We start from the raw sequence: 72,089 nt of genomic DNA, 5'->3' as shown, positions 1-72,089 counted from the left end.
ATCGCAATCGCTACGCACCTCAAACTCCCACCCGCCTCTCGTTTTTCCCTCTATTTTTGCAATGCTTCTCCTTCCACGAGGCCTGCATTTGCACATACCGGCGCACAGACGTTTCCGAGAGAGGAAGAAAATAGGAGGCTCAAACAGCGTTGCCGTATTGGATAGAATTCGTTCATGCATTCGACATGAACGGAAACCATTTCCGCAGCCGCTAGCTGCGAGCGAAAAGAGTACAACCGGCTGTATATTTTTGAAATTGATGTGAAATGTTTTTCTTGTTCGCTCATTGCCTCTAGCTATTAATGAAGCGTTTCAGTGTTCTGTAGTCATTTATGGGTGGCGATATTTGCGGTCAGTTTTTCTGACGATCTGAAAGAAGAAACACGTTTTTGTCGGTGGGAGAAATAATACAAAAATAAATAGCAATCGTTCACAAGAACAGCCGACTGGCTGGAAAACAAGAAGCACTAGGAAGGAGTGGAACTTCGCGAGTTACGTACACAGACAGGACTGTAACAGTGCAGCCTTGTTCGCTTGGGGGACCGGGTAGTGACCTGTGCACTTACACTACCTGTTAGCAACTCAGTTACGAAGCTACATGTGTTGATACTTCTCGGAATTGCTAAGCGACACGTAGTTAATGATTAGCTGACTAATCAGCTGTAATTCTTTTGGACACCAGGTCAACATCATCTGTGTCCATTTCGTCTTACTACACATATGAAATATTTTGAAATGTGGAAGCAAGTGTGCGTCTTGAGCGATGTGATGTGAAATTAAGGTATGAATAAATCATAATTATCTGGCAACAGGCTGTAAAAATATCCTTCCTGGTGAAACTTCCTCGGAGATTAAACCTATCTGCCGGACTGAGACTCGAATGTGGACCTTTGCCTTTTGCGGGCAAGTACTCTACTGACTGAGCTACCCAAGCATGACTCACGACCTGTCCTCACAGCTTTACTCCCGACAGTACCTCATCTCCTACCTTTCAAGCTTCACAGAGGTTCTCCTGCGGCACCAGCACTACTGGGAAAAAGAATATCGTGGAGACGTGAACTAGCCACAGGCCGATGGGTGTTTCTAGAATGAATTTTTCACTCTGCAGCGAAATGTGAACTGATATGAAAGCACTTAGCAGATGACAATGTGTGCCAGACCGAGGCTTGAACTCGGTACCTTACTGAAAACATCCTCAGACAGGGAATAAGCCACATCTGCACACTATCCTTTCTGCCCGGACTGTCAGCCCCACAAGTTAAGCAGTAGAACGTCTGTCAAGTTTGGAAGGCAGGGGATGAGGTACTGGCGATAGTAAAGCTGTGAGGTCACCTCATGAGTCGGACTTGGATAACTCAGTCGATGAGCACTTGTTACACGACTGTTTTTCCCAAAATTGTGATGTAACTAATGCAAATCCAGAGTTACAGATATCCATTAAACAGGAGTAGTTTATCCTCACAATTGTATGAGGTGTGTATCAATCACTACCAGTGATCGCCAGTACTCAATTGACATAGGTCAGATTTTCATAGCGAATTGAATAGTTTACCCAAATAAGAGGCCAAGACGTGCAGCAGGTAATATTAGCCAGGCAGGGGAGGGAGACCCTACAAGAATTCCAGGAAGGGCTACCTGGCGGTTGCAAAGGTTAGAGACACTTGCTCAGGCTGGCCTTTGCTATGACTGGGCAATGCTCTTCTGAAGTCACGATGAAGATATGATCTCCCAAAGAGTGTTACCACACCGGCAACGTCTGTTTTTGTGACCTGAATGTGGATGGAACAGCTGAAGCATTTTTGATGATCGGAGCTTCTTTGAAACACACCGATCACACTATCGAATCGGGAAGTGACCACGCCACCTTTAAGAGAGCGGTATGCTGCCAAGCTCAGACACTGAGAAACACAAAAGCTTAACAGAATGTAAGAACAGCCAGGATTTGATAATATAAATAATTTAGACCAGGCGTGACCTAGAATTCGGCCTGCGGGCCATGCCCTTGCGCGAGTGCCATAGAGATCAACGTGGCTGGCATATTTGCCCACCGCCACCTCACGTGTCTGAGCGTGAGAATTGGGGAAACTGTGACCGCGACACATTTAAATGGCCATGCAGTCATAGCGCGTGAGACTTGGTTTCGCCTTTCACATTTCTCAGCGACAAAGACAAAAGAAAAACAAATTTTCGAATTATGTAATTACTTTTGGCGCGCTGAAGCCACAGTTTTTTTAAAAAATGTCTTTCAAACACATATGTTTATCAAATTTTTGTAACAATCTCAATATGGAACAGTGAAAACTCTACCTGAGGAAACCAATGTATATGACCTGAACAGTGCTTACGTTAAAGCGATTTGTCTTTTGAACTGGAATTACCTTTCAGATCAGTGAGTTATATTTGCACATGGACACAGGAGTTATAAACTGAAACGGTAAATGGTCTCGAAAGCAGTTCGAGAATAAATGTAAGACTGGCAGTGTTCTCAAAACGTGTATGAAACTACACTTGTAATTCTTTCAAAGCCACAATTAATTCTTCAATACTTCTCTTTTCTTTAACGCCAGTGAGCTTAGAGAACTGGATTCTGTTTGTCGGAATATGTCCCTTTTACAACGCGATTTTCTCTTTAAATGCATCCCTAGCAAATCAGGAGCAAGTTGTTTATCTCCATATAGTGCTCTAGAGTGGACAGTGTGCATTCAAGTCCACCTAAGATACAAGGTCAATCTATTCAAAATGTTCTAATTTTTATTCCTGCGTTTATTTTTGCTTCATAAATTCAACAATAATGAGTCTGCAGTCTAAAAATCGTTCCAAGCATGTCCCTTAACTTGACCAACGTAATTTGCAGTAATATACACTCCTGGAAATTGAAATAAGAACACCGTGAATTCATTGTCCCCGGAAGGGGAAACTTTATTGACACATTCCTGGGGTCAGATACATCACATGATCACACTGACAGAACCACAGGCACATAGACACAGGCAACAGAGCATGCACAATGTCGGCACTAGTACAGTGTATATCCACCTTTCGCAGCAATGCAGGCTGCTATTCTCCCATGGAGACGATCGTAGAGATGCTGGATGTAGTCCTGTGGAACGGCTTGCCATGCCATTTCCACCTGGCGCCTCAGTTGGACCAGCGTTCGTGCTGGACGTGCAGACCGCGTGAGACGAAGCTTCATCCAGTCCCAAATATGTTCAATGGGGGACAGATCCGGAGATCTTGCTGGCCAGGGTAGTTGACTTACACCTTCTAGAGCACGTTGGGTGGCACGGGATACATGCGGACGTGCATTGTCCTGTTGGAACAGCAAGTTCCCTTGCCGGTCTAGGAATGGTAGAACGATGGGTTCGATGACGGTTTGGATGTACCGTGCACTATTCAGCGTCCCCTCGACGATCACCAGTGGTGTACGGCCAGTGTAGGAGATCGCTCCCCACACCATGATGCCGGGTGTTGGCCCTGTGTGCCTCGGTCGTATCCAGTCCTGATTGTGGCGCTCACCTGCACGGCGCCAAACACGCATACGACCATCATTGGCACCAAGGCAGAAGCGACTCTCATCGCTGAAGACGACACGTCTCCATTCGTCCCTCCATTCACGCCTGTCGCGACACCACTGGAGGCGGGCTGCACGATGTTGGGGCGTGAGCGGAAGACGGCCTAACGGTGTGCGGGACCGTAGCCCAACTTCATGGAGACGGTTGCGAATGGTCCTCGCCGATACCCCAGGAGCAACAGTGTCCCTAATTTGCTGGGAAGTGGCGGTGCGGTCCCCTACGGCACTGCGTAGGATCCTACGGTCTTGGCGTGCATCCGTGCGTCGCTGCGGTCCGGTCCCAGGTCGACGGGCACGTGCACCTTCCGCCGACCACTGGCGACAACATCGATGTACTGTGGAGACCTCATGCCCCACGTGTTGAGCAATTCGGCGGTACGTCCACCCGGCCTCCCGCATGCCCACTATACGCCCTCGCTCAAAGTCCGTCAACTGCACATACGGTTCACGTCCACGCTGTCGCGGCATGCTACCAGTGTTAAAGACTGCGATGGAGCTCCGTATGCCACTGCAAACTGGCTGACACTGACGGCGGCGGTGCACAAATGCTGCGCAGCTAGCGCCAATCGACGGCCAACACCGCGGTTCCTGGTGTGTCCGCTGTGCCGTGCGTGTGATCATTGCTTGTACAGCCCTCTCGCAGTGTCCGGAGCAAGTATGGTGGGTCTGACACACCGGTGTCAATGTGTTCTTTTTTCCATTTCCAGGAGTGTATAAAGTGTACTCGCTCTTCGTTTAGTTTAATTCAAAATCTCAGCAAATGCCAGAGGAATAACCCGTGTGACTTCAGAAATATAACTGTTTCTTTATGGGCTGCACGCCTGCAAATTTAGCGCAAACAAGTAGAGAACAATGAATCCCATCTGTCGATCTCTGTAATTTTTTGGTCTTCCATTGCCAACTAAATATTTAAATTTTTTTCTGTGCTGTAGTGTAATGTCATTTCATAGCAAATCTGCATTAAAGAAATGCTATATAACTTGAAGTGCTGCCAAGTCCTCGAAGCAGACCACAACTCGGACCTTGCCTATGACAGAGTCGTTCCGAGTCAAAGGTCTCCGGCGTCAAGATCTTTCTAGAACATTCGAGAAGGAATCTGTTGGCACAAGCATTGGATATTCTACCCATTTCTGGCCACGTAGGTTCGCAATAGCGTCGTCACCCTGCATAATGGGGAAGTGTGAATCTTTTGCTTTATATTTAGATCAAGTTTTAGGTATCGACATGATTAACAACAACTGAGTCAAATTAACATTATTAAATATATTTCTGAAAGAGAATACATTTCTATAATACTGCACATAGCTACCACAGAACAACCTAATTGTGAACTGCAGAGTAATATTGTAGATGCAGTTGTAGAAGGGCCGGCCGGTGTGGCCGTGCGGTTCTAAGCGCGTCAGTTTGGAACCGCGTGACCGTTACGGTCGCAGGTTCGAATCCTGCCTCGGGCATGGATGTGTGTGATGTCCTTAGGTTAGTTAGGTTTAAGTAGTTCTAAGTTCTAGGGGACTGATGACCTCAGTAGTTAAGTCCCATAGTGCTCAGAGCCATTTGAACCATTTGAAGCAGTTGTAGAAGCGTAACGCAGTGGGATATCTGTATCTAATGACCTTTTGTCTTACGCAGCTGTCGATGGCGTCTCTGCCACAGTGCCATAACACAAAGACTCGTAGACTTCCCAGTAGTTCTTGAATACCATGAGACGTCAGTAGCACGCGGCTGTGCAGCACACTTGGGTAACATAAAGACGTCTGCAGATTGCAGGCAGCACTTCTTCAGACATCAGCAGTGCAGCAGAAAGACTGCAGGTACTGTGTTCGTAGGAAGAAAGCTGCTCTGCGGAGACTGTCATCATCTGGCTCTGCCCCTCGTCCATTTTCTCTGTGCAGACGCAATTGGTGTACCGTGATTGGATAAAATTGTATGGTTTTTCTACATACACACGAGGGTAAACAGCCGTTCTGGGCTGCTAGCTGATTTACCGCTACCTTAGTTTATTTCAGGTTTCTTAGATCATTTGGAAGATTCTTTTATTAAAATGGTGTTGAACGAGTCAATTTACATGATGTGCGTTCATGATTAGTGTTAACGTTAATCAATACATAAACATATTATTTCTACCGATGCATGCAACAACACCCTTTTTTCCGTCAGTGGAATAGAAGGAACTGTGAAGGAGAACTGATTTTAAATCACATTTAGGACTTGCTTCAGTGTCTGTCAGACTTTTGTATTGTTGGACATATGATCGAAAATTTTTGTGCTGTATAATCAACTTTCCTCTCACCCACTGACAGCCTTAACAATGAGTAATAAAGACCATTTTTCCTTCTAGTGTTGTAGCTATGTACATCAATGTTCTTCTCAAATTGTAGAGTATTATCTATGAGGAATTTCACTAGCGAAAATACAGTATGTACTGTTATTGCACAGTTAAAATGTCTAGCTCCTTGAAGAGGAAATTACATGACGACTGTGGGTTAACACCACATACTGGTCTCACTGCTTGCTCTTGAGCAATTAATACTTTCTTTCGAAGCGATAAGTTACTCCAAAAATTATTTCGTACGATTTTGTTGAGTGGAAACATGCAAAATATGCCAGGAGACTGATACATCTATTTCCAAGGGTAGCAATTACACTAAGATCAAAATTAGATGAAATTAATTACTTGAGAAGCTTAATAACGTGCTTTTTCCAGTTTTATTTTTCACCAGAAACTCGTCATTATGATGGTGTGTGCCCTGTGATCGTCTAACCACCGAGGTACCAGTTACGGGACACCAGCTGTTCGTTCGGCGTAGCTTGCTCTACGATAACTGGTGAGAAGCGAGTTTCTAGTCTTGTTAGTCATCGGGTGTCACACGTATGGGGAAGAAACTGACGCGGTGATCAAATGCTATGCCTTCACCTTGAGCTGCTGTTGCAGCTGTGATCGTAAGAGTGTCAGTGACGCCATTTCAAATGACCTATACGCACAATCCTACACGAGGCTCTCTTCTACACTGCTGGAATTTTTCATTACAGCAAAACGTATTTCTAGAAACCATGTACTGTAATTTCATTAAACAGCAGATATAAAATTGTCGATTGTAGCGTAAAGTGTTTCCAGAAACACTTCATAACTCGGGCTGGTTTGTTGTCGGTCTGTTCACGGTTAATTATACCGTTTACTTAACGCAGTGGCAAATTAGGCTCTGTGTTGCATTCGTGGCGACAGAAAATTGCCGAAATTTAGTTCCAAATCATTTCTCTGTCGGTTACTCATACACCACGTTCCGAGGTGCAAAAAGCGGAAGTTATCACACCCTGAAACGAGAATTTCAGCGACAATGTCCAGAATAAAGTGAACATAGTTGCAATATGCTTGCTAGACATCCGTTCCCAATCCCCACACGGATACCCAGTTTGTTCTGATGCATATCGTTATACCCTTTATATATGTGTTGTCCATCTTGCCCAGTGATATAAATCGATGCCCACTGGCAGCTGATGACTTTAATCCCTTTGTGTCTCGTTTCACCATTTGCCTGTAAGCAAAGAAGACACATCAGTGCTTGCTGAGAGTATATTAAATTTTATATGCCGGAATGATTCTAACAGACTACAGAACAAGTCCGCACTACACTGTGTGTATCTCTGAACTTCGCCCCCGGGTTTAAATGCCTGCCGCACACAGAAGGCATTCCGTTTTCTACACAAAAACATAGTAAAGAAAATGTGAAATTTCAAGATCGGGAACATTGATTCACCAATAGTCAGGACTATTTTAGACCCTAGAGGCGCAAAACACTCTACAACGTGGGACATGCAGTCCCGTTGGCACAATTGTATGATAACGTGTCAAACAGTGGAGACAGATGAGTATATACCGTAGTTTCAGTACTAGACTTCTAAGAATCGACTGCACCAACCACTGAGGGCTTACTTTGGAAGGTTTCTCACATCCATCTAGTCACACGCTGCTCCTGGGCTACACATCCCTAAAACAGGGAGCTTTCGCCGTGTATGCAGAGCAGTCCTCTGCATATTTCGACCATCAAAGTCACGTGTATGTTTCGTGCACCAGTTACATCCCCTGCTCACAGAGGAGGTTGCTTGTAAAATAGAAGAGGCAAAGTGCTTTGTTCAGTAAAGCCGCAAGCAGCGGCCACAGATTCGCCATTACGTCGTGTACAAGTCGCAGCACAGAGCGCTGCAGTCACGGGCCGTAACTTACGTGTACGCGGTCACGTGCTCACTTGATGCTGCACTCGTGTACTTAGGTCGGTGCACCACCCAGGATAGCCAGTTACGTCCCGAGCTCCGAGCAACCGACGGCCTCCTCGAGTCTCAGCTGCGGAGCCGGAATGCCGCTGCCACTCCCGCTGCCCACCAAAGCGCAGCCCTCGTGCTGGCCACGTACGACGCCAGCCGCTACAAGGGCACCGCTGCACAGTATCCCTTGCGACTGCCCATGAGCCCATCGCCTGCTGGTTTTGTATCCATAAGGCACTTTTCTGGTCTCTAACTGACTGCCTACGAGGCTCCATCATTCAAATGGTTCAAATGACTCTGAGCACTATGGGACTTAACGTCTGAGGTCATTAGTCCCGTAGAACTTAGAACTACTTAAACCTAAGTAACCTAAGGACATCACACACATCCATGTCCGAGGCAGGATTCGAACCTGCGACCGTAGCGGTCGCCCGGCTCCAGAATGTAGTGCCTAGAACCGCTCGGCCACTCCGGCCGGCTATATAGTTTGGTTCTTGTAATAAGCAGTTGTCATTTCAAAGAGTGAATTTAACTACGTCTAGCCACACCACTCAGCAAGATGATGCTTCAACTTTCAAAGTACAATTTCTTCAACTACGTTTTGATCAGCAGCATTAAAAATACAGTACACGAAAAAGTAAGGTATTCATTAAAATAATCATATGCGAAGTTCTGTAAAACTTGTTAATGGAATAAGAGGATTTTAAAATCTATTGTGTAACCCCCCAATTTGAGTACTGATCAGTGTCATGTTTGGCTGCTTATTTTTCTTGATAACCTACAGGATTACCTCAGTAGGCGTAATATATTATTCTGTGTCAGACTTTTCGTTTTTAGTGTCAACCTAACATTATAGCCACGTGAATAAAAAGTCATTTGCGAACGTTTTCTAATGTGCCGTGAATTTAAAATTCGCGACACATCGCATTACCTGCCTATCCAGCTGACCGTGATGTCGATGCTCTGATGCATGTCTTTGACCAGACAGCGCGTTCGGCGGCTTCTCGTGTTGGGACCAGCTCCGCGAAGTGAGCTCGCGCCGTGGGGGACATTCCAGAGAGTCACCAGCTCCACTTCCGCAAGACAGCGCAGCGACTGCAGGGAATGCTTGGGAAGCCTGTTGTGACCCGACAGCTGTCATTACAAGGCGTGACCAAATGGATCAAATGGCTCTGAGCACTGTGGGACTTAACATCCGAGGTCATCAGTCCCCTTGAACTTAGAACTACTTAAACCAAACTAACCTAAGGACGTCACACACATCCATGCCCGAGGGAGGGTTTCAACCTGCAACCGTAGCGGTCGCGCGGTTCCAGACTGACGCGCCTAGAACCGCTAGGTCACAACGGCCGGCAGGAGTGGCCAATCTGGGTGGCAGTGGACTAGGTTGATGGAAGCGGGCTTCGCTTGGAAAAGTGTATGTGTGTGTGTGTGTGTGTGTGCAGTGGAGCAGCAGGTGGTGATGTCAAGGAAAGCTCCCGCTGATAGCAGTGGAGCAAGCAGCTAACTAGTCCAGGGGTATTATCGGACCTGAACTGGGGGAAGGGCCCCACTTGTCTGCGTAGCCCGCCACAGGTGTCACAATGGCCGCAGCTGGGGCTCCAGGGACGTAACGAGCAATCAACGGTGTTTAGTCGGTGGACAGCTAATGAGTACGCAGCTCATGGCACAGTTGGTGTGCCTAGGAGCCACGACTGCGGCCCCATTAACGATCGACGCCAGTGTCGACGCAGCAAAGGAGGATGGTTGGTGTCCTTCCCGGGACAGAGGGGGGCTAATCCAGAAGATACGCACACAAGGGATTCCGTATTACAAGAGGAGCACCAGAAGTGGCCTTAGTTACCTACTGTGGAATATTCGCCTGATGAGTTGATTCAAGTTGTATTTATTTAATCTACAGTAAAGGTCGCAAACAATATGCTCTGAGTGTAACGATTTGTCAGTCATAATTCACACACAAGCGACGTGAGTACAGCAAGGTGTGATGAGTTTACTGTGTTTGCTTGCTGGGCGTACGTTTCTTTACTCGACACGAGAGCTATGTTAATCTCGTCTGTTATTATTACACTGTCAGCGTAACTATAGTTGTCTACGTTATTTTACAGAGAACTGTAATTGCTAATTGTGCGTAGGTAGTAATTTACTTGCTAGCAGTGTTGCTATTAGTGACCAGTTAGTGAAGAGAGATGTTAGTATATCTATATGTGGTTTAAGTGTTAATGTATAAAACATAATTAAATCTGAGGACTGTCTTTTCAGTGCTTTAAAGCTACGTTCATTTTGCGATATTCTATATTTTAACAAGAGGACGAATATAGTGAACAGTATGTGCACCTGTTGTTGTATCTTATTTTACTGTTACTGGGCTGGTGTTAATTTGAAATGATTTTATCACTGTACCGAAGAAATTTTAACTGTCGGCCGGTGTGGCCGAGCGGTTCCAGGCGCTTAATTCTGGAACCGCGCGGACGCTACGGTCGCAGGTTCGAATCCTGCCTCGGGCATGGATGTGTGTGATGTCCTTAGGTCAGTTAGGTTTAAGTAGATATAAGTTCTAAGGGACTGATGACCTCAGATGTTAAGTCCCATAATGCTCAGAGCCATTTGAACCATTTTCTATGAAATTTTAAATTATTATTTGTGTTTCATAATACCCATGCTCTACGAACTATAAATGGGGCACATCATGAAATTCCGTTTCTCCTACTGCTATTTTGTTAATTGTAGGGTAAAATACTTTTGGTTTAAGAAAAAGCGTTGGTCTTGGTCAAGGTTGGCCCACACCTGCAGAACCCCCAGCCAAAACTCTACTCCTATGCCACCGTACCTTTATTTCTTAAGTCGTTGAAAACGCTGAATTTAATAATACGAGTATGTAATTTCAACGAATTATGCCTGCCTTGTGGTTTCACAGTAACCTTTCTTCACTCAAAAATTTGACTGTAAGAGGTCCATGACTAAGGAAATTATCGCTAGCGCACTCGAACAGCAGTAATTTCGATGGATTGCTCACGCACTGCCTGCGATATGTAAGCTACAATAGAATCACAGACCATAGAGCAGTGTCGGCAGCAGTGGTTGTACTAGCTCGCTGTCGGGTGGTTGGACCGGTCGTGGAGAGCGATGGCGGTGCCTGAGCGATGTAGTATAAGGTAAAACCAAAAATTACTATTCATAGCCGCTCGCTTATGTAATGTGCACAACTGATTTTGTACTGTTGTTATATCAAGTCCCATGTAAATGTTTTTAAAAAAAATCTTTTATTAGTAATCATTATTATAAAATTAACTTTTGACAATCATTCATCTGAATTTAAAGATTCTACGAATTTCTCCTATCCATGGTCATCCAGATTATCGTAAAGAAAGATCAGTTGTTTGTTTTTATACACGACAAACCTAGCGGCCAGCATTGCACTGGGCTGTGCCAGAAAAATTTCTTATAGGAGCAGATATATACGCGTTATCCGGCAACATAATTGAGGTAAGAATTTACAGTTTATTCAGAATGACTTTTCAGCTCCATGACGCAGTATTGCTGACTTCCAAATTTACCACTTTAGATTCACAGTCAGTTAATTATTGAAAGGTTATATATGAGTCACAGTTTTATTGAGAGGTTAGTCACATTTTTATTGGGAGGTTACGGAAATAAACTGTTAGGAGGTTACAACACATTTCAAATAAAATACTTCTCACGTAGTGAATGTCGAATGAAGTTCATCAGTCACGACATATTCTCCGACTCACTAAATCAGTCAACCAAACAATTATAAAATTTAGAATCTTGCCCCCTCACAGAAAATTTGTGGTGACGCTCAAATCTTCAAACGTAACTACAGAGGTAAACATTCTATTGCAGTCTGTGGTGAACATGGATTATGGCAGTGTGTGAAGGCCATTGCACGTTATGCGCTGTGGCCGCTGGCCTTCCAGCTAAAGCAGGAGGCGCCGTTGAAGCTAACCGAGTTCTTCTTTATTAATGATGCCTTTAGCATCAATACACAGCACTCTTGATATGTAACCGGGCCATAACGCCATTTCTCTGAATTTATGTGCAAGTATACGGCTGGGGAAACTGAATAACCTTTAACAAAATAACAGATGAAGACAATAACAGGCAAGGCAGAAGGATCACTGCATCATTTTTAAGTTTTTATTTTGAAGTGTAGCAATAAACTACAAGGCAATGGCCCAATCCGACATGTCAATACATGCCCTGAAATTTTTTGTAAAGGAACAATAAACCGAAAAACAGATCTTATCAGATTTCAGCTGGTAAGGTGCACTGCAAGAATTTTTTTTTTTTAATGCAGAAAATTACTAGATTCGTATCTCACCAGGTGGCTGAAGAAATGTACACCGCCATTGGAATTGTGGCGGACTGCTTGTGCGGAATATCGCAGGCTCATACTCATGGTGACGGCACGTCGGTAAACAGTCGGGCGCGATCGTAATTTTTAAAGCGAATATTAGTTTTCAATGATAATTTCTCTGAAGCAATTGTCCACAGCTACTGTTCACTCGAATTTGCAGCTCATTAAATATCCATAATAATTATCGGCGGTTTTAGCGGTATCGCAAATGTTAACAATGAAGATAAAACTGAAATGATATTTATTGTGTTTAATAGTTAATGTTAATCAGTGTGCAAAAAGGCTTTTATTTCCTAAAATCTGACCTGAAACTGTGTGACTGAAAGAAAGACTTACATGTTACATAAAGTAATAAATATACACCAAAAAGAAACTCCCAAAACTTAAAAAAAAAGACTAAGCCAAAGATTTACCGTTCGGGGCTGCCATAAAGTCCCATTAGCCTCCATTAAAAACAAACATAAACGCCTAAACTGAAATAAATAATAGTTAATAAGAGGAGGTTTTTTGAGATATGGCCCTTGTAGAGCTACTACCGATGAAGTTCTATGATACTGGGCCTTCCAAACTGCAACTGAGATGAATTTAGCTAATTTCGAGTCTTTTTCGACCTATTAAATCATACAGTCGCAAAACAACAAAGTTTACTTTAAATATAAGTGTAGATGAGATGCCATTAATTCGAAACTGACATGAGTATGAATGTTGCTGTTATCCCCACATCTGCTGTTTCTAACGCTGATCAGTCAGATTTCGAGGAAGAGCTGCGAGTAACCACACTGAAAAGAGACAGAGTCTGTTGTGCAATCGAGTAATGCTATGAGACATTCATATACGACAATGAAAATGGTACGTGTGAATGAATTACTATTTCTACATCTACATCTACATCTACATTTATACTCCGCAAGCCACCCAACGGTGTGTGGCGGAGGGCACTTTTCGTGCCATTGTCAATACCTCCCTTTTCTGTTCCAGTCGCGTATGGTTCGCGGGAAGAACGACTGTCCGAAAGCCTCCGTGCGCGCTCGAATCTCTCCAATTTTACATTCGTGATCTCCTCTGGAGGTATAAGTAGGGGGAAGCAATATATTCGATACCTCATCCAGAAACGCACCCTCTCGAAACCTGGCGAGCAAGCTACACCGCGATGCAGAGCGCCTGTCTTGCAGAGTCTGCCACTTGAGTTTGCTAAACATCTCCGTAACGCTATCACGGTTACCAAATAACCCTTTGACGAAACGCGCCGCTCTTCTTTGGATCTTCTCTATCTCTTCCGTCAACCCCATCTGGTACGGATCCCACACTGATGAGCAATACTCAAGTATAGGTCGAACGAGTGTTTTGTAAGCCACCTCCTTTGTTGATGGACTACATTTTCTAAGGACTCTCCCAATGAATCTCAACCTGGTACCCGCCTTACCAACAATTGATTTTATACGATCATTCCACTTCAAATCGTTCCGCACGCATACTCCCAGATATTTTACAGAAGTAACTGCTACCAGTGTTTGTTCCGCTATCATGTAATCATACAATAAAGGATCCTTCTTTCTATGTATTCGCAATACGTAACATTTGTCTATGTTAAGGGTCAGTTGCCACTCCCTGCACCAAGTGCCTATCCGCTGCACATCTTCCTGCATTTCGCTACAATTTTCTAATGCTGCAACTTCTCTGTATACTACAGCATCATCCGCGAAAAGCCGCATGGGACTTCCGACACTATCTACTAGGTCATTTATATATATTGTGAAATGCAATGGTCCCATAACAATCCCCTGTGGCACGCCAGAGGTTACTTTAACGTCTGTAGACGTCTCTCCATTGATAACAACATGCTGCGTTCTGTTTGCTAAAAATTCTTCAATCCAGCCACACAGCTGGTCTGATATTCCGTAGGCTCTTACTTTGTTTATCAGGCGACAGTGCGGAACTTTATCGAACGCCTTCCGGAAGTCAAGGAAAATAGCATCTACCTGGGAGCCTGTATCTAATATCTTCTGGGTCTCATCAACAAATAAAGCGAGTTGGGTCTCACACGATCGCTGTTTCCGGAATCCATGTTGATTCCTACAGAGTAGATTCTGGGTTTCCAAAAACGACTTGATACTGTAGCAGCTTTGTTTCTGCTTACAAGGACGTCAAGACATATTAGGACCAAAAAGTAGAAAAATAACTGTTTAGTGACAAAAATCTTATAACTACCTCTCAAAATTTGAAAATAATGGAAAGATTTATTTTTAATATTTCATCAGAAGCGGTTTGTAACCAGTTGGAGACATTAATTCATTGCCTCCGCTCTTCACCTGTACATCAAAATACCTCTTCCTTTTAGGAGGATGATGAAAAGAATGTTGATGTTATTCAGATTTCATCCATACAACAAATGTGTCTAATGATAAAGCATTTCTTCGTCTGTGAAAAACATTTTTAAGGAAATTGGACAGTATACTTTCTGACAGCTCCAAAATGGTTCAAATGGCTCTAAGCACTATGGAAGTCATTATTCCCCTAGACTTAGAACTACTCAAACCTAACGAACCTAAGTACATCACACACATCCACGTTCTCTTCCCAAGGCCGATCGACATCTTGACAGGAAGAGATGTTCAGGCCACTGTCATACGCAGTTCTTTTTTTTCTTTCTAAGTCATCAATCTTCTGACTAGTTTGATGTGGGATACAGCTCCGTCTAGTACCATATAAGCTAATCCCAGATGTCTTAATAGGTGTCCTATCATTCTGTCCCTTCTACTTGTTAATGTTCTCCACATATTCCTTCCCTCGCCGATTCTACAGAGAACCTCCTCTTGCCGATTCTACAGAGAACCTCCTTTTTCCGTATCTTTTCAGTCCACCTAATTTTCAACATTCTTCTGTAGCACCACATCTCATATCCTTTGATTCTCTTCTTTTCCGGTGTTCTCACGGTCTTCGCTTCACAACTATACAATGTCGTGCCTGCCCCAGACGTACGTTTTCAGATATTTCTTCCTCACGTTAAGGGCTATGTCTGATACTAGCAGACCTCTCTAGGCCAGGAATGCCTTTTTGGCAGTGTTAGTCTGCTTGTTATGTCCACCTTGCTTCGTCCATCATGGGTTACTTTGCTGCCAAAGTAGCAGCTTTCTTACTTTCGTGTATTTCGTAATCCGATTATGATGTTGAATTCGTCGCTGTTCTCATTTCTGTTACTTCTTATGTTTTTCGTCTCTCTTCAATTTACTCTCATTTATATTCTGTACTTATAAGACTGCTCATTACATATCCTGCAAGTCTTCTTCACTTTCACTCAGGATAGCAATTTCATTAGCGAATCTTATCATTAATATCCCTTCACTCCGAACTTTGCCACTCTTGAAACATTTTTTTTATTTCCGTCATTGCTTCTTCAATGTACTGGTAGGGGCAAAAGACTAGATCCTAGTCTCATACATTTTTTACGCGAACACTTGGTTCTAAGTCTCTTATTTTTTCCTCTTGGCTCTTGAATATATTGTATGTTACCCGTCTTTCCATATAGTTTACCCCACTTTTCTCAGAATTTCCAACTTCTTGCACGAATTTAGGTTGTCGAATGCTTCTTTCAGATCAACAAATCCAATTAAATTCTCTTGGTTTTTCTTCAGGCTTGCTTTCATTATCAACCGCAATGTGAGAAATGCCTCTCTCACGCCTTTATAGTTTCCAAAATCAAACTGATTGTCATCTAACACATCCTCAATTTTCTTTACCATTGTTCTGTAGCCTCCGGAATTGTGTAGACGATGTTTTACCGAAAGTCTGATGGTACATCGCCAGTCTCATACATTGTACCCATCAACGTCGATAGCCGTTTTGTAGCCACTTTGCCCTACGATTATAGAAACTCTAACGGCGTGTTATCTATCCCTTTTGCCATATATAATAGTGAGTAGTCCAGAGCTCTTTTAAGTTCTGATTTCCTAACACTTGATCCCCTATCTCTTCCCTACTGACTCCTGTGTCTTCTTCCATCAAGTCATCAGACAAGTGCGCCCCCTCATAGAATTCTTCAATGAACTCATTCCACTTATCCACTCTCTCGTCTGTATTTAGCAGTGTCATTTTCCATTGCAGTCCTAATGCGGCCGTCCTAGTCTTCCTGAGTGACTTGTATCTCTGCATTTCTGAATTTCTCTGCACAGTTTTGCGCATACTTCTTTCGTCCATCAACTGAAGTACACTATGTGATCAAAAGCATCCGGACACCTAGCTGAAAATGACTTACAGGTTTGTGGCGCCCTCCATAGGTAATACTAGAATTCAATATGGTGTTGGCCCACCGTGCCGACCGGAGTGGCCGTGCGGTTCTAGGCGCTACAGTCTGGAACCGCGTGACCGCTGCTGTCGCAGGTTCGAATCCTGCCTCGGGCATGGATGTGTGTGCTGTCCTTAGGTTAGTTAGGTTTAAGCACTTCTAAGTTCTAGGGGACTGATGACCACAGCAGTTAAGTCCCGTAGTGCTCAGAGCCATTTTTTTGTTGGCCCACCCTTAGCATTGATGACAGCTTCCACTCTCGCAATCATACGTTGAATCAAGTGCTGGAAGATTACTTGTGATTCTTGAACGAAGTATTTTGTAATACTAATATTTGTGGTATAATGGAATTAGTCTTCCTCTCGTCTCGTTCTTAACACCAATGCCATATTATCCTATAACACTTTCTTGTACTCTGTCCCCTACAACTGCATTCCAATCCCCCATGAGTATTGTATTTTCGTCCCCCTTTAAGTACGAAATTACTCATTCAGTACCCTCACATCCTTTGTCTTTTCATCTTCTGCATGCAACGTTGGCATATGTGAGCGTACAAGTTGTGGCGAGAGTTTAGAGCGGCAGTTTCCGGCGCAGAGCACGTGGCTGGTGGTTCTACAGGGCCGTGGCGAGCGGGTAGCGTTTACGCGTCCTTGGTAAAACCCGAGCGGACGCTTGGCAGGAGCGCGTATGGCCGTGTTTGCGCGCTTGGAGAACTTCATATGCCAGAGAGAAATTGATACAAACAAAACGAAGGGTAACACGTAGGTGCGATTTCACACTCATGGTCAGAAAAATATGTAAAGCTGTATTATTTAGACGCTCCACAAAAAAATATAATAGTTTAAAAGCCATTGCCGTCTTAAAAAATTGTAAATTTAAGAAAGTTCAAAAGCTAATTTTTCGGCAATGCTCTGGCCGATTAATATGAACAAAGTGTTTGCGGATGCGCCTAGTAGAGCTGCATCGATAAATCATGAATATGTACCATTTTTGAATTAAAGATCGAAATATGGGATTCGACTGAGAGGAACTGTGTTTCCGGTAGTAAATAAATCTAAAGAGACGAAACTAGCGGGAGCATTCTAAAGTTTAAAGAGGTACATGAGTAATTAAGTATGTATTTTTATTTGATTGTCTATGTTTAGTATAAAAAATCCGGGAAAAGCAAAACCACGCCACAAAAACGTAATAAAACGGTGGCAGATATGAAAAACTGGAGTTCAAACTGTTATTGCCCGGAAAATTTCCATATTTTTATGTATCATATGTGTTTTTGTGCTTAGTTTTAGAATATTTGTAATTTTCTTGTCAAACATTGTTTTGAGTTAGGCAATTTTTTCCAGGGTACATAGGGCGGCCATCTTTGAGGACTTTAGGGTTTGAGCGACGCTAAGAGCCTGATGTGCCGTCCATCTGAGGGTAGTATTGGGTTGTTAGCCACGACAGGGGACAATTATGTATGTAGTGGCGGTCGGAAACGATGAAGTTGAGCGCAATATAGAATTTTAGGACAGCAGACAACAGTGTATTTTGTGAACTGTGAACAGAATGCGATCGCGACATTTGAATTTTATAGTGAAATGTTGTAGCATCAGTTATTAACTGCGACTCTTACATAAAAGCCCCTCAGACTGCATTTTAAGTGTTTACTCAGTATATTGAAGACTATTAGTGGAAAAATAGAAATAAACTACTTGTTCAAATTATAAATCAACGTCAGTGACTCAATAGTTTTTCAATTTCAAAGCAATACCTGCCTGCATTGTCTTTTTATATTTTTATTTCTGCTTAAAATTGATTTTACGACAGGTGTGAGCTGCACCCTATGACTAAAAACGTAGCCAAACATTGAGACCAGCCACTTCCCTGGACCGCTCAATTAAACTGAGTGTTGTATGTGACAAATATATATTTTCGAGCCATAGCACATGGGGGCTTGAGCCAAACTATTCAATCTACAGTTCGTAATGAACAGTACCGTCGTACATATATATCTGAACTATTGTTGTAGAGTTTGCTTTGCTGTCGATTGTGATGAGAACAACCCTGTCACTAAACTATTCACGGTAACTGGCGCTCTGTCTTCCTATGCATAAAGAACCCTACTTTTGTTACACCATTTTCAGCTGCTGTTGATATGACCCTATACTCGACTGACAATAAATCCTTGTCTTCTTTCCATTTCACTTCACTGACCCGCACTATATCTACATTGAGTTTCTGCATTTCCCTTTTTAGATTTTCCAACTTCCCTGCCAAGTTCTAAAGATGACATTCCACGTCCGCGACTCGTAGAGCGTTGCCCTTTAATTTTTTGTTCAATCTTTTTCTCACGGTCACCTCTACCTAATCAGTTCCCTCCCGAAGATTCGAACTGGAACTACTCCGGAAGCTGTTGCCAATGGAGAGATCATCATGACATTTTTTCAGTTAGAGGCCACATGTTCTGTTGATAGACATTATGTGTCTTTAATGCAGTCTTTTCCATTCCCTTCTGCATCCTCATACCGTTGAGTTCCTTTCTTCCGCATTTTAATAACAGCTTCACACTCCAAGGGCAATAGTGTGTCCTACGCCCACTCGGACAAGGCCGTTGAGAGAACGACGGTGACTTCTTAACCAGGAAAGCTTCTTCCGCCATCGCTGATGATGACTGTTATTCCAAATTTAAGCAATGGCGAGGTTAGAAACCGGGACCGAGAATTTTTTGATTATTCCTCAAAGGCCCTACCCCTAGGCCATTGAAAGATGCACGTCTTCACAGCTAATATTGACAGTGCATTTCTTTAAATCATCTCCTTCCTGCATAAGAAAATTTCAAGGTGGGTTTCGATATGTTAGAATGGACCATTCGCTTGTTAGTTTTTCATTACACACATTCGGCTTCATGTACTTACATGAAGTATTACTGATGGTGTAGAGCATCCTAACAGTAAAACGCAAAGTGTTACTTTCCATGGGTAACAACTGATTTTTAAATACGAATACATTTACGACGGTAGTAGATTTATTTTTATGTGCAGTAGAGTAATTTGATCTGTTTTGCTACAACTCAACAAGTACGCTGATAAAAACCGAACTATCGTGGTGAATTCCAAACAGTTGCAGATGATCAATGTTATTTTACCTGTAATTGAGGAAATTATTGTAGTTTCAAATGTATTACCAACTATATTCCTGTATTTTGTCTGTGGGTTGCATTTACAAAAGCAGGTCTTAAAAGTTTCCAGTGCTGTCGTGGACCGACTCTTCGCCCCAGTAACAATTGTTTATACGTTCTGGATCACTGATGAAGGAAACATAAGGGAGTGGAACGTGTCTGACGACAGACTGTTCATAATGCATCCACTGACGAAATATACGTAAGTCATCAGTGTATAAGACAGCTCTCCTGCTTAAATAATTACATTATTATTAGCATCACAGATTTTCACTGATGACGTGTAGCGGAATATTTAGTTACGTTTATACAGATTTTGTTGCAAAATTTGATACAGATCACGATTCAGAACTGTCCTGAGAGAATTAAGGTGATTGCGAGAAGCAATAAAAGGCTGAAAAGTGAATCTAATTTTAAAATAACTCAAGACAAATCTTCGCAAATATTGTCTTAATCACTTCTCCTTCATACACCGCTATCTACCTCTCGAATATGTCCTTTTGGGCCTTTTTGAATAAAACTTTGACGGGTCTTGACATCTGACCGTACTACTACTGCCTGCGGTACGCCTGTGTCTTTAACAAGTTATGGTATGTGGTGCACACATACCTGTCAAGAGAGCATGGTGTATTGATGACCTTCTCGGAATATCAACCGAGTCGTAGCGTCGTGCTGTCACAATATTTAATGAGAGTCTCCTCGTTATCATCAGATATAGTGTCCAGCAGTTTGTGTACAATTGTGAACAACAGACTTTTCTGCCTCCAGCACAGATGTCACAGCTTGCGGGAGGGGGGGAGGGCCCTCCGTCCTACAACCTGTTAGCTCGGCAGAAGATAGAGAACGTATCAGCTGAACCTGTTGAATGTACATCACATCTCACATGTTCTGAACAGCGCTGCTGGTTCCATCGCTGTATCTTGTCGACTGGGAATGTGCTCCGTGGCACACTAATAATCGAAGTTATAGGCACCATATGTCTATGTCGATATTTTGGCTTTAACTGGTCCAAGAATATTACTAACTGTTGAGCGGAAAATGTTTATGTTGCGCTTCTCCGTTATCATGGAAATATTGGCTGTGGTCGCCCCTGCATATGAAGGAATGCTAGGTGCCATAGGTGCATGGTTCCTTCTTCGGGACTGTTCTCTTTCTTCCTGTTACTCGACTGGAGAGCACCTCTGATGTGCGTCTCCTAGCAGCTATTCTTGTGAAAGGTTTCATGCAGCTACTGTAACTCAGTAGCCAGACTTTCCTTGTTGTATATGGCTCGCTCTCTGTGTACCAGAACGGTGAGCATATTTGTACGTTGCGGTGATTGGTGGTAATTATTGGTGTTTGGGTACATGTCCCTGTGTACCTTCTTTCTGTAGATGGAATGTCCCATCATGCCATAACGTTTATTCCTTCTCAGAACGTCTGGAAATGGTGGGCATTCCTTTTCTTCCACATACATGGTGAACCTCGTGGTGTCCTTTATGCTATTAAGGTGGCACAGAAATTCTTGCAAGTTTTTTTCACGATGTAGCAAAACCACGAATTTATCATCCATGTATAGAACGCCTTTGGTTTTCGGGGCGAGGTTTCCAGAGCTGTTTCCTTGAAGTGATCCAGACATAGGTTAGCGATGCCTAGCGCTAGAGAAGGTTCCATGGCGCCTCCATGTACCTCTTCATAGAACGTTCCACCACATCGGAAAGAGGCTGTGGTAAGTGTGTGTCGAAATAGTTTCAGGGTAAACTGCTGTCTAAATGACTCTCTAGTAATACCATGGAATCTTGTAATGGTACCTGTGTGAAGAGAGAAGTGCCGTCGAAGCTGAATAGGAGATCACCTTTGTCCAAATGTATCTCTTGAAGTTCTTTCATAACGACTGCCGAATTTTTGACGGGCTGGACAGTGACCCACGAGAGGTGTTAATAGCTGTGTTAGGTATTTCGCTACTCCATACGTTGGAAAATTTATAGTGTTCGTTATTGGACAGAGTGGAATTTCCTCTTTTTGTATTTTCGGAAGGCCATGAGGGTGTGGTGGTATCGATGCTGTGACGTAGAGCATTCTGACGACATCTTTTTCCAGTAATGAGCTGTTGAGGAGTGAGATGGTCTGCCTCACCACAGCTGGTGTGGGCTACTTCTTCGCTTGCGTGTACGGCGGATCATGTAGCTATACCTCTATCGTCTGCCAAAAGTTATCTGATCATAACGGCATTGCCCTTGTCAGCTGCTAACACGATCGTACCATTCTTCTGCGCATGGCATGGAGCTTATATTATTTATGAGGGTAATTTTCCCACATCTATTGTGCGCCTTATTCGAAAATGAGCAAAAAATGCAAGAAGCAATAGACAACACCAGATGCTCCTTCACTTCACTGTAGAAACCTATTATAATAAAGTTCCAGCACATTCCGCCTCAAATGACCAATGAAAACACCGAGCTTTTTAAAATTGTGACTCAACTTAATGCCCAGTGAGCAGCAATTATAAAAGACTAGCTCAGGTAGCCGGCTTCGCTCAGGGAGTTCATATTATTTTGTGTGGTAGCTGCAGTAATAGGGTAAAGTATATAGTACAAGTGGTAATTTTTTTCATCAAAAACATATTCAGACTTTTTGCAATACTTGTTAAAGCAAAAAAGGTAAAATTTTTTTATTCAAAACATGTTGTCACAATAATGCTGACAGATGGGTGTACCATGTTGAAGTATTGAAGGTAAGTATGGTTATGCAATTTACGCCTCCCCACATCATATAACGCGGCCACCAAAACCATCATGTTTGACAATTCTTTGGAAGCATTACCCATTCGCCCCTCTCGCTATTTGGGGGTCGTCCAGAATCCATAATCACACTGGATCTGCTCTCATTCTAGAAGAGCATGCGACCCCACTAGTCGTTCGTCCAGTCCCTGTGCTCTTGGCGCCCGTTATCTATGCCGCAGTTGTGAAACATCAACGGAACACGATATACTGATCTTCGGGAAAAGTCCCAACCAGACGCCGTGCCAGTGTGGAGCGAAAGACCGAGTACCTTGAAGTCCCTCTAAATGCGGTTGCAAATTGAACCCAGTATTTGACATGGGTCCCTTATTGCCTGCTGTAGAATGTAGCGGTCATCTGCTGCTGTAGCTGAGAGTGGTCAACCACCTCCTCTCGTTCGGGCAGCAGTGCCTGTGGTTCAAAATCACCCCTATGCGTGTGGAACAGTGCTGTGAGCAATACCACACTCTTCGGCTACACTCTACACGATTCACCCTTTTTCAATTTTCTCCGTGGATCTAGCTTGTGCTAGGTCAGCCGATGTTGTGCCCAGGCTATGTTGCAATGAAGAACACTACCAGAGTGCAGTGCAACTGCACGCTGAGAGAGACCCTTTCTTTTCCCACCCCTCCAACTGCTTCGTCTTGCAGGGTTGTCACTATTTGGCACTCTAGTCCGGGCGACATCACCCTGCGTGACCTCCTACTTATTGCGCACGAGTAGGAGACCTCTGACAACATGCTTCCGTACTTTCATTCATTTTCACCTGGTACTAGATTAATCCTGTAAAGTAGTTAACATTTCTTGGATTTCGATAGCAATGACTGCTACGTGCTATTATATTAACGTAAGTCACGCAGCCTTTTAGCATACTTAATTAATGTCAAAGGCCGTATGACGGTGAACGCATCTGGGAACGTGATGCTGTCATCTCGTCGAGCGTCGCCGTTGGACACACCGCTGACGGCTCTCTCTGCCACATGAAGGGAAGCAGCAACAACGATTGTCCTGCTGAGAGTCCTTGGTGCTCCACATGTCACCGCATTGTCCTTGCGGGTACTTGTCTTGCTACAAACTAATCATTTCCCGATTCAGGTAAACGTGACAGGGCTGTAATGTGCTACACAGCGGAGCGAACAATGTATCTGTTCCGTCCAGCGCTACTCGCGTGGGGCCATTGAGGTGCTACATGGCCCTCTCGAATTCATAGTTTCCGTATATACGTGACGGTTTTGGGAACTGGACCTACGTGAAAACCATTATCACAGAACGATAAACCAGAGCCGTGATAGTCCATGATTTTGCAGCCTTCGAAGGGGAAAATAAGCGTTTGACGTCTCGCCGACATGGAGGTCATTAGAGACGGGACAAGAGCTCGGATTGATCCAAGGATGGGTATGGAAATCGGACGTGCCCTTTTCAAAGGAATCAGCCCAGCCTTTGCCAGCAGTGAGTTAAAGAAATCACCGAAAACCTAAATCAGGTTAGTCGGACGCGGATCTGAACCGTCTTTCACCGTGCAGTTGTGGAACACCGAAACCTGCTGGTAGATAATTTTCCTTCTTACATGACACGTAACGTTATGTGCTCACAACAAACCAACTATCAAATTTCTGTATGAGAAACCGGCTGCTTAATCATTTCTTACACTTGGAAGTTCTGCCACCGAAGTTCAAGCCTTTTAGTTGAACCCACACTCTCGTGTCGACGATGATGAGAAAACGCAACACCCAGTCCCCAAGCGGAGAAAATCTCCGTCCCAAACAGAATTTGAACGAGTTCCCGGGGGGCCATTTCACAAAGTGACTCTTATTAAAGTTTAAAAACCTCCGAAGCGACGTAGATGACGCTGAGACGCATAATTTAATATGAAACACATGTGGTAACAAATATCGGAAAATACCCTTAAGAAGTGACGAACATGTGACATCACAAGATGACGTACCGCACCGCTCTTGCAGCGCTTCAGTCCTTACATCCGTCGAACTCAAGTCAAATGTTCACGTCGGTCTGGCTCCGTGCCTACGTTCACGACCTAGCTCGTGAGCTCAGAGTTCGACTCATGCGTCTAGCAGGCAGTGTTTTTTCGTTGGGAAAAACAGCTACGTGTTTACATTGAGTCATTAATTTATTCACCAGTCTCCCGTTTTCCGCTGGTTTATTGTAAAGCACGTTGCAACAAATACCTACCGCACTGTGTCGGAAGTAAATTAGGTTAAGTTTAGGAATTGTGTCATTAGCAGTAAATGACCTACGTATTTCTGTACTACAAATTGTCTGTAAACAAAAAAAAGGGAGGGAAGTATAGAAACATAAAATAAGAACTGCTTTTGCTTGGTTACAACGAGAACGATAATATTATAAACTCTGTATTTACAACAGGTCACATTTACAAAAGGCGTTAGAAAACTGCACATTTCGCTCGAATGCAAGTACAGCACAACTCAATCATCGCCTCATCCACATGCTCGAGAACACCCTTCGTATTTTGAATGTGACGTCACATGTTCAACATTTATCATCAATCTTAGGTCTATTTCCCGACTTTTGCGCCGCCATACGTCTAATATTAAATTACTTGTATACGTCGCTACGGTTATTTTAAACATTAATAAGAATCACTTTGTGTACAGAATGAAAATGACAGTTCCGCTAAAATGCCTCGCAGGCCAGTTTGGAGTTTGTTGAGTGCCGCCTTGACGGTGTTGAAATTTTTGTGACGGACAGGTATATACTGTGACATTTGTGCTGTCGCTGCCAGCCAAAGCTACATGTGTCGGGTGCGTGTCGCCGCTTTCGCCGCTGCCCGCCTGTTTTATCGAGAGAACAGGCGACCCACAGTGCGGGAACGAGACCCGGGCGACTGCGCCCGCACCTTCCTTCCCTCTCTCTCTCTCTCTCTCTCTCTCTCTCTCCCTCTTCCCCTCTCTCTGTCTCTTTGCGCAATCACCGTCACTGGATAGCCAAACACCGCGTGTGGCACAGCCAAAGGTCGCCGACCGCCTACGTGCAGCACACGCCTAATCCCCCCACCGACACGGCGAGCCACTCTCTCACCCACGGCTCGTTCTCGTAATGCAAACAGATCCTACGTTCCATGCTATGGTATACACTTACATATAATTAAATTCTACACCACAAATATAAAACTGAAACCGATTTACGTAATACGGGAGAGTAGATAGGCACTAATGCTGGATTAATCAGATGTGAAGTAATCATTTTAGAATTTTGTTTCTCCATTTTTTGTTGGAAGAGCTTTTCCGTACCTGAAGAATGGAAGGTAGATAAATTTATTTCTATATTTTTTTTAAAAAAAGAAAGAGCAACGGGAAAGACACAGGAGTAGAGGACTAAGTCGACTAAGTACAAGATACAAAATTAATAGGAAAATCTTTAATCAACGAGTGCAAACTACTACAGATGCAATAAACGCAGAACAAAAGTCTGGTACAGGAAGGAGTTGCGTGTATTGATAATATATTTATGATAGAACAAATTATTAAAAAAACGCAAGGAATTTGGTAAAGAAACGTATCTGGCATTTACTCATTATGACAAAGCTTTTGATAATGTTAGAAGACCACTTTTGTGTGAATCACTGGAAATAAAAGATTTTCCTAAACACCTTATGGGTACTATAAAGAGTCTGTCTGTTAATACGGAAATGGTTATAAGTTCAGGTTCGAAAACTTCAGACGAAATTTTAATAAATCAAGGTGTTCGGGATGGTGCAGGCTATCACCCATTTTATTTTATTTATGTATTGACAACCCAGTTATGAAGTGGAAAGATAAAATACAGTTACGATTTAAAACAGGATCTAGTGTACCAGTGAATATCCTGCTATGTGGTGATGACCAGATAATTACACAACGAACAGAAGATCATGTCAAAGAGTAGTATATAGCCAAAAAGGCGGTGTACAGGATGAAAAGTATTTAAACCGGCAAACTCTGGGAGGTTGTAGGATACATCAAAACAAATATTTTTCCCAATGTCATTTTTTACTAAGAGGATTACTTAAACCGTTGGAGGCCGTATTACGCTCTTCAGTTGTTAGAGGCCGTATTACGATCTTCAGTTGTTAGAGGGCGTATTTCACTCTTCAGTTGTAGGCAACTGCTGTCCACCAATGTAGTAGTTCATTGTCTCTGTTTACTAATGGAGCGATACACCTAGAGTGAGTACACTGATATGGTTGGTGCGTACTACGTAGGGCACCACAACGGACGAGCTGAACAGCGGGTTTATCAACAACAATATCCTAATCGCCGTATCCCGCATCATACGACCTTTTCTGCTGTGTACCAACGTCTGCGTGAGACCGGGTCATTTATCAGATTACCTGGACAGGGGCGCCGTCGCACGGTAAGAACGCTCCAATTTGAGGAAGCTGTCTTGCAGCATGTGGAGCGGGATCCTTCAATCAGCACTCGTGCAATTGCACGTAACATGGGGACGAATCAGACGAAAGTAAGAACAGTCCTTCGAGTGCAGTTGTTACGTCCATTCCACTTACAGCGTGTGCACAACCTGGAACCAGTTGATTATCCACCCAGAGCACAGTTTTCGCAGCGGTAACTGCAAGAGTGTGAAATGCATCCTACATTTCCATCCTCTGTGTTGTTTACCTATGAAGCAAGTTCGGGCGTGATGGAGTCTCCAACATGCACAATTCGCATGTTTGGAGTGAGGATAACCCACATGCCACAGTTACTAGCGCTCATCAAGTACGGTTCTACGTTAATGTGTGGGTTGGTGTTGTTGGGGACTGTTTAATTGGGTCGTACCTGCTACCTAGGCCATTAAATGGCAGGCATTATTACAATTTTCTCGCCAGAGCATTGCCAGAATTGCTGGAAGACGTTCCGCTCCCTGCAAGACAACGCATGTGGTCCCAACATGACGCGGCGCCGGCACATTTTAGTCGTCGTGTGCGTCGATTCCTGGACCGACGGTTCCCAGAAACGTGGACGGGCAGAGGTGGTCCTGTACCATGGCCTGCTCGATCCCCAGAAATGTCCCCTCTGGACTTTTTTGTGTGGGGAGAGACGCGCAACCTTATTTACGCAACTCCTGTTGCATCAGAAGGGCATCTGGTTGCCCGGATAGTAGCAGCAGCAGGAACAATTCAGTATACTCCTGGGGTTTTTGCCCGTGTCAGACGGAACATGAGCCGACGGTGTAACCTTTGTTTACGTGTCAATGGATGCATTTTTGAAAATCTACTATAATTGAAATTGGGTTGTGTTGATGTGAAGACTCTTGGTCATTAAAAAAATGGAAAAGTGTTTGTTGGTTTAATTAATTTGCCGCCAGAGGAATCTTCCTCTACCAGTTTAAATAGTCCTCACAGGAAAAAATGACATTAGGGAAAAATATTTGTTTTGATGTCCCTTACAACCTACCAGAGTTTGTCGGTTTAAATACTTTTCACCCTGTATAGCAACTTAACTATGTCTAAAAGTAAGACAAAGATAATGGCTTTAAAGGATAGAATCTAGTCACATTGAAAATAATAATAAAGGAGAAAATCTTAGAACAACTATCCCACTTCAGTTATCTACGATGTAATACTAGTTTTAACTTTGAGAAAGACATTGATAAAAACGTTAAAAAATACCAAGCTATCTGCGGAACAATTGGAAGAACTTTGGGAAGGGAAACAAGACAGCAAACAGAATTGCAATTCTATAAATTTATGGCTGTAATTACTCTTGTACATGGTTCCGAATTATGGGTAGTAACAAAAATAGAAAATCACTTATACAGCCAGCAGCGTTGATGTACACAACATATTAGAGGCCTTGATAAAATGGATAACGTGTGAAATGAAACGGGAAGATCAGACGTAAAGATCTTTTCTGCTAATGGGAAGATAGAAGAGCATGGAATGAAATGGAATGATCATATTGAAAGAATGGCAGAATATAGAGTGCCAATAAAGATAATGAATTATCGGCTGACTGGAAAGAGAGAACTAGTTAGAACTCTTAAGAGATGGATGGATGGATGACAGAAACCAGAACACTTGATCACAACACCTAAGCCTTGGAAGGATAGTATGACGACAATAGGAAAGAAGGCTTTCGCAGCTTAGATTCCGTTCGAGTAATATTCTTCTGGATGTGTGTTTCTGGTCAAGGCTGTCTGCTATAGTGGCGGAAACATCTTTAGTTGCGTCACATATTCACAGAACGTCTTATATCGTTGCTTCATTAGGTCTCAGAAATTGGCAGATCAGTCAACGTTAAAAACTTTTTTGGCAAGTCATCTGTTGATTTCAGCGGCCTAATAAAGCAATGACATAAGACCTGCTTAAAGCTTACATTAAAAGTTGGCAACAGGAAAGACACGGGAAACTACAGAGGAGTAAGTGTACTAAATGAAGGATATAAGATTTATGGGAAAATTCTTAATCAAACATGACAAACTGATCTCCAGCGCTACTTTTGTCGCAACCTAAGTTTATCACATACAATTCGGCTACAACCGACAAGGATTTCCTTGAAGGAATTCAAGTAATTACAAAAGCGTTGAATATCGAGCTTAGGTAATTATCATCAGTATCATCATCAACACTCAGCGTTTCATAGTTGGAAGTTGGTGAACAATCACACAATCCTCTTCACAGTCTCTCATCATTTCAAATGTCTCTTAGCATTATGGGACTTAACATCTGAGATCATCATTCCCGTAGACTTGGAACTACTGAAACCTAACTAACCTAAGGACATCATACACATCCATGCCCGAGGCAGGATTCGAACCTGCGACCTTAGCTGCAGCGCGGTTCCTGACTAAAGCACCTAGAACCGCTCGTCCACAGCTTCCTACTTCTCTTCATTTCTTCCGGTCTTCTGCATCTCGGAGTTACCTGCCTCATGTCTGATGTGTCTTCTCCATTATCTGGTGTATCCATCATCAGAGTAGTCTTCCCTGCAATCTTTTCCCATCGACTTTGCCTTGGAGAAGCATCTATTCGAGGTTACTTCCTGTCGTCGAATTATGTGTCTAAAGAAGGGCAGGATTCACTGGAAACAAATACTGGACCACTTCTTCTCCACTGTGAGTTCTTGACGCATTAATTTTTTTGGTCGGTTTGTCCACCCATGATACTCTTAGCAACTTCCTATATCTCCACATCTAGAAAGCATAAATTATTTTGCCCACCCCTTCAGTTATTTTCTATGTTTCAGAGTCATAAAGGAAAACTGAAATCACCAGAGAATTTGGCATTTTCAATTTAGTATCTCTGGTTAGGCAACTGTCAGTGTCAATGCTGCATCCCTTCCCAGAACAATCCTATGTCGTATTTCGTGTATAGAGCCACCCGCTATTTGGACCACAGAGCCCAGGTAGACATAATTTCTCCGTATTCTGATAGTACATCAGTAGCTGGCAGTGACTCACCTATGTCAATTATCAAGATTGTCTTTTTCTTATTAATTGACAATCTGTCTGCCATGATAGCTGAGTAGCCAGCGCGATGGAATGTCATGCCTAACGGCCCGGGTTCGATTACCGGCTAAGTCAGAGATTTTCTCCTCTCAGGGACTGGGTGTTGTGTTGTCCTTATTATCATCGTTTCATCCCAATCGACACCCAAATCGCCGAAGTGGCGTCAACTCGAAAGACGTGCGCCAGGCGAACGGTCTACCCGACGGGAGGCCCTCGTCACACGGCATTTTCATTTTCCACTGACAATTTAACTTTGTCATCTCTCTTAAATCTCTCCAGTAGTCCCTTCATTTCCTCTTGTGATTCTGTGCACAGAGCGATATCATCAGCAAATCTTAAATTACTTATTCTTCGTTTTTCGAATCGGCTCCCATCAGTCCAGTCGTGAAAACAATCTCAGAACTAATTCTCCATAGATGTTTAAATAGAACCGGCAATAGAATGCACCCCCGTCTAACTCCTTTACATGGTTGAAAAGGATTTGAAACAGTATTGGGTGTACTTTGGTTAGTATAAAATTATAACTCCCTGGCAGCCAAGCACACCAAAAGATTGTAAAGTCTGTTCTGTATGCTTTCAGTTTTGGTTATTTGCCAGTGAATTATGTGGAGATTATTTGTCTCCACAGTATTTTTGTAAACATACAGGCACCAATGAAGACGGTGATATACGTATTATATGGAAATATTATGTTAAACCTCGAGAAATATATGTCTCATTCCCGTAGCCTACATTATTCCGCAAAAAACCGTGAAACACAGATATCACCAAGCTAGAATCAGCTCCCAGAAACAATATTATTCAACAGGTGTGAAGAAAAAGTAATCAGTGTGCCAACCCTAAACTATTAAAGAAACTACTCCTTTAGGTGCAATTGATGTGTTATGTGTGTAAAAAAAAAAAAAAAAAAAAAAAAAAAGAAGAAATCGGAGAAAGAAAATGCATGTTGCTTACGTAATGCGCAATCTGTGATTGCAAACTAAAAATCAGACCTGCGCCTCAAAACAAAAATAGTCTGAATTATCTATCAATTTCGAGTATAAAACACTTATGCAGTACTACTGTTGTAACTTAATTGTTCTATAAAATTAAAAAAAAAAAGAATGCAGGTCACATATTACTGCGTTAGCACGTGACAGCAAGCGTATAATGGTTAGCGTGTGTATGTTTCCTCCTTATTAATTCCCTATATCTTGTAAGTGTACCGCTAGTAAAACTGCAACATTTAACGATACGCAACATTTAACATTATACTGCAGACATGAGAGACATGCACAGACATTTACAATTTGGTAACCGTCTTACTGATTTTATAAACTACCTTGATAGACGTCTTCTTCACTAAAGCGCATAGTATTAATCTATGCTTTATACTTCTTTGGTGCTGCTAGGCGGTCTTCATGCTAACAAGTAGATTTTCTACTACACTATGTGATCAAAACTATCCGGATACCCCAAAAACTTATGTTTTTCATATTAGTTGCGTTATGCTGCCACCTATTGCCAGTTATTCCATATCAGCGACCTCAGTAGTCACTAGACATGGTGAGAGAGCAGAATGGGGGCGCTCCGCGGCACTCAGACTTCGAACTTGGTCAGGTAATTGCGTATCACTTGTCTCATGCGTCTGTACGCGAGATTTCAACACTCCTAAGCATCCCTAGGTCCACTGTTTCCGATGTGATAGTCATGTGGAAACGTGAAGGGACAGCCACAGCACAAAAGCGTACCGGCCGACCTCCAATGTTAACTGACAGAGACAGTCGACTGTTGAAGAAGGTCGTAATATGTAATAGGCAGACATCTGACCAGATCATCGCACAGGAATTCAATCAGTATCCACTGCAAGTACTGTCACAGTTAGGCGGAAGGTGCAAAAAGTATGATTTCATGGTCGAGCGCCTGCTCGTAAGCAAGACATCACGCCGGTAAATTCCAAACTATGCCTCGCTTGGTATAAGGTGCGTAAATATTGGACAGTTGAGCAGTGGAAAAATATATGGAGCGACGAATCACGGTACACAATGTGGCAAACCAATGGCAGGGCATGGATATGGCGAATACCCGGTGAAACTCATCTACCAGAGTGTGTAGTGCCAAAAGTAAAACGGGGGCTATGGTGTTCTGGTGTGGTCCTGTTTTCCACGGAGGGGGCTTACATCCCTTATTGTCTTGCGTGGCACTATCACAGAAAAAACCTACATCGATGTTTTAAGCACCTTCTTGTTGCCCACTGTTGAAGAGCTTTCGGGTTGGCGATTGCATGTTTCAACACGATAGAGCACCTGTTCATAACGCACGGCCGTGGCGGAGTAGTTACTCGACAACATCCCTGTAATGGGATAGCCTGTACAGAGTCCTGACCTCAATCCAATGAAACACCTTTGGGATGTTTTGGAACGCCGACTTCGTCCCAGGCTCCACCGACCGACATCAATATCACTCCGTGAAGAATGGGTTGCCATTCCCCAAGAGACCTCCCAGCACCTGACTGAACGTGTGCCAGCGAGAGTGGAAGCCGTCATAAAGGGTAAGTGAGCGCCAACACCATATTGAATTAGAGCATTACCGATGGAGGGAACCACGAAATTTAAAGTCATTTTCAGCCAGGTGTTCGGATGTTTTTCATCACATAGTGTATGCTCTGCAACGTTTATAATGGAGTTGTAAGAAGACCATAGTACGCAAGTGGAATATGAACAGCAGTTTGCCTGTGAAATATTTGCACTTAAGGGATATTTACTTTGGTAAAGTAATTAGCTTACAAGTAAAATGGATGGAAATGGGTTACACAGACTGCAACACTATTTACAATTCTGTAGCCGACTTACCAAGTATTAAGTGCTGAGATTAATAAACAAGGAAGTATTAAGCTACAATTTCTAAGTACATCCTTGGGCACTGCACAAGAAATCATTAATAGAGCTGAAAGACGTGACAGAAATGTAACTCTTTTGACTAACTGATGTTTTACAAAAACCGCATCTTTCAATCCAAAGTGCGCTATTTCCTGTCTCAGTCGTCTGTACTGCTGTGTCCGGGAGCTATTAATAACCCGGTACCAGTGTGGTTTCTATACTGATGCTACTGATCTAATGTACACTCAACAGCACTGAATTCCAACGTGTAGGCTGCACCTGAATGTATGCAACCAACATAGCATATCTGTGTTGCACATCGTCGCAACCCTTCACTGTACAGTCGTTGTAAGATACACAATGGGTACTGCTAGAGACTACTAGAGAACACTGGTCTTTATGACAGGCCATCCAGATGTAAAGTAACACCACGATAGTACAGAAGAGATCAGACAGTCCTTAACGTTTGTAAACTAAACTTAATTACAATAAGTGACATTTCAAACGTTATGCGACAACTAATTTTGTCACATAAATCGTTCAGTAATCCTTAGACACAATTAAATGTTTGAGAAAATATATGGATTTATAAAGCTGTATGGCAATTGGAAACAAGTTCTTTGCTGTCTAAAAGGTTTACCAAACACATGCTGAACGTCGTTCAACGTTCAATGGGGAGTGGTTTCGCATCAACTTTATGTAATACTAAGCAGTTAAAAGAAAACATGATTAACGGCGGCAAGCACTCTACGGAAATCCCAACATTAACAGCAAATCACAAGTAATATCATTGTTCACATTACCCATCAACAGTTACTTGTACACAAAGCTATACTTTTAATGACATGACCAACGTCTTCATTCTGGATCCGGATGCAAACCCAGAACGTAAAGCCATTGTTAACCAAGCAAAGGTGTGTGTCTTATCGAGACTCGATCACTAGGCAGAAGGAGACGTCAAATACTGACGTTTTCAGCAGTATCAGTTATCAATTTTCAACTTGAACGCAAATGACGATAATGTTTGTACGAAACCAGGAACCCTAACATGACAATTACCTTCTTGGTAATTAACCTCGAAAGACCGTTTTATATTGTTGCAATGTCAAGGTACAAACGATGCACATGTTTAAAATTGAAATGCCATCATGTAATGCTGGTGACAAGGATGCGAACCCAGCACCTAATCGGATTGTTGAATAAGTACGTAAAATCAGAATTTAGATATCAGAGTTTGTCACCAGTAGTGAGGTTGGAACCTTAAATGACGACTGAAGTTGTATTGCCTGACTGAGATTCGAACGCGGCGCCTACCGCCGTCGTTGTCTAACCAGGAACAGAAGAGAAATGTCCAATGATGGTCCACCATTAGCGAGATGTGCGCACGTTTAACTAGAAATAAGGCGACGAAAACGTCTATGCCGATTGAGAGACTAACGTCGCACACATGGTTATGAAGACACGTTAGTAATCAAATTCTTATTCAGTAGTATCTACGAGTAGCATGCTTAGTTGCAAACCTTGACGCCTTTCTCATCCATAGTAACGTTAAGCCTAATATCTGTGATATCATGGTGTTAATTTACAAGTGGATTGACTGTCGTAAAGAGCAATGTTCTCTAGTAGTCTTGTATCATTGAGATGTAAATGAAGTGCCTCAGCAGGAGGTACTTTCCGTCGTGTAGGACGTATTGTTTCAGAGACACTGAGTAAATGTTATAAGTGCACAAAATGTGTATTATATCTACATCTACATCTACATTTATACTCCGCAAGCCACCCAACGGTGTGTGGCGGAGGGCACTTTACGTGCCACTGTCATTACCTCCCTTTCCTGTTCCAGTCGCGTATGGTTCGCGGGAAGAACGACTGTCTGAAAGCCTCCGTGCGCGCTCTAATCTCTCTAATTTTACATTCGTGATCTCCTCGGGAGCTACAAGTAGGGGGAAGCAATATATTCGATACCTCATCCAGAAACGCACCCTCTCGAAACCTGGCGAGCAAGCTACACCGCGATGCAGAGCGCCTCTCTTGCAGAGTCTGCCACTTGAGTTTGCTAAACATCTCCGTAACTCTATCACGGTTACCAAATAACCGTGTGACGAAACGCGCCGCTCTTCTTTGGATCTTCTCTATCTCCTCCGTCAGACCGATCTGGTACGGATCCCACACTGATGAGCAATACTCAAGTATAGGTCGAACGAGTGTTTTGTAAGCCACCTCCTTTGTTGATGGACTACATTTTCTAAGGACTCTCCCAATGAATCTCAACCTGGTACCCGCCTTACCAACAATTGATTTTATACGATCATTCCACTTCAAATCGTTCCGCACGCATACTCCCAGATATTTTACAGAAGTAACTGCTACCAGTGTTTGTTCCGCTATCATGTAATCATACAATAAAGGATCCTTCTTTCTATGTATTCGCAATACGTAACATTTGTCTATGTTAAGGGTCAGTTGCCACTCCCTGCACCAAGTGCCTATCCGCTGCAGATCTTCCTGCATTTCGCTACAATTTTCTAATGCTGCAACTTCTCTGTATACTACAGCATCATCCGCGAAAAGCCGCATGGGACTTCCGACACTATCTACTAGGTCATTTATATATATTGTGAAATGCAATGGTCCCATAACAATCCCCTGTGGCACGCCAGAGGTTACTTTAACGTCTGTAGACGTCTCTCCATTGATAACAACATGCTGCGTTCTGTTTGCTAAAAACTCTTCAATCCAGCCACACAGCTGGTCTGATATTCCGTAGGCTCTTACTTTGTTTATCAGGCGACAGTATATACGATTATTTGGAGAAGCTGACGCCAAACCTGTTTATTTTTACATTCCGCTTAGTTGTCGTGGTTGAATACACGTTTTCTTAAGGCTAAATCAAATGCAGAGCGCTTACAAGAAAGAATACTTTCCTGCGTCGTGCTATTGCTAGCTAGGTGAAATATTTTGTTGTTGCTATGTTTAAAATGAATGTACGAGCGTATTTTTGAACGTATTGTTCGTCAAATATTTGAATGAATCGTCAACTCTAGGTGTGCCTGCTCATGTTATAGCATAATAGCTGTAGCTGCTTTAGTTTATACTACAGACTTGGGTAGGTTAGGTGTAACTTTTGATCCTTCAGGGGGTGATCGTGGTCTTGCGGCCCGGGTCTGTTCTAGCCGCGGCTCGCGAGCTAAGGGCCAGCCAAGCTGGCCGAGGCGAGACGGAAGTGAGCGAGCTGGCGGTGGCGTTGGTGGGCCAACAGCCCGGGACGAGCCAGCACGGCTGCGCCGCTTGCCTCTGCTTCTGCCGCTCCGTTTGACGTAAATATGTTTATCTCCTCTTCTCGCATCAATATAAGAGCGGCAAGCAGAAATACACATCAGGATGTCTGCCGTAATTGCTCACTGGGAGAGGTTTATTCGAGATAGAGTCGTCACTCTCATTGAAGTAGGAGGATGTTCCATCAGAGAAGCTGGCAGACGGTATGGCGTACCACATACCACTGCAACGAGATGGTGGAGGATCTGCCTTGAAAGAGGCATCACCAACAGGGCTCCTGGCTCAGGCAGGAAGAGAGAGAGCTCACAGCAGGAAGACAGGGACCTAGTGTCTAGGAGCAGAGAAAATCCCTTTCTGAACGCGAAGCAGTTGCCGCGGTAGACCAACTTCCCCGGCTCCAGTGACACGATTCGCCGAAGGCTGAGGGACGCTGGAGTGCATGCACGACGATCCACCGTGAAACAAGAGCTCAGCGAAGACAACGTTTTATACTGGTTAGCATTTGCGTCGTGGGATAACGTCATTTTCACTGATAAGGTGTTTTCCACCAGTAACGACGGTCCACGAATCGTTTACAGGCCGCAAGGGACTCGCCATCGACGTGAATATGTAACCACGACGAGAAGAAGTGGCCGGCTATCTCTTACCTGCTGGGGTTGGATGTCTGCGAAAGGGGCGGTAATTCTTCACAGGACAGAAGGAACTCTGGACAGCGTGCAGTATGCCCACATATTGGAAAATGTGGTGCTTCCGTCAGTGCGAATGTTGTACGCAGAAGGGGACGTCACATTACAAGAGGACCATTCTCCCATTCACAAGTCTGCATTTGTTCTGCAGCGGCTCTCCACGATTGGCGTCAACGTCATGGACTGGCCGCCACGGGCAGCTGATATGAACTCCATGGAAAACATGTGGGCTGAGGTCGCCAGATCTTTAACACAGAACTGGTCACGAAACCAACCAATTACTGCGGACGCTCTTTGGGATTGCGTCCTGGAAGCCTAGGAGGAAGTTGCTTCTTCAGGCTGTTACGTCCGACGGCTTATACATTCTATGCCAAGACGCATGATAGAAGTACAAAATAATGAAGGATTCTGGATAAAATATTAGAGTCCTTAAAATGTTTTGTTATGTCTTCTTTTTCGTCATTTTTCCTCAATCGGAGCTAGTGAAAGAACGCGTGGCAACAGAAAAGATACGATATGGGATAGTTTTCCTTTGACTTGCCTTTGTAATTCAAGTGGGTTTCTTTTGAATACTTGCAAACTACTCAGTGTAGATGGACTCTGTCACAGTAGCTTTGTTACTTCAAATACATCTCCCTCTTCCCCTCCATCCATGAATACACCCTCCGTCCTCCACACAATACGCAAACGATTTCATATTATGTTTACTCGTTGTAAATATCTCCTCTATTCTCTCTCACACTCTCTCTCTCTTTGACACCATCACCGCAAGTGCCCTTCTATTCCATTCCCTCACAACTTTATAAACAAATCTAGCGGTTTCCATTGACGCTACATTTTCTCTTTTAATTGCTGCTGTCTTTACTCTCTATCATTCCTTTCGACACCTATGAAACCGTATTCTTTGATCTCCCCTTCCCTATAACGCATTCGTCGCAGGTTCGAATCCTGCCTCGGGCATGGATGTGTGTGATGTCCTTAGGTTAGTTAGGTTTAAGTAGTTCTAAGTTCTAGGGGACTGATGACCACAGATGTTAAGTCCCATAGTGCTCAGAGCCATTTGAACCATTTTTGAGACGTTGAAAATTGTGGTGCCGGACTGGGATTCGAATTCGATTTCACTGTGTTCCCCAAGATTGCCAACTCTTCTAGGCCTTCTCGAAAGGCACCTATCTGGTTTCGAATGCTGATCAGCACAAAATATTCATTATTTCGTTTCAAGACCTAGCATATGCACTCCGACTACTAGTGAAAAATAGTTGCATTTTCAACGCCTTTTCGTGCGTTGTCAGCTGTTACGTGTTCGTTTCGACTCACAGCCACATGATGAGCTTTTTATGATATTACAAGATCAAACGTTTCCTTACATCTTTTCAAGTTCAAACATTTCTCTCCATCCTACTGACGAAAACGGATTTGGGTTTCATGTTGTGTTCGTTGTGATCACCAACGACGATATGTTGTGGATTCAACTTCTAGCCAGCAGAGTATTTTCCATCACATCACCGAAAGTACAAACATGTCACTCCTAGTTATTATTGGATAAGAATTTGATAGTTAAATTGTCTTCATGACCACGTGTGCGGGGTTTGAATTCCATTCAGCACAGAGCTTCACGTCGCCTGATGTCTAGCTAAACATGCGCACATCTCGCTACTGGCGAACCAACAATAGCTATTTATCGTCTGTCCCTGGCTAGAAAACGACGGCGCTAGTTGCTGGGTTCTAATCCCAGTCAGGAAGTCAGGAAAAAACAATTATATCGTCATTTAAGGTTCCAATGTATCGCTATTGGTGAAAACATTTGATATTTAACTTCTGATTTTACATACTTCGTTAACAATCTGATTAGGCGCTGGGTTCACATCCCTGTCACAAGCTTTATATGATGGCATTTCAATTTCAAACATGAGCATACCTTGTTCCTTGTGAATGACAACATATTAAACGTCGTTGGGCGTAGTTCCCAGAAAGATGACTGTTATGACAGGATTCCCAGTTCAGTACAAACATTTTCGTCATTTATTTTCAGGATCTGAATTGATAACTGATACTGGTGCAAACTTCTATACTTCACGTCTCTTTATGCCTAGTGATCGGATCTCAATAAGGCACAAACAAAGCTTAGCTTAGTTAGCAATGGCTACAGGTTCTGGGTTTGAATCCAGGTCCAGAACGACGACGTTGGTCATGTCATTTAAAGTTCAAATCTGTGTACACGTAGCTGTTGATGTGTTACGAGAACAATGATATTACTGGTGATTCGCTGTTAATGTTGAGATTTCCGTAGCGTGCTTGTTGCCGTTAATCGTGTTTTTTTACTGGTTCATCCAATATCCAGTTCCCAGAGCCACTCGCCATTGAGCGACGTTCAGCACGTGGATGGAAACCCATTTTGAGAGAGAAAAACATTCTTTTCAATTGCCATACAGCTTTGTAACTCCACTACATTGTCTCAAGTATTTAAGATTGACTAAGGATTACTGTACGATATATGTAAAATAGTACGTTTTCTCACAACTTTTGGAATGTCACTTGTTGTAATTAAGGTTAGTTTATGAGTGTTATGGGGTGTCTCATCGCTAAGAACGTGTTTTCTAATATGTTTTGTATGACGATACTAGTTGAGGGCTTAGACTGACCGGCATAAAGGCCTTTCGTCTCTATTAGTCTCTTGCGATACCCATTGTGTGTAGTCAAACGACTGTACCCCACGGGGTTTTGGTGTTTAGAGTTCCTGCAGCACAGCTACGTTATGTTGGTTGTATTTGGCAGTGACCCACTTTTTTTGCTGTCAAGTGTACCTATTTCTTCTTTCGTGGAATGGCTGTTACGGTATTGGAATGCACATACGGTGTGCACTTCACCTTGTGTGGGGTGCAGAATCAGCTGTCGTGCTAGTGGCAGTGTTTCTCTGTAGGCTCGCCTGCTTATGACAGAAATCACTCTAAAAGCAGATACAATGAAACTTTCCGTATGTGGGCCAGTGGATGTTGTAAAAGCGTTCCTATCGACATGAGGTTGGTGGACGCTCGTTGCTTTTCATAATAAGCAAGTATGATATGGATTAATCATGAAAATAGTTTCTATTGCATGTAAGGTGGCATGCTGATATCAGACAACTGATTGTAGGTACAGTCCAAGGGAGAACTGTCTGGGAAGAGCTTTATGGAGAATTAGTACAATGTTGTTTATTGTAATTAGTACAAGGAGTGCAAGTCTGAATTAGATAGTAGTGTGCTTCTCCAAGCTGCTATCAAAACACTTTGCCAGTCACTCAGTTATTCGTGTTTCGCCTCACAATAATAAAAAAAGTTGCAGATACCTTAAGGTTTTGCAGTTTGTATCATTTTACTGCGCAGTCATGCAATATAGCTGTTAATCTACAGTAAAGTTTCACTTTAATACAGTACATATACACCATTTAATTTACAGCCTTGGTGGGTGTTTTGGGTCGAGACTAGCGGTATATGTACAAAACATACGCAAGTTAATTATTAGAATACGCTATGGACTGTCGCAGATGATGTGGTTGTCTATAAGAAGAAGATAGCAGTGCTGGTAGACTGTAGCGAATTGCGGACAATCGTAGATTGGTGCGGAGGCTAAATGTAAACAGATATGATGCACGGCACTTGCGTAGCAGAAGAAATGCGGTACTTTCTTATTTCACTATTGTTGGAAACAGCAACTACCACAGAATACCTTGGAGTGGGCATACGGAGTGTCCTACATAAAACAGAATGTACAAAAAGCAGATACCAGCCTGAGGCTTATAAGAAGAATGTTAAGAAATGTAAGTCATCCATTCCTCATCTCAGATTAGTTACTGGTGGGAATGGATCATGAGTCATTCTCAAGTAGCTCACATAATGAGCACCACTACGAAAGGCAAAAGTCCTGGGTTCGAGTCCCAATCTGGCACACAGTTTTAATCTGCCAGGAAGTTTCATTTCAGCGGAAACTACCTGCAGAGTGAAATTTAATTCTCGAAACAGTTTCCTAAGCTGTGGCTGAGCCATGTCTCCTGATTATCCTTTCTTCCACGAGTGCCAGCCTCAAAATTTTTGCAGGGGAACTTCCGTGAAGTTTGGAATGTAGTAGATGTACTGGCTGAAGTAAAGTTCTTGGTCACGAGGCTTCGTAGTAAGTTCAATTGATGAGCACATGTCTGTGACAGGTAAACATCCTGGATTCAAATCCCAGACGGGTGCACAATTTTAATATGCCAGGAAGTATCAAAGCTATAGAAATTTGATAACTCGCCCACATCGCCCACTTACACAGGGTGAGTCGCTTAAGACGTAACACCCCCTTTATTCCGGGGGCGATTGCACGTATCGGCATGCGGTTTCCGGCGAATCATAGCAGACTATGGGGCACATACGTTGGTACATGCGCAATAATCACAACGTTTATATTGTCCGAGATAATTAGGCAAGTATATGTTTTTACATGGGACGCTATACTTCTTTTACCATCATTCGAACGCTCTGGAAAAAATGCGTATAGTGATGTAACGCATGTTGCTTTTGAGATTCAAACTTTGCTTAAAAGAGGGCGGATGAGGATTTACCTATGTAGCGTAGGCAGTGCATGCTGCATAGAGCACAACTCGGCCCGCGGGTCGCGAGAGGCGTGTTTACGGTCTGCAGCCGCTTCCGACCGCCTCGACCTTCAATTGTACAATTCTTCCCAGCGTCTTTTAAGCGAAGTTTGAATCACAATAGCAACATGCGTTACATCACTATACGCGTATTTTCTAGAGCGTTCGAATGATGGCAAAAAAGTATAGCGTTACACGGCCGGCCATAAACGTTGTGATTATTGTGCATGTACCAAAGTATGTGCCCCATAGTCGGCTATGATTCGCATATCACCGCTTGCCGATACGTGCAATCGCCCCGGATTAATGGGGGTGTTACGTCTTCCGCGACTCATCCTGTATACCCTACTGTGTGCGCTTACATCACATAAAGTGGTTGTAACACAACTATCGATATTACCTATAGTGGTCTTACATAAATAATGTTTCAATTTTTAATTAATACGACTTCCGTATAACTGTGTTCTAAGTAATTTTCGATGTAAATGTTTTATTCTTCATTTATAATTTATGTAATTGTAATTATATAAATTAATACAATTTCGAGAGTAATGTGCTTTAAAAGAATGTGCAAGCTGAAGATTTAATTGTAATACTGTTTCATCCTTAGGAAAAGTAGGTTTGTAATCATGTAAAACTTGCAAGGAAATCCTTTCGTATCGGAACTGGATAGGCGATAATAGAAAAGGTGAATCTGGTGGTCGAACTTCAAGGCCCCTTGTGTGGCATTAGTCAGTCGGTTGTTAGCAGCCAATGGGTGCGTATCTTGTGTACAGAAAGAGGTGAGAATAACTGCAAGATTATAAAATACAGCCTCGGATGCGGAAGTAATGCGGATTATTATTCATGGCATTCTTTGATTAGCTCTGTGCTACGAAAATCTGACGCTAAGAAGAGAATTTTCGGAGCTCGTCACACAGGAAGAGCCGTCCATAATTTTGACGCCCTTTTTTGAGTAACACAATGGGTCGACGCTGCCACTGCCTTCATCTACCATTAGCAATTGAGTACTGTATAGTTGCATGGATCAGTTGTGTAGTTTCGTTTTCAGTAATAAATTTGTGTTCTGTAAACTATGTGTCAGCCGTTGTATCTGATAGTTAGTGTTTAAACATGAATCCGAGTATCCTGTTTTACTGAACTGAAAAGCTAGTATTTTCCTTAACAAAAAGTTAACAAACTCTGTGGAGTTGTAAAGTACATAGTTATTCAGTGAGCATAAGTTTTGAAATACTCCATGTAGTTTTAATGAACAGTTAAAGCATTCATTTTAAACATTCTTTTAACTGAAATAATAGGGATTACAATTTCATATGTAATGCAGTTAAAAGTGTTTCCCATTTTGTGTTCGAACTAAAAATTTCAGCCACGAACTGAAGCTAGCGATAAATTAGTTTCTGGATTCCCATGCTGGTTGTTGAGCCAAATTCAAATGTCATAGTACAGCAACAGCCACGAAAAATAAGCAACTAGCTACGATTATTCAAACTATACTAGATCCAGGTGCCACATTTTCAATTTGAGCTAAATAATGTAAGTTAATGAATATTCCTTGAGACTGCAAAGAATAATTAGTTCAAAAGATTCTATTAATCCGTAACTATTTCAACAGTAATAATTTCCTTCAGTTAAACTGATAAAGAACTTATTGTCCATGTCAATAGTGCTCAACCATCAGTAATCATTTACCTATAATTATCATAATTTTCCTACTGTAATGTAAGTGTTACTGAGAGCTAGTTGTTGCCTGAACACATTAATACTTCTCCAAATCAATTCATTGGAACATTACTTTCCAATCTGTACTACTGTCCCGTATATTATCAGCAAAACATAAGTTTAGTATCAAGTAAAGTCAACCCACGTAGTTAATTTTCTTTATGAATCATTCTAGTACTGGGTGCAAGTTTGTCTAATGAGATTGGTGACCATTTTCTGCTACATAATTACAGTTTGCTTGATTGTACATAGAACCTCGGTTCTATTCCCCTTGTTTTGCTAGTCTTTCTTAAAATAAGAATCTCTCAGTAACTGAAAAGTAGTCAATACATTTCCATTAAGCACAGACACGGACACAAAAAATCCTTTCACGCTTGCAACATTATCGGCATGGTACTACTCGTAATTTAACAGAAACCGGTAATGGAATATATGGCGCCACGTGATACGACATTCGTTAGATTGTTACACAGTTAAATACCGACCATCGCAAAACGGACATATTACCAGCACTTAATGTCCAGCGGCACGAACTTGCAATAAATACATTAAAACGAATAATAATAGCAAATGTTACAGGAGATTAGACAGTAAATTCTAATTCAATTTCAGTGTTACGTGGATACAAAAACACTGATTGATCAAAGCGAACAGAACGAAACAGTACAGGGCGTACCGAGAAACAATATGGAGCATAATAGCAGTTACCAAAACGTGTACACAGGTAGCGTCACAGAACGCCCATTAGCCTACGCAGTATGCCACGGGTACTCAAATTATCAGATTCAGATTCAGCCCATCACAAAGTAAACCGAAACCAAGTGATGGGACAAATGAGAAAGATTACGTGGAAGACGGTGGTTACGAGAATGCATCGGTTGATATGGTCAGTCTGCGACAAGCAGTGAAAGAATCGATCGAGAAACAAAAGGTAGATTCAGAACATGAAGATACAGTAGAGCAAGACAGTGAAAAATCTGTCAACATGAATGAGATGTTAAAAATTTTATCTATACAAATTAAAGTACAAGGTGGAAGCATTAATAGTCAAATTAAGGCACAAGTTAGTGGTCTTCAGAAGCAGCTCAAAACAAGTTATTAGTCTTAGGAATAAACGAAAAACACAATCAACTGGTATTAGTAACTTAATAATCATCTGAAAACGCTAGCTGATGTCAGGAAAACACAGAGCATCAAAATCAGGAAACAGATCGAAAAGGTAGATGAAAATGTAGACGTTTTGAGTACTGCGATCGAAGACACGAAACTTGAAATAAATGCTATAAATATCAATGTGCCCACTATGCAGGGGCAGGTCAATGATATCAACGAAAGGCTCGATTTAGAAATCATAAACGTCGAAAAGACAATAGAACCTTTAGTAGTAACGAAAGTAGACGAAAAAGTTTTCTATCCGAAAACCGAATTTGTTGACGAATGTACAATTGAGGGTGACAGCGGTTAACTCTGAAAAAGAAATAAGTAAACAAGTAAATATTGGGGAACATAAGTATAGCCAAAACACTTTACATATTTAAGACAAGATCTGGGACATTGAAACGAAAATAAGAGAGAAGTCCAGTTATGTCCATGATAGGCTACCTAACAACAAACTACTAGAGGGTGAGGAACTCTTTTACACTGCCAAAGACGTACTTGATGCTACCCACAGAACTTTCTGAAAAATTTCGAAAGCATTTTTCCTGAATATTTGACAGATCAGGAAAAGATTAACGAAGTCATTAGTTCATTAACAGGTGATGTTAAACAGTGGGGACTAAATCTGAACACTGATTATATGACGTTGAACGAATTCAAACAAAAGTTTACCGAGGAATACTAGTCAGAACAGAAACAAGATGGTTTATGGCGAAAATTCATAATGGCTAGACTATACGACAATAGGGGCAGAAACTCTATGAAACATTCCTGTGCCCTGGTACCGAAAATTGAATCACTTAAAAAGTAGACGATCCGAATCCTAGATTAAATGAGACCTGTGGGGAAAGCTGCCAGAGGGTTCCAAGAGAGACGTAGGAAGCAATCCTAAAAGTTTTTCTGCTTTTCTAGAAAAAGTCGAGGATGAAGACTATTGGCGAAGTAATCGTGATGAACACCAGAGTAATAACAATACTGTTAATCACAGACACAATGAACAGATTGACAGCGATAGGTATCGAGTTAATATTGTTCAACGAGACATGGGCAAAGGCCACTGTACCACAGGCGTTCACGAAAGAAGATTTGCAGGGTGACATTATCACGACAACAACCAGGCAGGAAACTAAGGACCGAGTATGTTGCGAGACAAACTAATGCATACAAATTTCCACGGTTCAAAAGTAATAAAAAATACCGTCGCAGACGTAATGAATCTAATGCTCGAGAGAGCGACTGCGAAGTACCTCAGGTCGCTGCAAAGCAAGGCGACAGTTGCGCTCAGGAATCAGTCAGGTCAGGCAGAAGCCAGCCAGCGAAGATTATATCAGACCGATCAGCTGTTTGAATGGACGATTTAGTTTCGGCAATAGAGCAAATAAGGATTTCGAAGTAGAGTGCAATGAACCTGCTTCGGCAGGTAACAACACTGGGGCGTGAGTAAATGTGAACATGTTCTGAGGCGAGTAGGAAAGCACTGACGACAGTTTCAATAACGATAAAATGATGATCTGTATCAATGTTTAAAGCAGTACGAGTGGGAGGATTTGAAAAGGGAGTATGCCACCAAAATGTTAGGTACGATGTGCATTCAAGTTCTAAGGCCTCCGATTTTTTTTCTAATTAACTACTCACCTGAAATCGATGAAACTGGCGTTACTTCTCGACGTAATCGCCCTGCAGACGTACACATTTTTCACAACGCTGACGCCATGATTCCATGGCAGCGGCGAAGGCTACTTTAGGAGTCTGTTTTTGTGGTGTCACCGCCAGACACCACACTTGCTAGGTGGTAGCCTTTAAATCGGCCGCGGTCCGTTAGTATACGTCGGACCCGCGTGTCGCCACTATCAGTGATTGCAGACCGAGTGCCGCCACACGGCAGGTCTAGAGAGACTTACTAGCACTCGCCCCAGTTGTACAGCCGACTTTGCTAGCGATGGTTCACTGACAAATTACGCTCTTATTTGCCGAGACGATAGTTAGCATAGCCTTCAGCTACGTCATTTGCTACGACCTAGCAAGGCGCCATTACCAGTTACTATTGATGTTGTAAAACATGTACCGTGAAGAGCGATGTTCGCCAATTATGGATTAAAGTTAAGTATTCCAGCAGCTACGTACGTTATTGGCTATATTAATTACCTTGTCCTGTTCCAGACCTCAAGCCAGCCTGCGTGAGCTTAAAGGCGTGCCTTTCGGCTTCCTCATAGTGGCTTGGCTGTCTTGCCAAGCCACAACAGTTTTGACCACTGGAAAATCGCTGAGGCAATAGCAGCACGGCTGGTGAATGTGCGGCCATGGAGAGTGTCTTTCATTGTTGGAAAAAGCCAAAAGTCACTAGGAGCCAGGTCAGGTGAGTAGGGAGCATGATGAATCACTTCAAAGTTGTTATCACGCAGAAACTGTTGCGTAACGTTAGCTCGATGTGCGGGTGCGTTGTCTTGGTGAAACAGCACACGCACAGCCCTTCCTGGACGTTTTTGTTGCACTGCAGGAAGGAATTTGTTCTTCAAAACATTTTCATAGGATGCACCTGTTACCGTAGTGCCCTTTGCAACGCAATGGGTAAGGATTACGCCCTTGCTGTCCCAGAACATGAACACCATTTTTTCAGCACTGGCGGTTACCCGAAATTTTTTTGGTGGCAGTGAATCTGTGTGCTTCCATTGAGCTGACTGGCGCTTTGTTTCTGGATTGAAAAGTGGCATCCCCGTCTCATCCATTGTCACAACCGACGAAAAGAAAGTCCCATTCATGCTGTCGTTGCGCATCAACAGTGCTTGGCAACATGCCACACGGGCAACCATGTGGTCGTCCATCAGCATTTGTGGCACCCACCTGGATGACACTTTTCGCATTTTCAGGTCATCACGCAGGATTGTGTGCACAGAACCCACAGAAATGCCAGCTCTGGAGGCGATCTGTTCAACAGTCATTCGGCGATCCCACAAAACAATTCCCTCCACTTTTTCGATCATGTCGTCAGACCAGCTTGTGCGAGCCCGAGGTTGTTTCGGTTTGTTGTCACACGATGTTCTGTCTTCATTAAACTGTCACACCCACGAACGCACTGTCGACACATACATAACTCCATCACCACATGTCTCCTTCAACTGTCGATGAATTTCAATTGGTTTCACACCACGCAAATTCAGAAAACGAATGATTGCACACTGTTCAAGTAAGGAAAACGTCGCCATTTTAAGTATTTAAAACAGTTCTCATTCTCGCCGCTGGCGGTAAAATTCCATCTGCGACACGGTGCTGCCATCTCTGGGATGTATTGACAATGAATGCGGCCTCATTTTAAAACAATGCACATGTTTCTATCTCTTTACAGTCTGGAGAAAAAAAAATCGGAGGCCTTAGAACTTGAATGCACCTTGTAGTAATGAGAGGGAAAGTCCAGAGTCGGAAAGCAAGGAAGAAATAGAAATACAAGATGTATAAAAAAAAATCGTTCGATTTATAATAAACAAAATCATCAATATTATGTCATTTGAGATATGTGTGTGAACAACGTACAGTTCGAAAGAGCAAACTCAGCAGTTTCACATCTTTCTCGCTAGGTAGCAGCAGTGTGGGCCCACCCCAGTTCTAGTATAAAATTAATGGTGCCGGGTTCTACGTTTTGTGCAGTGCGGGTCAGTAACAACTGTTCAGGGTGACTTTCATAATAGGTGTGGCGTGGATCCTCCTACAGCACAGATCATTAGACGATGGCATGAACAATTCCGAGAAACAGGTAGTTTGTTTAAAGGTAAATCGGCAGGCCGTCCACGAGTGTCTGACAGACATCGAACGCATCCGCCATGGATTTGCAAGGAGTCCATAGAAGTCCATACGCCGTGCAGTGCATATCGACAGCTCAGCACGCCCCCAATGTCTCTCTGGCGTGTGTTGCGTCAACGTTTACACATGACACCATACAAAATTCAGCTACTGCAAGTTCTTGTTGACGGTGACAAACAACAACCTGTGGAATTGTGTAACTTCGTACTTGGCAAAATGGAGGGTGACAGTTTTCTTCCACGTTTAATGTTTAGTGACGAGGCAACAATTAATTTAAATGGAAAGGTGACTGTCATAATGCGAGAATGTGGGTACGGAACCACAACATGAAGCTATACAACATGAAAGGGACTCTCCAAAATTTAATGCTTTTTGTGTACTTTCATGGGAAAAGGTGTATGTTATATTTTGCACTGTTACACGAAGCACATATGCTTTCCCACATTTGGAGGCTAATTCGCACGAATTCATTTACTAAGAGGATTGGGGACCGCCACAGTGGCATATGAAAGTGCGGGAATTTTTAAGTCAAATAATTACAGAACGATGTATCTGTCGTACTGGAGCAAATGATTCATCAGCGTTACTGGCCTCCAAGGTCACAGGACTTGACTGTATGTGATTAGTCCTTGTGGGAGTTTATACAGGGGGCGTTCAAAGAGAAAAGAGCTGGAGTCTGAAATGCGCAAACCGGTGACAGGAGAGTGATATCGTGTACTGTGTAACGAGGTGTGGTTCTGACCATAGCGTGGTAGCTCATAACCCGTCGCTAGAGGGCATGCGAGCAAGCAGCTCCATGCGCAAATCGTCCAACGCTGCCAGTCGCATTGCAAACAGTGACATGGAGGCGTCAAAAGACGAGCAAAGAGGTGTTGTTCGTTTTCTGACAGTGGAAGGAGTAGGAGGAATGGACATTCATCAACGAATGTCACAAGTGTAGGGTGAACATTCCATAAGCGCTTCATGGAAGGACGGGTGTCATTAGCCGATGATGCACGGTCTGGAGCACCACACTGCATTTCCGATGACGTCGTGCAGCTGGTGGATGCACTCATTACCCAGGACCGCCGAGTCACAGTGAAAGCCATAGCCGCCGTGGTCGGATTGAGCGTCGGAAGCTTTCAAACCATCATGAGGAACGACTGCACATGCGCAAAGTGTGTGCCCCACAGTCTTCAACCACACCAGGAAGAGTGTAGACTGGCCCACTTCCTTGCTCAACTGCAGCGCAATGCTCGGGAAGGGAATGCGTTTCTGGCACGAGTGGTGGCTAGAGATGAGTCGTGGTGTAGTCACTTCGAACCAGAATCAAAACGACAAAGACTCCAGTGGAAGCATCCAGGGTCACCACCACCAAAAAAAGCCAAGGCGATCCAGACGAGTGCAGGAAAGGTTATGCTGACATTCTTCTTAGACCAAGATGGCCCTCTTCTGACTCACTTCCTGCAGTACGGGGCTACAGTGAATGCCCAGCGTTACTCGCAAACCTTGACCATCCTTCCTCGCCAAGCGGTCACATCAAAATGACCAGACAGTCTCACCCGTGGGTTCATTCCGCTCCACCACAATGCAAAGCCTCATACGGCGAACACAGTCGCTGCACTCCTACAGAAATTCAAATGGGAAATTCTTGGCCACCCTCCATACAGTCTGGACTTCTCTCCCTGTGATTACGTCATTTTTGGTCAACTTAAAAAGGCTCTGAGGGGGAAAACGATTCACCTCAGACGACGACATCCAGCTGCACGTGCGGAAATGGTTAACATCGCAGCCCCTGGAATTTTATGAGACAGCCATTCACAGGCTTGTGGCACAGAGGGACAAGTGTCTCAGCGGTCAGGCTCAGTACTTCTGACATACTGGTACTGCTTTCTGTAATTATGCCTCCAGCTCGTTTATTTATCAACGCCCTAATAAAAGACTCTGCTTATGTGCCTCCGTTACCAACAACAACGAATGAACTGAGACATCGCATAACAGGATCTGTGGAAGCTGTAACTCAAGATATGATCGTTGCAATGTGGTAACAATTTGAATACCGCATTAACAGATGCCGTGCATCTCAAGGGCAGCATATTGAACACCTATGAAAAGTTACGAAAAAAACTTATTGAGTTCCCCGCTTATCAAGAAATAAAATTCATAGTATATGTTTATTAGTCTCAGAAATATAGACGTGCCAAGTCGAATTATTCTTTCTGATACACCATGTATTTAGTATCGCGCAAAGTCGCTAGCAGCAATTAGTAAAGACGTGGCAAGTGGTGAGGAAACGGCACTGCACAAAGTACACGTGCTTCCAATGATACTGATATTAATAGGAAGAAGAGAAATATCGTCACGATGAAAAGAATGGAAGAAGATCAAATACTCAGCGTAGCCATCGAAGCTTTCCGCTCTAACAAATCGCAAGCAGAATATACTGTCATCAGTAGGTCAGAAGAAGTAGACAGGTACGAGTGTTTACGAATTACTGAAGGTCATGAAGAACACGCAAATTGCAAAGTAAAGGTGGAAGTATTTAGAGCTGATAAAAGTGACTGTTTAGAAGAAGGGTCTGCTGTGAATGAAAAAGAACTAATAACATTAGGAGGAAACCGTGATCCAGAGTAATTAAGTATCGACGAAAGGGCGGATGAGCAAAATTAACATGTGTCTAAGTAAGGCGTTTCAGTCAAAATCGAATAATGACCCAGAATGATCACGTATAGAAGATAGTTCCAATGAAGAAAAAATTGTAGTAACAGAAATCGAGGAACACGTGACGAAAGGTTGTTTCGTACCACCTGACGAAGCCATTTCAAACCAGGAACCGGAGGTAAGCACAGAACCAAGAAAAAAAAAACCGCGATTTGATACCATATTCTATCGAGAATGGATTCAGGTCGCGAAAGACTTTGATTTCGTAACCAAAGAACCCTAGATAAAGGTGAAGTAAACGTAGAAAGAATTCCTTCAGATGTAGTTAGACCTCGTAAGTTTTGTTATGGTAATATCATAGAAATGCAATTATTCTGTGTACAGTATTATACACTGCCAACATAATTAGATAGTGTGGGGCAGGATGACTTCAAAATAACGTCATGAAATTTCTAAATTTAAATATATTTACAACGGCCAGTTTGAAGTGCAAGGAACTCCTTACACTAATGCATACTATCTGGTATTCACAAAATCAAAGAAGCCCTAAGTAATACAGTAATACAGTGGACCAGTAACCTTATGTCCACAGAAAGAATCAAAAAGGAGCACTGATCGAAAATATGTCTTGAAAAATATGTACTATATCATAATATGTCGTCTTACAAACCATGTTTTAGTACAGCTGTGTTAATGTTGTGAAGTAGTGCTGTTACATAAGTTTGTTTCTTAACGATGTCGCACTGTATAAAATGAAAAGGACATTCCAAATCAGTGAAATGACATTCTAAAAGGCTGTACTGCATAATCAGTTGCAACTTGATAAAATGGACTGCCAATATGTGAAACAGGCAGTGTAATTCCTTGCTAAGCGAACAGAGAAGATAGAAGTGTTTCTAAAGGTCTGCCAAAAATTTTAGTTGGCAGCCAGATGTTCCGAAGGTAAAACAAGATCTTTAAATAAAGATGTAGGAGTGGACTGCCTGAAATAATGAAGACGAAGTGAGAAACTTTATGCTTATTGTAAATAGCGTTGTTTTATTTTGCTGAATTGCATAAAAATTTTCTAGCAGGAAACATCGCTGAAACATAGGGCGTGTGTAATACAATTATCGATATTATCTGTAGTATATACATCAAAAAAAGGTCTTCCGGGAGTTCCGGAACCTGTGCAGAGAACTGGAAATAAACATAAACATCAGTGTTAACCACTTGCGCCATTATATTACTCTATCCGCTGCGCCATTTTTTTCCGAGTGAGTTCCGGGCAGGTGTTGGCGAAGAGGACAGTGCTCAAGAATTCTGAGGCCTGGCCACGATGCCGCCCCCATACCTGTCACCCACTCACATTTTATGTAACTTTTTTTAGTTATCTTTGAGAGGACTTTCAGCCACTGGCAGGAGGGGACAAAACGACAGGGGTCGAAGATCCGAGGCCTGGCCACAGTACCTCCCCCATACCTGTCTCTGAGTTGCTCCATTATTCCAATGTATTCCCATGTTTGTTCCCATATACGCCTTAAATTGTGGAACATAACTGAAGTAGTAATTAAGGTGAAATAAATAACAGATTGCCTCTTGCAATGGCGTGAGGCCCTTGTCGGACGTAACTTTACAGTCGAAAAGGTGACAAAAAAATCCATAACAAACTTTCATTCAAAAACGTTTTGACAATTTAAGTTATTATGTACTGGATGCATCTGATGTCTCTAAAGAAGCCTATAATTTTCAACAAATGAAACAAAATTCGGAGTGGAGTTTTCCCAAATTAGAACAGGTCTCATTTTAGAACCAACATGAAAAATATTCCAGGAATAATAGAAAGAAAGAATAAGTGTTATGCTTCTAATCAAGAAACTGCCCTCCTACTGTTAGCCCACATAAAGGAATAGATAAAAAACTTTGAAACCACTCCTTATATTTGTTATGATTCTTCAACTTAAAATGTTCTTCTGCAATATAAACTATGTACTCTTCTAAGTTCGAAGTTTTGTTCAATAATAAGTAAAACACAAACTGTCCCAAAAGCCACGAATAACTGTTATTCTTTGCGGACGGGAAACATCTCCACACGGTCGCCAAGCTTCAGTTATTGGTATATGGCGTTCTGTGATTCTGTTGATGAGTGCTAATTTCTTACCGGTTCAGTTCCAAACTCAAATTTTTTTTTCACATAAGAACATGTGCGCAACAGATTTTACAAGCTGACATTTGTCGCAGTATGGAGATGGTCTCAATTTGATTTTCAATAATCGTCCCGGTGTGGGTATTATTTCCTTCACGACGTCATACCATATGGCACTGACTCTAATTGGTAGAACTTTGTTGTAGATATGTTTCCAAATGTTCGTCCAGTTTTTAGCAGGATATTTTACCTGAATTGGGTTATGGAGACGATTTCTGGTAATATAATAATAGACAGTTCTTGTGTTTTGGTTTGTACTGGTTGAAGTCTTATACAGGGTGGTCCATTGATCGTGACCGGGCCAAATATCTCACGAAATAAGCGTCACTGGAAAAAAACTACAAAGAACGAAACTTCTCTAGCTTGAAGAGGGAAACCTGATGCCGCTATGGTTTGCCCGCTAGATGGCGCTGCCATAGGTCAAACGGATATCAACTGGGTTTTTTAAATAGGGACCCCCATTTTTAATTACATATTCGTGTAGTACGTAAAGAAATATGAAAATTTCGGTTGGACCACATTTTTCGCTTTTTGATAGCTCGCACAGTAATAGTCACAAACATATGGCTCAAAATTTTAGAGGAACAGTTGGTAATAGGTAGGCTTCTTAAATTAAAATGCAGAACGTAGGTACGTTTCAACATTTTACTTCGGTTGTTCCAATGTGATACATGTACCCTTGTGAACTTATCATTTCTGAGATCGCATGCTGTTACAGCGTGATTACCTGTAAATACCACATTAATACAATACATGCTGAAAATGATGTCCGTCAACCTCAATGCATTTGGCAATATGTGTAACGACATTCCTCTCAACAGCGAGTAGTTCCCCTTCCGTAATGTTCGCACATGCATTGACAATGCGCTGACGCATGTTGTCAGCAGTTGTCGGTGGATCACGATAGCAAATATCCTTCAACTTTCCCCACAGAAAGAAATCCTGGGACATCACATCCGTTGAACGTGCGAGCCATGGTATGGTACCTCGACGACCAATCCACTTGTCATGAAATATGATATTCAATACCGCTAAAACCGCACGCGAGCTATGTGCCGGACATCCATCATGTTGGAAGTCCATCGCCATTCTGTCATGCAGTGAAAAGTTTTGTAGTAACATCGGTAGAACATTACGTAGGAAATAACCATACATTGCACCATTTAGATTGCCATCGATAAAATGGGGGTCAATTATCCTTCCTCCCAGAATGCTGCACCAAACATTAACCCGCCAAGGTCGCTGATGTTCCACTTGTCGCAGCCATCATGGATTTTCCGTTGCCCAGTAGTTCATATTATGCGGTTTTACGTTACCGCTGTTTATGAATGACGCTTCGTCGCTAAATAGACCGCGTGCAAAAAATCTGTCATCGTACCGTAATTTCTAATGTGCCCAGTGGCAGAACTGTACACGACGTTCAAAGTCGTCGCCATGCAATCCGTGGTGCATAGAAATATGGTACGGGTTCATTCGATGTTGATGTAGCATTTTCAACATCGACGTTTTTTAGATTCCCGATTCTCGCGCAGTTTGTCTGCTACTGATGTGTGGATTAGCCGCGACAGCAGCTAAAACACCTACTTGGGCATCATCATCTGTTGCAGGTCGTGGTTGACGTTTCACATGAGGCTGAATACTTCCTGTTTCCTTAAATAACGTTCATCCATGGTACCGAGCAGCATACATAGCACACGCTCGTTGGGAATTATGATCACAATAGCCATACATCAACACCATATTGACCTTTTCCGTAATTGGTAAACGGTCCATTTTAACACGGTTAATGTTGTTGTTGTTGTGGTCTTCAGTCCTGAGACTGGTTTGATGCAGCTTTCCATGCTAATCTATCCTGTGCAAGCTCCATCTCCCAGTACCTACTGCAAACTACATCCTTCTGAATCTGCTTAGTGTATTCATCTCTTGGTCTCCCTCTACGATTTTTACCCTCCACGCTGCCCTCGAATGCTAAATTTGTGATCCCTTGATGCCTCAGGACATGTCCTACCAACCGATCCCTTCTTCTAGTCAAGTTGTGCCACAAACTTCTCTTCTCCCCAATCCTATTCAATACCTCCTCATTAGTTACGTGATCTACCCACCTAATCTTCAACATTCTTCTGTAGCACCACATTTCGGACGCTTCTATTCTCTTCTTGTCCAAACTATTTATTGTCCATGTTTCACTTCCATACATGGATACACTCCATACAAATACTTTCAGAAACGACTTCCTGACACTTAAATCTATACTCGATGTTAACAGATTTCTCTTCTTCAGAAACACTTTCCTTGCCATTGCCAGTCTACATTTTATATCCTCTCTACTTCGACCATCATCAGTTATTTTGCTACCCAAATAGCAAAACCCCTTTACTAATTTAAGTGTCTCATTTCCTAATCTAATTCCCTCAGGATCACCCGACTTAATTCGACTAGCCTCCATTATCCTTGTTTTGCTTTTGTTGATGTTCATCTTATATCCTCCTTTCAAGACACTGTCCATGCCATTCAACTGCTCTTCCAAGTCCTTTGCTGTCTCTGATAGAATTACAATCTCATCGGCGAACCTCAAAGTTTTTATTTCTTCTCCCTAGATTTTAATACCTACACCAAATTTTTCTTTTGTTTCCTTTACTGCTTGCTCAATATACAGATTGAATAACATCGGGGAGAAGCTACAACCCAGTCTCACTCCCTTCCAAACCACTGCTTCCCTTTCATGCCCCTCGACTCTTATAACTGCCATCTGGTTTCTGTACAAATTGTAAATAGCCTTTCGCTCCCTGTATTTTACCCCTGCCACCTTCAGAATTTGAAAGAGAGTATTCCAGCCAACATTGTCAAAAGCTTTCTCTAAGTCTACAAATGCTAGAATCGTAGGTTTGCCTTTCCTTAATCTTTCTTCTAAGATAAGTCGTAAGGTCAGTATTGCCTCACGTGTTCCAACATTTCTACGGAATCCAAACTGATGTTCCCCGAGGTCGGCTTCTACCAGTTTTTCCATTCGGCTGTAAATAATTCGTGTTAGTATTTTGCAGCTGTGACTTATTAAACTGATTGTTCGGTAATTTCACATCTGTCAACACCTCCTTTCTTTGGGATTGGAATTATTATATTCTTCTTGAAGTCTGAGGGTATTTCGCCTGTCTCGTACGTCTTGCTCACCAGATGGTAGAGTTTTGTCAGGACTGGCTCTCCCAAGGCCGTCAGTAGTTCTAATGGAATGTTGTCTACTCCCGGGGCCTTGTTTCGACTCAGGTGTTTGAGTGCTCTGTCAAACTCTTCACGCAGTATCGTATCTCCCATTTCATCCTCATCTACATCCTCTTCCATTTCCATAATATTGTCCTCAAGTACACGGGTAATTTATCACGAAGAAAATACCGTCCGCGCTGGCGGAATGTTACGTGATACCACGTACTTATACGTTTGTGACTATTACAGCGCCATCTGTAACAAAGCGAAAAAGGTGGTCCAACTAAAACATTAATATTTCTTTACGTTGTTGTTGTGGTCTTCAGTCCAGAGACTGGTTTGATGCAGCTCTCCATGCTACTCTATCCTGTGCAAACTTCTTCATCTCCTAGTACGTACTGCAACCTACATCCTTCTGAATCTGCTAAGTGTATTTATCTCTTGGTCTCCCTCTACGATTTTTACCCTCCACGCTGCCCTCCAATACCAAATTGGTGATCCGTCGATGTCTCAGAACATGTCCTACCAACCGATCCCTTCTTCTAGTCAAGTTGTGCCACAAGCTCCTCTTTTCCCCAATTCTATTCAATACCTCTTTATTAGTTATGTGATCTACCCACCTAATCTTCAGCATTCTTCTGTAGCACCACATTTCGAAAGCTTTTATTCTCATATTTCTTTACGTACTACACGAATATGTAACAAAAAATTGGGGGTTCCTGTTTTAAAAAACGCAGTTGATATCCGTTTGAGCTATGGCAGCGCCATCTAGCGGGCCACCCATATCGCCATCTGGTTCACCCTTCAAGCTAGACAAGTTTCGTTTTTGTACTTTTTTCGTTTGACGCTTATTTCGTGAGATATCTCGCCCTGTCACTATCAGTGGACCACCCTGTATAGCTCCCATCGACATAGTACTTTCGGACGTAATCCAGACTGGCATCTACATGTGCTACATTAACATGAGCATTCGTGTCTCCAGGATCTAACGAGAGGAATAGATGTTTGGTAATGCCTGTTTTAGCGGCATGTAATCGTTTAGAAGCACGAGTCAGAAACAATGTTTGACATCTAGGTTTGACGTCTTTAATTCTAAGTCACCCGTTGTGCTTCTCAAAATCGCCGTGTGAAAGGATACTTTGAAGATATTTTGTTTCCACACGTACCAACACGCAGCCGCTAGTATTTTTTGTGCGGTGACGTGCGTTATTGGTAAGACTGCTACAACATGATATATTTTGCTAAGTATGTATATATTTTTAAACTGAACTTTCTGCAATCGGTCTAACGATCGCATGTTATGGTCCTTCAGGAAGTCTCTGACGATATTAAGTTTCCACTCCCAATTTTTCGTAGCCATGGGCTTGGGAGTCGCCTTTAACTACATCTGAGTGGGAGTCTCTCTTCAGTTACATCTAACCAGTGCACTCCTACTGCACTATTGTAAGAACCGAGATGCATTATTTTGGATTTTTGAATATTCAGTTTTTCGCCAGAGGATCGTGAATACTGATGTACCAAACGTCGCACTTCCTGACCTCACTATTAGAATTTACAGTAATGCTTATGTGGTCAACATAACCGTGACAAACGGTCTTAATATTGAAGATCTGTAGTCCCCTCAATCTCTGTTGCATTGTCGAAAGTAAAGGTTGCCCGCGATCGCATGTAAGGTCATAGACAGTGGAAATCCTTGACTTGCTGATTGTTGAACTGGAAATGTTTCAGCACTGGATTTGATCCTTGAAAAACCGCATTGATACATTTACGTATGACAGTTATAAAATGGTCGCTGAAACCCGTTTTCTGCATGTTGCTGAATATGCAGCCATGATTGATTCTATGAAACGCTTTGTCAAAATCTAAAAACAATAAATAAATGCTATTGTCACTTACCCAAATGAGGGTTATGACGTGCTTATACTTACATAAGTTATCTGGCATTGACTTTCCCGTTATTGCACTCGTTTGGTAAGGACCTACGACATTTTGCGGGAGTGGCTTCATCCTTCTATTCAGGATGTGAGTAAGAAGTTTAAAGTCAACGTTGAGTAAGGTAAGTGGTCGTAAAACGTGAAATTTCTTGCTGCTTTGTTTCTTCGGACTGTGTGAAATCATTCCCTCCGTAAATGTAGGATGGAACGCCTGGTTAGTTAATAACTCGTTGAACATATCTGTGAGATCATGTCCTACTATGTCCCGTATTGGTACATGCAATTCGACCGGGAGCCCATCGGGACTAGCTGACTTGTTCCTCGGAGCGTCGTTAACTATGGTTTTTACTTCGTCCTAGGTTATGTGTTCGATTAGACTGGCATTATCCTCCTCACGTATTCCCGTAGTAACGTTTGCTAAAAGTTCTTCATCGTCCAGTCTATCTGCTTCCGTTCCAGCTTAGAGATCCCTATAATACTTCGCCACATATTGTTTTATGACGGTCTGCGTACTGTACTCTCCTCCGTCATCGTCCGCCAGCGCGGTTATTATTCTGTGTTTCTCTCTACGTGTCTCCCTTATTGCATGGTATAACGACGTTCTTTCCATGCATAAGATCGTCCTTGCCTCGGGCTCGCGTATGCTTCCCGTCCAGATGCTGCCGGTCTAGGGCAGTTATTTTCGGTTTAAAGCGTTTCAGTTTGATTATGTTACCCGAAAGACTATCTGATTGTTGATAAAGGTCTCGTAAACAGGAGAAGTAATATTTCGCCGTTTGTTTACGGCAATATACTTGGGCTTTTGCATACTATATAATACATTTACGAAGTACAGGTTTTACATACTCGATCCACCAACTGATCCGCTCCCGATGTCTCGTTTGGGAGCGTAAGCATTTGTGCCTAAGTTCAGTATCCTGCAATAGTGAGACGTTAAGTTGCCATACCCCACGCCCATGGAAAGTTTTTTGTCGGATATACCTGAATGGAGTATGCAATGTACAATAGTCGGAGAAGTTTACAGGCCACATCTCATAATCATCAACACTGCACATGAATTTTTTAGTAAAATAGATTCTATCTAACCTGCTTGCTGACGTGCTACTGACGTATGTATATCCGGTATGGTGGGGATTCAAGGAAGTCCAGGTGACTTGCAGTTCTAATTCAGTCATCAGTGTTTGGAGCTCATGAAATGTGTTAAAATTCGGCGTCTGGTCTTCACAGCGCAACATACAGTTAAAATCTTCGGCAAGGATGGAGGCGGCCCAACGTTATTTAACAGTTCAACTATGCCGTTCCGATAAAAGTTACTGTTGTTCCGTCTTTCATTAGTCCTAGACGGCGCAAATTCATTAATTAAAATGAGGTCATTAAGTTGGACAGTTACACCCCGACCAGTCTCTAAAACAGCTTGAGCTCCACACGCGATACCCTCTTTAAAAAAAAGACGCCATTCCTCTTTCATTTCCAATGTTGACGATGGCTTCATAACCGGGTATGAGCATTTCGATAGCTGTTACAGCCTCTTGTAACGTGGCGACATCTACGTCAGCAGTATAAAGATAATCTTTCAAACATTGTAACTTTACTGCCCAGCTTACCCGAGAGACATTAACTGCAGCCAGCTTGTAAGTCTGCATATAACTGTTTACTACTACTCAGTATCTTCCGACCAAAGCGTGCTCGCAACTGGAAGAGACCCGGAGGATGATAACGCGGTCGTATTCACGTGATCGTCTAACTCCATCAGAACGCCCTCATTCCGAATGGGAGCCATTACTCTCATTGAATCAGCTCCCGCTGTTTCCCCTGTCTGATATTTCTTAAGGATTTCTCTTGTGCGTGTTATTTTTCTTCCTAATTCCTGTGTCTCTTCCTTACTTTGTATTTTATGGGCTGTTTCGTTTCTTTAGACGACTTTTTTGAATTCTCCTTACATGGTACTGCGTGATCAGGCCAGTCGCTGACTGTTGGGTTGTTTGGGTTTGTGTTCTCGTCAACCTACTGACGACACTGCAACATCATCAGGAATACAACCTAGTGGTACCTCGGGATGTTTAGGTGGTATAGTAATTTCTTTTCCAGGTGTCTTGCTACCGTCTAAGGTCTGGGATTAGTCTCTCCTGGAGAGCCTGATTCGAACATTTTGGCAGAGTAACCGACAAAATCTGTTCATTTGTCAATACGCTAAGTGCAGTTTAATCCTGATTTCCTTTATTTGTTCCCTGGAGTGTTATGTCAGGGCCCTCCCCAATCCTAGCTTCCTGTAATGGGGCTGACAAGGTCTTCATATACGACAGATATCTCACATCACGCGCAGAGGTGAGTGCCTGGTTTTCCCTCCGTAAAGATTAGACACAGGGACAGGTTTCCTTAAGATGATCCGTAGATCCACATAGGACTCAGGTCCCTGGTTGGCCATCATAAAGAACTTAGGCTTTGAAGACTTGAACCATAATATACGGCGGGATATGCTTATGAAGATCAATACTAACATTTCACAAGACATTGTCAACATAGAAATGTGTGTTGCCCGTCCATTTCTCACCAGTAACCTGCAAAACCGTTCCATAAGGAGTTAACGCTTGTTTGATGAGACTGACCTTCAGTTCAAACGGGAGGTTGAATATGCGCACAGATCGCAGCCCTAAACCAGCGTAGCTGATAGAAATCGAACTAGACTCACCATTGGAATGAAGGAAGTTCACCAAACCGCCTGTTTTGTTATAATCCGGGTACCTGTTTCAACCAATCGCTATACACTGCATTACCAAGGAAATCATATGACAAACCTTGAACGTCATCATCTTGTATAACTATCTTTTCGAACAACCAGTGGTCGATTTCATAAACTGTTGGTCTATCATATGCGAACGGCAACCAAAATTTCAACGTACACTTCGTAATCTGAGCTTCAATAAATGGATGGCTATGTTGTATTCAGAAGCTACAGCAACACTCGGCCGACGGCGTGCCCCACTCGCGGCGAGCTCCGCACGCGGCAGCGGCTAGGCCAGCCAGCACTGACATCCACACACAGTGATCATTGCCACTGCGTGGACTACCCTAGCATGCATCCTGTCAGACCCAACTTTTCCATACACTATTAACATAGTGCTCCCTGCCTCACTACTCTCGACATTTCGCAGATTCTTGTAAGAGTTCGAGCTTGGTGTGCGTCTGATATATACAAAAAGTGAGACGACCAGTGATCTCTTCAGTGCAAATGCACACCGGGATATAACTCATACTAGAATCGACAAAATACCACGAATAGTGAAGATAATGGGCAAGGAGCACTACATTAGTGTGTGTGCATAATTTTAGAATTTGAGTCCGAAGGGAGGCGTGCTAGAGTAGTCTATGCAGTTGTACTGGGCACTGTGTGTGGATAAGGCTAGTGGTGGCAGGCATAGTACCTCAGCGTGTTTGGCCAGAGAATTAGTTACACTCTGTAATAAAAAACTGAGTGGATGGATCAACTAAGAACCTAATCGGGTGTCATCGGACGTCCGCCCCCAACAAATTCAACGAGCGCTATAGAACAAAATGAGACAAACAAAAAAATAATAAAGAAAATTGGTCAGAACATGTGCCTAATAAACAGGAGACCCACGTTAGAATTCCACTTTCGCACAAATGTTCAACTTTCCCTATCGATTTCAATCAATGCACGCTTACAGTCAGTGTCAGTAACACCTTTGTGTCATTGTGTGTGTGTGTGTGTGTGTGTGTGTGTGTGTGTGTGTGTGTGTGTGTGTGTGAGTGCGTCATGTTAATTAAGCTAATTTTCAATGAGAGCCTCGGAAGACAACTGTAGAATGTTACATTTCTATAATAAGACCAGCTAAACAAATACGCGTAATTATCTCAGAAGAAATGGTCTCTGATGTATTACAAAATATATGCCAGATATGTTGTGGAGTCATGAGACTTGCAATACTTCGAGATAGATAGTCTAGCTATAACTACAAAAGGGGAGCAGTATTATTCAGAACTATAAAAGTGTACACTGCAAAATGCATTTAGTGGTAGCATTTTCGACGGAGGCTTGGGTATAGCTCACAACACAAGTGTTTTTTGCATGTGCTTTTGAGTAATTCGTTCTTCATACAAGGAAGCTACGTTTGAGTTGTGCAAGCCATGATACATTCCGATTTTCAAGGTAGCTAGTAATTATTTGAGTTATTCTTAAAGCAAATGCTTTTACAGTGTTGTTATTTATGTGGATAGGAATGATCCTACTGTCCTTTGAGACTGTTTGATAAACATGTTATGTTTCTCAATGCTAAAATCTGTTAGAAATATGAATATAAATATTTGCCATTTACTTAAATGACGCTCACACGTAAATTATGAATCATCTAAACCCTCTTATAAATATTACGTGTTACTGATGCTGACCTTAAGAAGATTGCATCGCGAGGTAATATAAAACTTTTATTGGTGTTGTTAAAAGTATTTTGGCGGATTGTACATTACGAAAATTCTTTATTAGTCTGCCTATAATGAAATAATACTATACTTTTTTCAGAGATGGTCTCAAGGGATAGTCCAAATACAGAGAGTAACTTCTTCTTGGATGTTGAGAAGTGATGTAAGTAATTTCAATGTTAGTATGAAACAAGTAATCATTATTTTACAGTTACAAAATCAGCCACAGTAAGCTAAGCATCTTCTATGCTTTGTATCGCAGTTAATATAGTATTTGTACGGTTATTGCCTATAAAGTTTCCGACATTCAAAGCAGTATTTGTGCGTGAGTGTATGTAGCTAAGCTCATTAGACATTGATGCACATAAAGCGTTAACCTCAGAGGCAGCTCGTATAAAGTTAGTCAGGTATATTCTACTTTTAGTATACAGTAACTATTTATTTATGTATAGTTTAAAGTCTGGTATAGTGCAAGCGTTGTCCAGTATACAGAGCGATCAGTAGTTTTACTGTCGAACAGCTACTTCACGATATCGTTTACTCCTTTTCTTCTTTTGTGAGATTGACAGACACGGTCGTTAGAGAAATTAACGTTCCAGATTAGGATGTAACTTAAGCGAATGGGGGACTCTGGAAGTAGTGTAGTTTGCAATTAACCTATGACTTCATTCGAGGCATATAAGCACACCTTGGGCTGATTGGTTTTCCTGGGAAGTAGCAGAGTGCACTTCCAGATATAGTACGACAAGGGCAAGGGCGCGTGTGAACCTAGGGATTTGGTGGTGGTTGCAGATGATGTGAATTGTGTGCATCATTCAAAGTCGGTCGCCTTGTTTATAGCTTACTCATACCTTAGCAACAGACTACCTGTCCTTGCGAAGGCAGTTAATTCTGCCGTGAGCACACTTTCCGGGAGCGCACTCTCTTCACGTTTTGGGGAATAGGGTTTATTCGATGCTGCAATTTCCACTATGACTTGAGTTTGTTGTTTCGGGTGTGTACTTTATGGTCGCATCAAGGTCGATGTGTGCATAAAACCGTATCCTAAAGGACAATGGTAGCATGTCTTGGGAAATCCAGTTGTTTGATGGTGGTATTCCCGCAACTACTTTGAGTTGCGTTTCGAATACAGTATGTACTTCCAGTACAGCATGCAGTCTGCCGTCAATTTTAGATTGTAGTTGCATTTGTCGGTTCGTGCGCTCTCTCCGCTGTTTATTGACGACGTTGTATTACGTACTTTGGCGTTAGAGCTTGAACGTATTCCTCAACTGCGGTCGTGGTGCGCTCTGTGCAGACTGTCGATGATGAAGAGGTGTCATGCACGTTACGCAAGGGGAACTTCATGATCGTCTTTGCTGTTTTGAGGAACTAGGAACTTGGTGATTTGTTGCCACACCATAGTTGGCTAAACAGCTGTTCAGGGCAGGTGTGCTCCTGGCTGGTGTCTGGGCGAGGCGCATATGAGGCGCATTGTGAGTGCTACGTGTCAGGGACGCAAAGTTTTGTGGATTCAGTTTTATGCATCTTGTTTGGTAGCCTCGTTGTGTTTTATCTTAGCCGGCCGGAGTGGCCGAGTGGTTCTAGGCACTACAATCTGGAACCACGCGACCGCTACGGTCACAGGTTCGAATCCTGCTTCGGACAGAGATGTGTGTGATGTCCTTAGGTCAGTTAGGTTTAAGTAGTTCTAAGTTCTAGGGGACTGATGAGCTCAGAAGTTAAGACCCATAGTGCTCAGAGCAATTCGAACCATTGTTTTGTTTTATATTATATAATTTATCGTGAGAAATTTTAAGACAGTTTGTTTGTTCACCTAAGGCTGTAAGAAAATTTGTTGTCGTTGTGTGGATGCCATTGCTTGGTTTACTGTAGTCAGTCCACCCTTGGCGGAAATTTTGTCAGTCTGTGTTGGTTGGTTGCGAGGCACGGCATATACAGGGTGTTACAAAAAGGTACGGCCAAACTTTCAGGAAACATTCCTCACACACAAAGAAAGAAAATATGGTATGTGGACATGTGTCCGGAAACGCTTACTTTCCATGTTAGAGCTCATTTTAGTTTCTTCAGTATGTACTGTACTTCCTCGACTCACCGCCAGTTGGCCCAATTGAAGGAAGGTAATGTTGACTTCGGTGCTTGTGTTGACATGCGACTCATTGCTCTACAGTACTAGCATCAAGCACATCACTACGTAACGTCAACAGGTTAGTGTTCATCACGAACGTAGTTTTGCAGTCAGTGCAATGTTTACAAATGCGGAGTTGGCAGATGCCCATTTGATGTATGGATTAGCACGGGGCAATAGCCTTGGCGCGGCGCGTTTGTATCGAGACAGATTTCCAGAACGAAGGTGTCCCGACAGGAAGACATTCGAAGCAATTGATCGGCGTCTTAGGGTGCACGGAACATTCCAGCCTATGACTCGTGACTGGGGAAGACCTAGAATGACGAGGACACCTGCAATGGACGAGGCAATTCTTCGTGCAGTTGACGATAACCCTAACGTCAGCGTTAGACAAGTTGCTGCTGTACAAGGTAACGTTGACCACGTCACTGTATGGAGAGTGCTACGGGAGAACCACTTGTTTCCGTACCATGTACAGCGTGTGCAGGCACTATCAGCAGCTGATTGGCCTCCACGGGTACCCTTCTGCGAATGGTTTATCCAACAATGTGTCAATCCTCATTTCAGTGCAAATGTTCTCTTTACGGATGAGGCTTCATTCCAACGTGATCAAATTGTAAATTTTCACAATCAACAGATGTGGGCTGACGAGAATCCGCACGAAATTGTGCAATCACGTCATCGTCACAGATTTTCTGTGAACGTTTGGGCAGGCATTGTTGGTGATGTCTTGATTGGGCCCCATGCTCTTTCACCTACGGTCTATGGAGCACGTTATCACGATTTCATGCGGAATACTCTACCTGTGCTGCTAGAACATGTGCCTTTACGACACAACATGTGGTTCATGCACGATGGAGCTCCTGCACATTTCAGTCGAAGTGTTCGCACACTTCTCAACAACAGATTCGGTGACCGATGGATTGGTAGAGGCGGGACAATTCCATGGCCTCCACGCTCTCCTGACCTCACCTTCTTGACTTTCATTTATGGGGTCATTTGAAAGCTCTTGTCTACGCAACCCCGGTACCAAATGTAGAGACTCTTCGTGCTCGTATTGTGGACGGCTGTGATACAATACGCCATTCCCAGGGTTGCATCAGCGCATCATCGATTCCATGCGACGGATGTTGAATGCATGTATTCTCGCGAACGGAGGAAATTTTGAACATTTCCTGTAACAAAGCGTTTGAAGTCACGCTGGTACGTTCTGTTGCTGTGTGTTTCCATTCCATGGTTAATGTGATTTGAAGAGAAGTAATAAAATGAGCTCTAACATGGAAAGTAAGCGTTTCCGGACACATGTCCACATAACATATTTTCTTTCTTTGTGTGTGAGGAATGTTTCCTGACAGTTTGGCCGTACCTTTTTGTAACACCCTGTATAAGTTATTGCTGTATACATGAGGTGGTTAGTTTCTATTGGATCTTAAGAAACATGAGCTGTAGCGCAAACGGTTCACCATTGACGAATTGCGTTAGTACACTCACTGCTGTCTAGTTGCAACGGAGTTTATATTTTAAGAATTATTTGACCTACACTAATATCTTTGTGGAAAGAGAGGAGATATTCCCCTATGATAACGAAAGTAAAATTAGCATCGAAGGCTAGTGCAACAATAGAATAAACGGGTTAATCCCCGACAGTCTACGTAAAATGTTAGTATTAAGCGGTAGTGCCCTTTGCTTAGCGATATTTAGTATTAAGCTAAGAAATGTCTTAAGAACGCTATAGAATAAGCACTATTTGCAACATGCCATAGCATAAGTTGTTGCCTGGATCATATGAAAAGTAGCTTTCATTACTGAAGTGTAGTGTATATATTGCGTGTGAGCCAAACATCCTGTTTACCAGTACACGCTTATTCTTGTCCAGTGATGATATGTGGTGATTACCTGTTTGTGTTGTCTCGAATTCGGTGTGCTCCTGTGTGCGGAGGTGCGTGACGAACGACAAAATAATGAAAGATTAGAAAGTAAAAACGCTGTAAAAGTTATCGGAGACTGTTTTAACTAGAGTTCTAGGGAACTTGGTGGTGTTTAAAGGATACTGAAAAATTTGCTTGCCGGCCATTGGGGCCAAGAGGTTCTAGGTGCTTCAGTCCGGAACAGCGCTGCTGCCACGGTCACAGGTTCGAACCCTGCCTCGGGCATGGGTGTGTTTGATGTCCTTAGGTTAGTTAAGTTCAAGTAGTTCTAAGTCTAGGGGACTGATGATCTCAGATGTTAAGCCTCTTAGTGCTTGGAACCATTCGATTTTTTGAAAATTTTCTTAAGTCTTAAGGAAATGCTTAATTCATGTACTTTTCTGCTTTATCTGCTCACTTAGTATGTTAAATTTTGTCACCTGCCAAAGTTGCAAACTTGCCGTAAGTAGTTTGCCAATAAGAATGGTCATATTATTGTTACAGTGTTCTATTTCACAGTAAACTGTCTCTCGTGACTGGTTGCTTTTCACAGCTCTGCTTGGCACCTTCACCTGCTTCCAGCGACTGGGAACCAGGAAGCCGACGTCCCAAAGACATTGGTGCAATTGCTTGCTATTAAAGTTAACAACAAAAAGGAGTATTCAGCTGAGCCGCCTCAGTCAATAAAACCCAGCTCTCCAATCCTTAACCACGTTAACTGACACAAATTTGGATAACTAGGGAAAACATCTAGCCCCAGTTTTGAGTCATAATTAAGATGAAGGTGATCTAAATAACAGACAGTTTTATTTCAATTGTGGTACGCATAGTGTTTTATAACTTATAGTGATTGGGATAAGGGCGTGATCCATGTTGAGGTACACGTATTTGAGTGTGATGCCGTAAATTATAGCAATTAAGATATCTTTCAAAAGCATCCAGCAGGCATTTTGAGCCATAAATAATAGCTATGGAATAGGTAAGGAAGAATATAAATTACAGCCGACGTAGGTAGCCTATTGTATCTGAAAATTGGGATACCTCCCCTTTGAATTCACCACTGATCATAACTCATCCAGTTTCCCCTAGCTTGGCCGAAAGGGGGGAGGGGGAGATATGAGTGGTGACCTTGAAAGTGACCGGTGTTATTGTTTAAATGTGAGTCATAAATCATTGTTCCTAAACAGACTCTTTTCCACTGAAGTAGAATATCTGACCCAACATCTGCCCCAACATCTATGGCACTGAGGACTATGGGACTTAACATCTGAGGTCATTAGTCCCGTAGAACTTAGAACTACTTAAACCTAACTAACCTAAGGACATCACACACATCCATGCTTGAGGCAGGATTCGAACCTGCGACCGTAGCAGTCGCGCGGTTCCAGACTGAAGCGCCTAAAACCGCTGGGCCAAAACCGGCCGGCCCCCAACATCTGTCCCATGAATCTGGATTATGCACGATTCGATTAGCTGGCCAAAGAAAGACGCACAATAAGGCCCCTTTGAAATTCTTTTCTTATCCTAAAAACGTTGTCTCACAAGCTGACGTGGCAGCTCCATGTCTGTCAGATTTATTACTCAACATCTGACACTGATCACAAACAATATATACACTACCAGGACTTGTAACAAAACTGAATACAAACGATTCTAAAGCACCCTTGTGGTCCTTCGGCTTGTTACAGAGGATAGCAATTCTAATTATTTACGAGTCACACCTGCCGATGTTTTGTATGTGTACAGTAGTACATTGACATCCAGCTACGTTCCCTGTGTGCCTCACTTTTTTGTGCGGCAGCGTAATATTGCATTAGTTGTTTCCATGTATTGTAATTTTTATCTACTTTCAATGACTCGTTCTAGTACCAAATCGTTTAGGCACAGATGGCTACATCTCACCAGAGACACGTTCATGGTTACAGTACTAGGTGTGACTACAATATGAAACTGAAACGAACTACGTACATATTTGCACAGAGGACTCTGTGTACATTTATTTCATATCGAGAGACATAATTGGGAGTCGTCGTTACCGGTATACCTACTGTTTTAGTTATGACTAGTGTTGTACTTCATTTTCATGTGTTTTCTGGTTGCACAATAAGGTAATGGTTGGTATTTTCAAAGACAACTGAAACGAAAATGGTCACCGCATGTGATTACATGTAGAATTTTCCCAACCACATCAACCATGGAACTTGCTGTGGTTGGATGGCTAACCAAACTTTTCTGTAGCTGCAGGGCCAACAATCCTGATAACTGACAGTTCTGCACTGATGATAATAGCCATCATTGCTCGGCACTGCCAATGGCTGAAAGCAAGGGGAACCTACAGCCGTTGTATAATATATTCGGAGGACATGCAGCCCTAATGTTGGTGAGACATTTGAGGGCAACAGATTTGGTGCTAACGTAACATTGTTAATTGGCTCCACACTCTCCTCGATCTTCTTGTTTAACAACGAGTTTTTTTGAACGATTTGATAGTATCGCCATGGGGACAACTTTGTCTCCTAGTGAGGCCAGTCTTTTTGTGGACTGCGCTACTGAGCGAGCAATGGACTCAACAGTTTTCAAGTCAACTGTATTTTGACGGAATTTTGAAGATACATAAAAGATTTGACAGTATGGTATGGACAGTCCCCAGGAGTTTCTTAAACATCTTAACTTCATATATTAAAACACAATTTACTTTAGACATGGGGAAAGGAGATTGTTCGACTTTTTAAACGTCTTAAAGTGACGTAAGAGCGGTAGCACACTCGATCATTTGTTGTACCTAAAGCTCACACATACATACTGCCACCATCCGGCACAGGCAGTAGCCGTTCTCAAGATCTTGATCATAGAGCCCAAATGTCAGATGCCAGTAGGAGTTGAGCACCTTCAAACTGTGTTCATAGAAAATTTACAGATTCATGAGCAGTTTCAGAATGTGCTGTATACACACAAACCGCAGAACAGGGACGGGAATGAGGTCTTCAAGGCGACAGCTTATCTGCTACATATTGGCAGTGCTTCAAGAAAATAGGAAGAATACTGATAAAAAAAAAGCTAGAGTGGCCTTCGTCCTCGAGGAAAAAATCTCGGCACTTCTGGGTTTGTCTCAGAGCTGCGAAAGGTGAGGACCTATAGGATTCCGTGAGAGTGCAGGGCACTCTTGACGATCACACTGGGGAGCGCCACTGGCATACGCATCTCTTCCAAGCCAGCAAATCCGCCACTACCGAACTCCGTATTGGTTCTGGTTGTATTGTATTTGTAATGCATTGTCACCCCAACTCGAACTTTTGGAACTCTGTCATTAAGGAATCAGAGGAAATAAGGCTACGTGTGTATCTTACGAATCACGGAAATAGTTACCAGTTGGGCACTGTATGGCATCTGATCATTCCGAAACGCCATGCTCTGCTTAGCCGTCGTCGTTCTGTGATTGAAGATAATCGATCTGGTATCGAAAGGGCTCACTTCCAACCTCACGGAAAGCTCAGAGCAACACATTGACTTACAGCAGAAGCGCGTGCTCTTAAGTAAAATGTGCACAGCAACATTAGATTACACCACTGTTGTGCCAACAGTTTCTGAAATAGGAAAGCTCATAGTAATTTTAGGTACTTCCTGACATCCGCAAGTTTGTTTGATATTTTGTGGAACGAACTTTACAGTGAAAGGTTCTTACTCAGGAGGGTGTTGTCACCAGGAAAAACAAGATAGATGCTCTGCGAGTCGAAGGGTGCAGTGTAGAGTTCTTAATCGGGTAGGTAGGTTAGAGAATTTAAAAGCGGAAATGAATAGGATAAATTTCGATACAATGGAATAGAGTGAAATGAAAGTTCGACATAATGAAATATAGCGAAATGCGATGGCAGGAACAACTGGACTTCTAGACCGCTGATTACAGAGTTATGATAAAAAAATCAAATTGTTTAATGCAGGATAAGATATGATAACGAATTGAAAAAAAAAAGGAATTTACTTTGAAAATAGGAATTTGCTGCGAACGTCATCATGGCCGCATTATCTTATTCGGGTTAGATAAAAATCCATCACGCATAATTACACAAGTTTATATGCCCCGTACCGTCGTATCGTGTAGGATGAAGGGAAGAAAAGAATGCACGACCGAATAAAATAAATCATTCAGATAGTAGCAGGAGAAGAAAATTTTATTATGATGGGGGACTCGCACTCGATAGTAGCAAAAGGAAAAGAAGGAAAACTGAGGAGAACATGGATTAAAGGACAGAAATAAAAGAGCAGAATTTGGCAGACGGCACAATTTAGTGACTGAAAACCTTTGTTACAAGAATCATACAAGGATGTTGTACACATAGTGAAGACCTGGGGATACCGGAAGAATTCAGATAAGTTACATAATGGTAAGACGATGATTTGAAACCAGATTTTAAACATTAATTATTAAATTTTAGCTATGGATTAAAACTAAAGGAATGTGCGAAAGTAGAAAGTTAAGGAGATGGAGCCTGAATAAATTGAAAGAACCAACTGCTACTGAGATGTTCAACGGCTGACTGGCGCGGTGGAAAGGATTACAATTACAATTTAGCGTGTGACTTGGACAGACTCAAATAGTGTAAGCAGTAATGGATCAAAGAATCAAACAGGCAAAAGAAGTTTTAATAGACGGAGAACTCAAATAATGCAGTTAGATGCATTTCATACTTTAGAATTGGCGTAAGAAATATATAGACTAAACAAGAACGAAAATATACGATCTACAATTTACAGTAAGGATATAGCCTGCGTTTGTGTGATATCATTTACTTTCGATCACTTCATACCACCTGAAATACATTAGATCAACGTGTTCTTAATTATATTAGTTATTTTTATTTTGTTGTGCAAGAATCTTCTTTGCGCTGAATCACTGTGCTAGTCAGTGACTGCATCACATGTCACGCGTCTTTGCGTTCATTTTGCCGTATTACATGCATATTCAGGATCTTTAGATGTTATTTGTGATACCTTTCTAATACGGTTTGTAATGTAAAATTTTTGGAATTTGTATTTTGTCGCCTTGGTTTTATTTACTATCTTATACCTGAAAATGATTTACATGCTAGATGGAAACCGGTAGTTGTTAATAAAGGAAAGTGTTATAAAGATGTTTTTTGTTCATTTACTAAAAGACAACGCGCAGTAGAAATCCTAAAATAAAATCCGAGGTATTTCAAAAAACCGACGAAATGATAAAATATAAAAGAATGCAGCATGTGAAAGAGACAAATGGAAACACTAATGAGGAAAGACTAAGATTCATAGAATGTGCAAAATGGTAAGGCAGGAATGGCTAGAGCAGAGATACGAAGTTCCTGCAGTATGCGTGGCAACTGAAAAGACAGATGTCTTTAATGGAACAAATAAAGTCTTTACTCATGAGCAAGTCTCTGGAGACGATCGCACCTGAGCATATGTAGGACACTTTTAGGAGACTTCGTGGAAATATAGATTGACGGAAAGATAGATGTCGCTTATGGAAAAATTACAGAAGCCTTTGGAGACGAAAAATGCACCTATACAGATATGAATCCTAGGTGGCCAGCGACTAGTAAGCAAACAGAACGGTGACGGGAGGAAGAATTAATTGGAAGCTCTACACAAGGCAAACAAACTTGAAGACAGTATTGTTCACATGAAAGAGGAAGTCGATGAAAATGAGATAGATGG

This window comes from Schistocerca serialis, chromosome 4 (assembly GCF_023864345.2).
Source record: "Schistocerca serialis cubense isolate TAMUIC-IGC-003099 chromosome 4, iqSchSeri2.2, whole genome shotgun sequence".
Taxonomy (NCBI): domain Eukaryota; kingdom Metazoa; phylum Arthropoda; class Insecta; order Orthoptera; family Acrididae; genus Schistocerca; species Schistocerca serialis.
The sequence above is the reverse complement of the archived record's forward strand: the minus strand, read 5'-3'. Positions refer to the sequence as shown.